We start from the raw sequence: 61,286 nt of genomic DNA on the forward strand, positions 1-61,286 counted from the left end.
AACCAAATAATTTTTTTTTTGCTTTCGCACCGGTTTCCGACCCATCAATGGTGGGCGACTAATTCGGCTTATGCGCATTGGCCAAGCGTTGTCCCCCCTGGGAATCGAACCTGGTATTCCCCAGATACGTCCTTGGAAGGAGCTCCTTGCCACTGTGGCCCAAGCAACTTGGTTTAAATTTTAATTTTTGGTCAACATATAACCTTCTTTATTTAAAAAAGAAAATGCAGATGTCTAAGGGCAAAGATACTAGATCACTATGATACACTCCACGACAATCGTGTTCAAGACTGTAAGAGTCAAACCAATCAATGACAGACGTAGTTCAAAGATGTAACTAAAGCTAATTAAATTGATTTTTAATGCATATGTGTGAGTTCAAACCTATCCAATCCTGACATACATGTAGGGGTGTTTCAAAATCGAACCAATTCTATAAAAAAACCGCAAACTGAACCAATCCAAACCAAAACCGCATTTAGTTCGGATGTATTCAGATTGTTTTCGTACTCAACCGCATGGTTCTATACGGTTTGCGACTTTTATTATATCAATCAAACCAAATCAAACCAAACCGCAACATAAGAAAAATACTAATTAAACATATGTTGTCTACACCAATATTCATAGAAACTATGCATTATTTCATGTATTCCTTTTATATATTTGGAAAACGTTCATGAAAAACCTAATTTACTTTCCACACCGGGCAAAGAAAAAAGCAACAAAAGATGCATTCATTCAAAACTAACAAGCAATTGAAAGAAGTCCTCTTCTCATGAAGAAGTAATTAGAAATTGGAGAACAATGATGGCTCCTCTACCAATCTTGTCTCATCTTGCGGAGGTGTTTTCAGAGACACTAGCTCAAACTTTCTTCTTTGTTTTGCGGAATTTATTGGTAATGGAGATGCGTACTATGCTGAGTTACCAGGTGCCATGAGAGCAATAGAAATAGCAAAACAACATAACTGGAACAATCTTTGGCTGGAATGTGACTCGGCTCTTGTCATTCAAGCTATCAGGAATAAACATCTTATTCCTTGGAAAGTCAGAAACAGATGGGAGTATTGCATGAACATTACGGCCTCCATGAATTTTATGGCCACACATGTGTTCCGTGAGGGAAATGTTTGTGCGGATATTTTAGCTAGCTTTAGTTCAACCATAAACCATCTCATGGTCTGGTTACATGCTCCAGATTGTATTAAGACTCCTCTTGCTAGAAACAAGCTAGGAATGAGTGAATACAGATTTCTTTACTTTTAGGGAGGTTTTGGGTTTATTGTCCCCCTCCTTTCTTGTAGCTCTTTCATCTTTTTATTAATATATTTTGGTACGCTAGCACTTTGCTAGTTACTGTTTTGGTTAAAAAAAAAAAATTACATGCACGTGAACAAAAAGAATTAATTCACATTAACAAAAAAAAAAAAATGAGCTTATGAGAAGTTGTACCAGTACAGCCATATCAATTACAAAGGCGATGAAGAGTTTGTTTCTTATCAATATACTTCCATATACTAGTGATGGTATAATTGTGTCCGAATTAATCAAGGAGATCACAGTTGTTGCAAAATATAAAATAAGGTTTATGAACGACCAATCTGAGATTTCCCGAGTGAACTAACCATAAAGTCATGAAGCCAACGTATGAAATACTCATGTAGGGAGGAGCTTAAAAATCCTTATGTTTCTTTCCATATGGTCTCATACAATTATACTATCAATCCATTTGTCTGGTAACTCATCATCTGATAAACATACTAAATTCGAAGATGCAGCTAGATGCGACAAGTTAGCCACTACGTTATTGCTATTGGGCTCAAATCTGGATACGTTATTGGGAGGCACATCCGACAAATGTGAAATAACATTCCTAAACCAGTGACAGGTAAGTTAGGAGTGGGGGAACTGCTTGCACTGTCAGGCCGACGTCCCAAATGTGAATCAGACCGATAGTTTGGCAGTCTTTGCCAGTGTGAGACAAGAGCATATGTGGGAGAAGTTGATCGAAGGTTACTAGGTGCTGTCTGACTTGGATATTGAGGGTGAAAAGGATAGTGAGCGTATTGAAGAACAAAGATGTGGTGTTGGGACACTTCACTCAACACCTTGAATATCTTGAAGGTAATGCTACCGCTAATAGTAATAAAAATGGCACCAATAATACTGATTTGAATGATGATGATATAGAGATTAAACAAGGAAATTGCACTCAGTGGATACTGCAGACCGAAATTCAGAGGTTAAAAGAAATAGACAAATCAAATTAATGAATGGATGCAACACATGAATGAATACATAAATAGATTGAAGAATTATGATACCTGTCGTCATGACATCTACGTTTGAATTTGAAAGAGCAGCTAGATCGATTCTTTGGAAACGAAAGCATAAGGACTAAAGAGCACTGACCGGAGCTTGAAGTTAGAATTTTATTTCTCTATCGTATTTTTGTTTTGGTTGTTTCCTAAAAAAAAAAAAAACAATTACCCTCTTTTGCTTTGAGATCGATCAGTTCTACTAAGGTATTTTGTTTGTTGCATACTCCATGTTATGTCTAGGAAATTTTTTGGTTGTGCACCCACATAATTGTTATCCAAGTGCCTACTCTCAAATATGGGCGAATTATTCCAAACCTTAGCATCCGATGTGAGATGATCGGTCTCACTTCTAGTGGAGAAGCAATCAAGGAGAAATGCCTTATCAAGGAAGTTTTCATTTAGTTCATGAAAGTGTTGTAGGAAAACATCATGGAGTTAGTATAAATTCAAGGAGATGTAGACTGGAACAGTGGAGCAATTATCAAGATCCTTGCAACAAATCTTGGAAAACTTGCAAGACAAATAGGTAACTTGGCTAGAGGTGGAATTTTAGGTAATATACTTGATCACCCCAACAATTAGAGCTTTAATACTATTGAGTTGAGAACTAGAACAGTCTCTACACCATTGAGTTCTAAGAGCACAAAGATGAAGGTGTCTGAAGTAGTCGAGATAGAAGTAGTTGAGGAAGAAGTTGAAAAAGAGTGTGAATTTGAAGAAAAAAAAAGAGGAGAAACAATATGGGAACGTATCGATAAAGACTTCATTTTTAGGAAAACCAAACATCAATTTCTACAAGATAGTGATAACCCTCCTTATTTACCTTTGATAATGATTAAGGGAGAAAAAATGAGAATAGAGTAGAGAGTGTCAATGGAGGAGAAAAGAATGAGAAATTAATAGATGAGGGATCTATAATGAGAAAAATCAAAAGGTCAAATTGTCAATAAAGGAGGATGAAACTGTGATGCTCGTGGAAATTTGATGTTCTATTCTACTCAAGAAGCTGCCATAAAAGAGGAAAGATCTTGGACACACAAACAAAGACGAAGAAGTTGAAAAGGAAAACAAAGTTGAGGAAGAAAAAAAATGAATTTCCAAAGAAAGTAAAGAAGAAGACTACTATGGGTTTCAAAAAACTCTATGATAAGTTTCTTATCAACATCTCTTTGGTTGAAGCTCTTCAAAAGTATTAATTGAGAAAATTAATAGATTAAACAGAGAATAGGATTTCAAAATTGATTAACCATATATAGAAGTTCATTCAAAAGAACGAATCGGTTTTTTTAAATCAGTTATTGTCATATCAAGACTGCTTTTAAAGATAATCAATTATGCTTTAGTCTACTCGAAAAACTTTGCTAAGAACTTTCTGAAAAATAGGCGGCGTAGATTTAAACAAAGCATTTGCAATTGTGAACTTCTTTAGCTTTAACAAGTGCATGATCTTTTCAAAATTTTCAATTCACAAATACTGCAAATTACCAAATCATGCTATGATTTTCTACTTTGAATATTATTTTGCTATTTATTTTTTCTGTGTTTAAGTAAACATAGGCTCTAATGGTGTGCTTTTTGAACCTGTGTTTTTTAAATACATTTTCAAATATGTGTATTGCTTCTTCTCTTTGTATTTGGAATACTTTCAAATGCGATGTGTTAGATTAATTTGCTATGATGATAGTATTTCTTTTCCTTTTAATATATTTTTCGATCCAAGATGACTCATTGTAGCCGAGCAATCGATCCAAACTGTGGATGCAACGTAGACGAGGAACATGAGAATGAAAAATAAGAGTATCATCCAAAATAAACTAAGTAGAAATGAATGAATTAGATTCAACAACCACATTCCTACAGCCTTCACAACAAAGCCATCTCAAGACCTTTCTAAATTGCAATGAGTTCTGCAAACTCATTGAAGGCTTAGGCAGTGCCACAAGAACTATTGCAAACCCAACAATACATTGACCTGCATGATTATGTAACAAACCACCAAAACAACACTCTCTTTGTTATACCCAGAGAACAACCATTTTCACGACATTGACCGAACTAAACGGGGAAATAATAATTGAATTTTTGGAGTTGACGATCCGTCAGTTATGCCATCTTTTTGCCGTTAAACACCTCTAGATTTCTAGAAATCTAAAGATCCCCGCAAAAATGGAGTCAAAAGTACACGTTAAATAAACTTTTATTCAATCAGAAGGATCAAATAAATGAAAATGCATGCATATCTAGAAGAAGCTTTAGCTTACTCCAACCAATTATTCAAGGACCTACGGACAAATTTTTTTTTTTTTTTTGAACAAGACATAAGAACAAATGATCCATTTCTTTAAGTGAATTAATTTAGAAGCAGCAACCATCATTCTAGATATTATTCTTTAAGATTAACAATGCTTTTTTCTCTTTTGATTTTTGAATAATCAACAGTATACAAGTACTACTACATGTTGATGCTAAAGTTTATCAACAAAAAGACAGTTTGGCCGAGTGGTCTAAGGCGCCAGATTTAGGCTCTGGTCCGAAAGGGCGTGGGTTCAAATCCCACAGCTGTCAATTTTACTATTTTTCTTTTTCTTTAATTTTTCATTTCGGGCCGGGTCAGACGATTACTCTCAAAGTTGAGAGTAGCGACACCATCGACAATGTCAAAGCCAAAATTCAAGACAAGGAAGGTCCAAATTCTCTTAATTCAATTTATTCATCAAATCATTAATAATCATCAATTTCTGACCCAGGTATCCCACCGGATCAGCGGCGTTTGATTTTTGCTGGAAAACAGCTTGAAGATGGAAGAAGAACCCTATCTGATTACAACATTCAAAAGGGTATAATATTGGCAAACAGAGACAATTTAAAAACAAAAGTAGCGTTTTGATATAATTTTTTTGAAAAATAAGAGATTATTTTAATTGGTGTGCAGAATATAATTCATGAAGAATATTTTTGAATTCCTTGTTAGAACGAACAAGGTAGTGTAGCAGTAATTGAATATTGTTTGAAAACAATCAAATTTACTTATGATAATCTATTAAACAATTCGAACTCATTTTTAGTTGATTGAAAAATCAATCCAAAAACATGAAATGTTTATGATTCCCTTTTCATCTCTTTAGGATGGGATAATTTAGTGCTTTGACAAGAAAGTTATGTATACTACTAAGAATGTATACCATAATAGAGATCAATGACGCGTTAAAGGTGATTTGAATAAACATTTTATTTGGCATCTTGGGATATATTGTTTACCAAGTAGATCAAAGCTACACAGGAAGCAAGTCGACTGTCCATATGATTGTGTGGTTTGTCAATCCCACACAGAATCGAATTAGCATTTAATTTTGGTATTGCTGTGAGTGAGGAATGTTCGGGAAATCTCATCTTTGGCCTATTTGAGAGAATAGTATGCATAACACAGGTTGTGATTACTATTTTATGCAGATTTGGCAGTGTTGACACAAATCAGTTGATAAATTTTTGCTATGGTTTCTCGGAGCATCTGGATGGAACGAAATGTGCACTAATAGGACAGCAAGGTCGAGTTTGATCAAGTAATGCAGTGCGCCAGCGCTGTGTTTCACTGTTTCTTATTGTCACAACTATGTGATATAATTCCTGCATTTACTGGAATGGCACATGCTGCTAGTTTTCATAATCATAAAACACACACGTTTCACAACTATGTGCTTATTAGAAAGCCAACAACAAACAATATTGTGAACAAATATAACTTAGAAAAGGTTGACCAATCCAATGTTTGGTATGCTTGATGTGGAATACTTCTAGCCTTTCTTCACGCGTCTACTCTTGTTGCCCACTCGGACATTGAAACCAATCGTTGCTTCAGCAGAAATGCAATGACAGTGTCTTGTTGTTAAGAAAAGAAAATGACCAAAACAAGATCCATGAATCATTTCTTTCGACGATACATAGCAGTTGTAAAAACAGAGAACAAAACAAAACATGGCTTCGCCCGGGTTCGAACCGGAGACCTTCAGTGTGTTAGACTGACGTGATAACCAACTACACCACGAAACCATCTTGCTGCAGTTATTCATAAAACATTACATGTAACACACTTGCATAAAACAACAAGCTTGTTAATTTCTTTTTTGTTATATATGTATGTCTTTGTGTACATGAGTATAAATGTCAAGAAAATTACTCCTGCAGAAATGCAGTTGAGACAAGAGACGGAACAACGATATCATTGTGATGAGTCACGTACTCTAGATCTCGGGCCTCGTGATTACTCATCATTTATCCATAAAGGATCTCATGGTATTGGTACCCTGCATTTTCAAGGTTAATTATAAACAAAAGTGGTTGTTCCTAAAAGATCCTCTAGGGCTTCAAGCTTCTTATTCAACCTCCAAGATTTCAACCTCCAACTTAATGAATTCTAAGGGAAAATCAGTTATAGCTGTGAACATTAAAACACGTCAAAATCAATTTTGCACCTGTTGAATCAATTTTGCCTCATCTAATAGTGAAATCAAACATACATGTAGTATTTAGAGTTCATTAAAAAAAATCATTCACTGTTCGTTGTTATTGTCACAACTATCTGATATAATTCCTGTCTTTGCTGGAAGGAATGGCACATGCGGCTAGTTTTCATAATCATAAAACACACTATTCAATCGAATGGCATGGCAGAAGATACATCATCAGTTGTAATAAACTCATAACCAAATACAGAAAGATTAGAGAAAATGTTGATCATTAGAAAGCCGGCAATAAACAATACTTTGCATTTGATTAGAAAGCCAACATTTGGCATTTGGTCATTAAAAAAATTGTAGCTTTGTCACTGATGAATCACTTCCATATACAAAGGTAATGGAATAATTGTGTCGAATTAATCAAGGAAATCACAATTGTTGCAAAATATAAAATATGGCTAATGAGCGACCAATCTCAGATATCCCGAGTGATCTGTCATGAAGTCAATCATTTCCATTAATGTAAGAAATACTTATGTAGAGAGTGATGTTATTGCTGCAGGTCTCATACAATTATACTATCAATCCATTTTTCTGTAACTCATCATCAGATAAACATACTAAATTCGGAGATGCATCTAGATGCGATAACTTAGCCACTACGTTACTGCTATTGGTCCGAAATCTGGATAACTTATTGGGAGACACATCGGACAAATGTGAAATAACATTCAGTCATGTTAAAGTAGATTGAATGCAAACATTTAGGAGTGGCTGAACTGCCTGCACTGTCAGTCCGGCGTCCCAATTGTGAAACAGATATTGAGCGTCTAGAAGAACATAGATATGGTGTTGGGGCACGTAACTCAACACCTCGAATATCTTGATGGTAATGCTACCTCTGATAGTAATAAAAATGGCAGCTTCAAGGATGATGATATAGGGGTTAATCAAGGAATTAAACTCGGTGGAGACTGCAGACCGAAATTTAGCACAGGTTAAGAGTAATAGACAAATCAAATTAAATGAATAGATGGAACACAAGAATGAATAGAGAAATCGATTGAAGAATTATCATGAGACAAAAGATGCTTTTTTTACTCATATCTTTGTTTTATTTGTTTTGTTTATATTCTAAAACTTTAAGAATATTTGTTCTATTTTATTTTTAGGTAAATATTTGGAAGAAAAATAATTATCAATAAGGTTTGTTTTTATTTTATTTTGAAATATTAAAAAACTTCAAAAAGATTCCCTTAAAAAAAAATAAAAAAAGAAGAGTAAATTACACTCCCTCCCGTCAAATATACTTGAATTACATTCCCTCCCCTCATGTTAAAATATACACTCCCCTCCCTTGAAAAGTAAAATTGATACTCCCCTCCCTTATGAGATGCTTAAATTTCAACCTCATCCCTTAATAATTAAATATACACTACACTTTAATATATTTTAACAAAAATAAATATCTTTATAATATATATTAATTTTGAATCACGATTTAAAAAACATAAATTCATTTTTTTATAATTTAAATGTCAATTATAAGCAAACTTAAATATTTTTTTATTAATTTTATAATTTGGAGTATAAAATTCACATGGATTACTTAATTGACTTCACTAATTTTTCGCATATTTTAATTTTATTTTGGGTTGTTTCATATTTTATAATAGGGTTTACACTACATGTTAATGAAATTATTAATAAAAAATAGCGAAAAATATGTATTCAAATTTTGATTATATTAAAATGAACATGTAATACTATTTTTCTTTGAATTGTGTTAGATTATTATTTTTTCTAGATTTTTGTTATATTTTAGTTAGTTTTCATGATAAGTTGCAAATCAATATCTCTTTGGCTGAAGCTCTTCAAAAGTATTAATTGAGAACATTAATTAATTAAGCATATATTGAAGTTCTTTCAAAATGACGAATCATGTTTTCAAACTGGTTATTGTTATACCAAGATTACTGCTTTAGAAGATAATCAATTATGCTCTAAATGTTGAGCTGTGATCGTTTGCAAACAGTCTCTGCCACCACTGTGATCTGTTTTGAATATGGCTCTAAATGTCTCAGCGTTTTATCATGAGATAATGAATTAACCTGAAGCTATATCCAATGATGAAAATTTTGAGATTTTCACGGAACATGAATCAAATAAGTGATCTTTCATTTCTTACATCGAGAAAATATCATTATGAGTTCCCAAAACAACATTCTTGCAATATCCTTGAGAACTACATTATGCTACTCAAAGAAACAACTAAGTTAATATTTCTAATTAGTTCAACAAATTGATATTTTGGACTTCCAAATAGATTTTGATTTTTCAAGAGCATGTGTATGTTCATGACAATAACAGTCAAACTCATGGCTAACTTTCATTTTGATGCTCTAAAATGTGCTAATTGTTTGCAACTTCATTGTCATGATGATCATTATTATTAGGCTTAAATGATCCATTGGTTCCTTAACTAATTTCCATTTTTCATTTTAGTCCCATAAGTAGTAAAACGTACCTTTTGGTCCCTTAATTTTCTCTCCGTTTGCCAAAAAAATCCCATCCGTCAAAAAAATTGCTCTCCCGTTAGTTTGAGCCACGTGTCGCATCGTAAGTGGGTAGTATAAAAAAAGGGACAAAAAAAAATTCATTCCCTTTCTCCAGAATTAGGGTTCCTCTCTTGCTCCTCCTCTTCTTCCCTTAGATTATGGACATTATCCTTATTGCAAATGAGGTGGATGCCGAAGCGCGAAAGTTCAATATGGAATTGCTTCTCTTTAAGTAGATTTTGAGAAGGCTTATGACTGTGTTGATATGTATTATCTAGAAGTTGTGGTAAATATGAATTTTTCAATGTATGGAGTATGGTAGAAATGAATTTTCATGTGTTATGGAGAGAACAGGCTATAGAGTGTGTATCAACGACAACGACTTAAGTGCTTCAGCTGGTTTGTTTTCTAGGTACAAAGTGGAAAAGTAGCACAGATGATGTGATTTTGTTGGCCGATAAGAGTTGGGCTAATGTTAGAGCAATGAAATTATCATTATCCTTTTTGACGTGCTCGTATTCCCGCTACTACTAATAATAAGAGTAGTTATTATTTATAAATTACAATCTAATATAAAAAAAAGGCTTAATTGCACTTTTGACCCCTATCTTTTCAAAAGTTGCGATTTTGGCCCCCTAAATAATTAAAATACAAAACAGCCCCCTATGTATTAGATCTTTGGCAGTTTTGGCCCCCAATGCACTTTTGACTTAGTCTTCCCTGACGTGGCACTCATATCCCTTAAGTGAGGTGCCACGCGTCGACCATTGTGGGTGCCACGTTAACGTAGATTAAGTCAAAAGTGGCCTTGGGGGCCAAAAAACTGCCAAAGATCCAATACATAGGGGCCAAAAGTGCAATTAAGCCTATAAAAAAATACCATACAAATGATGCATTTTATTATTTATAAATTTACATAAAAAAGAAAAATATTTGTCATTGTAAAAAAAATGTCAATGATACATAAAAACCAAGGGACTCATTATCGCCGTCTTTATCATTATTTATAGGTTTAATTGCTCTTTTTGTTTTTTAAGTTTTTTTTAGTATCGTTTTGGTCCCATAAGTAAAAAGAAGACCGTTTACTTTATTTTCATCTCCGTGACATGTTTTGGTCCTTTCCGTTAAATTAAATAAAAAATGTTAAGTGTGGTACACATGTTTTTTTAACATTGGCTCTGGAAATTTTATTATCTTCTTCATCACCTTGATAAACATTCATCATCTTCATCAAATAAACCCAGAAAAATTATCATCTAACTGGTGACAACTTCAAAATCAAACCTAGTAAAATAAAAAAACCCAAGAAACCAATAATCCAATTTAAATATTCAATCCTTCAAAGTTTGTGAAAGAGGGGAGATAGAAATCTCACTCAAACCAAGAACTCTAACTCAAATCCCAAATCCTCTTCATCAAATGAATAAATCCTTCAATCTTTCCTCTTATGTGTTGAATCTCAAACTCAAAGCCTCCTTATTTGAATAATCCTTTGTTGAATCTCAACCTCAAATCTTCTCTTGTGTAGAACCTCAATCTCTTCTCTCAAAACTCAAATTGGTGAACGATTCATTATGTAGAACCTTACCCAAATATCGTCTTCATTCAATTCCTCATTATTATGCACAATCTTTCGAATTTTTTAAGGATGGGTTTTTCTAAGGCAGTTTTTTCTTTCTTTTATGTTTGATAATAGCTTGGATCAGAACTTGTATCAAAACTTAAGAGTAAGAGCGAAATGATACGGCTGCCATGGATCTTTTCAAATCATTTTCTACGGGACAAAGTAGATATAGATATGAAGGATATGAAAAAGGCTAATACGCATGTGAACTTTGAACGTTGAATTTGAAATTGGATTATTGGTTTTAGGGTTTTGAATTTGGGAAAAATTGAATATTGAGTTTAATCTAAATTTTTGGGTTTGTTGAGTTTTTTGTTTTATTTTTTTCTGGATTTGATGTTGAAGGTGATAAATGAAGATGATGAAGGTGAGTAGAGAAGAAAATGAATAAAGGAAGAAAGAAAATCAAGTGGTGACAGTGGTATGGAATTAGGGTTTAAGAAATTTGGGGGAAACTGAAATTGAAATTGGGGAAAAGGGTTAGGAATTTGGAGGGTTTGATTTTGAAATTAGGATTGACTTTAGGATGAATTTCAATTTCAAGGTTTGATTTTAGCTTTTCTGAGTTTAGCTGATGAATGTTATCATGTCACTATCATATCCTATCCTTATTCATTTTTTTATTCTATCACGTGTCTATCCTATCATTTGCGCCAAACGAACCCTAAATATAAATGTTTGTTTCTTTCAAATTATAACAAACCAAACAAGATAACAAAAAATATATAATCTAAATATTTTTTTTAACGATCCCAACAACAATTTTTATTAATATGCTCGTGTAGTTTGTAAAACTTTATAAAGGAAAGAGGTAAAAATCCGGACATATATATACTTTTATTTGTTACACTTTTATTTTTAATAATTAAATTTAATCTTATCTATTTTGATATGTGCTACATGTAATGAAAGGTGAGGGTAATTTTGGAAAGAAAAAAGTTCAACCCAACCAAACATGTTATTTTCTTTTCTTTATATACACACACAAGAATTTCTTGTATATATATCTTTTACCACCACAACGCTTCCCAAACCCTACTTTGCTACTTATCTCTCTCTCTCTCTCAACGATGAAAGACTCAAGGAAGATGGTTACGATCAGTGACTTACCTGATGAATTATTATGTCACATACTCTCTTTTCTTCCCACCAAAATCGCTTTCACTACCAGAGTTCTTTCGAAGCGGTGGACCCCACTTTTCCACTCACTCACCGTTCTTCGCTTCGACGATCAAACCGTGCATGACTATGTCGCCTTCAATTGTTTCTGTGATTTTATAGATACACTCATGCTCTCTCCTCGTCTGTCAAACAAATTCATCAAAATATTTAGCCTTAAGTGTAGTTTCTGTTCAGCGATTCTGATTGCCACATCTTCGATACATGGGTAGAAGCCGCCAAACGACGGTGTATCGAGGAATTTCATCTCTCCATGCATGGAAACATCTTGAATGACACAATTTTACATGTCAAACCCTAGTTATTCTAAAACTTGATATGTTACAACTCAATGCTGAAAATTTATTTGTTGATCTTCCGAAACTCAAAACCCTACATTTGAGTTTTGTTCGTTTTAAAAATCAGAATGTTCTCCAACAACTTCTTAATGCTTCTCCCAACCTAGAAGATTTGAGGACTTATGATATATTGCATATGGAACATTACGAAAACAGTGTATTAGAAAGGGTTAAATCCATGTCACTGGCTAGGTTCGTTAGAACTGAAATCGGTGCAATAGATGTTCCTTATAATGTAGTTAAGAATGTTGAGTTTCTATCCATATATGATGCAGAAAGGATTATTTTAAAAGCTTTCCGATGTTTCAAAACTTAATTCACATTAAACTACAGTTTTATTGGTTCTTTCCTGGCTGGGATGGCATAGTACAATTTCTCCAACATTGTCCCAAGCTTCAAATTCTTTATATTAATAAGGTTGTTGAGTAATATATTTGTTTAATCATTTGGTCTATTTTACATATATTTTGATAAATGTTTCTTTTCTTTTTGACAGAGGAGCTCCAGCTTATCCAAGGAATGGAAATACCCAAATTCGGTTCCTGAGTGTGTTTCGTTTCACCTCAGATCCTGTACAATTTAAACTTTGAAGGCTTCTCGAGGAATCTTAGATTTGCATCATATATTTTGCAGAATGCGAGGCTTTTACAAGATATGACAATCGACTTAACTACTAAGTCCTCAATAAACATGCTTTTGAAAAGGAGTCAAATTATAGAAGAATTATCCTCTTGTCCAAGGATTTCTCCAGCATGTAAACTTTCATTGAAGTAAAAGTAGTAACTAGTTGTTTTTGATTAGTTTCATTTCTTATGATATGCAACCATTTAGTTTGAACAACATTTAGTCTTCTAGTAAAATTAACAAGGATGATGGTCTTTAGTATTGATGTATTCTATTGTGGATCGATAACAATTCTGCTTGGATGTTTTTAATTTATTTTGCTCTAATTTTGCGACAGACGGCAGCTTGAAGTTTGAACTTTGAACTCTAATTTTGACGACTAATTCAATTTTTAACCACATCCCTATCTTCCTCTAATATATATATATAATATAATATTTTGACACATAATATAATAATAATATAATTTAATATAATGAGACTAAAGATGCTTTTTTTACTTATATCTTTGTTTTATTTGTTTTGTTTATATTCTAAAAGTTTTAAGAATATTTGTTCTATTTTATTTTTAGGTAAATATTTGGCAGAAAAATAATTATCAATAAGGTTTGTTTCAATTTATTTTGAAATATTCAAAAACATTTTGATGATATTTTAGTTAGTTTTCTTGATAGGTTGCAAATCAATATCTCTTTGGCTGAAGTTCTTCAGAATGAGAATCATGTTTCAAACTGGTTATTGTCATAGCAAGACTGCTTTTGAAGATAATCATTGAAAAGCATTCGTAAGAACTTTTTCAGAAATAGGTGTATTAGATTTAAACAAAGCATTTGCAATAGTGAACTTTTTCAGCTTTAACAAGCGCATGATCTTGACAAAATTTTCCATTCACAAATACTGCATTTTCTCCCTATCCCTGACTCACACTCACTTTCTATTTCTAGTACTTTTATGGAATGGATTTGTTTTCACAATAATTGCATTTACTTTCTGTACACTTTGTGTGTGTCCATCTTTCGACCTGTATGACCGGCGATAGACATTTACAGGAACTCCAAGCTGAGATGCAGAATATCAATGTTGCTCTCAAACTCTTTCTAGATGATAATGCAACACATGATTTGAAATTGATCACGAGTCCACTCTTGTTGCCCACTCTGACATTGAAACCAGTTGTTGCTTCAGTAAAAGTGTATAAATGTCAAGAAAATTACTCATTCAGAAGTGCAATTGAGACGAGAGAAGAAACGACGTTACCATTGTGATGAGACAAAAACTATATACTTTAGATCACGGGCTTCCTGATGACTCGAATTGAGTTGCAGCAGTTGACCGTCATTTATCCTTTAATGTCCTTAAAGGATCTCATTGTATTGGTACCCTGCATTTTAAAGGCCAAAAACAGAAGTGGACATTAAAATCCTCTAGGATAGCGGTAGGTCCAATAACTTACTACATCCAAGGATAACTTAGTGCTTCAATCTTCTTATTCAATCTTCATGTTCTTATAATAGGATCGCTTGATGACTTATAGGTCATGTGTTTCACTTTCAAGTTATATGACTTGTCAGTGGTAAAGGGGAGTCCGTTTTTAATATGTGTCAGATTGGTTGGGGGTGGATGGTGAGGCGTGGAGGTGGAGGTGGAGGCGGAGGTTGTATGCGTGGGAGGAGGAGATATTGGGGGAACTTATTTTACTGCTTCATAATGTGTCTTTACAGGTTGACAAGGATGACAGATGGCTATGGACATTGGAAACATCTCAAACTTTCTCTGTTTGTGGTGTTTATAAGTTCCTGACAGCTCAACCTCAAGTAGATTCTCTTGTGGATGTTGCATCTCTTGGCATAAGGATGTCCCCTTGAAGGTAGTGTTGTTTGCATGGCGGTTATTCCAGGATAGGCTGTCTACAAAGGATAATCTTCTCCGACGTGGTGTTATAAACAATGCCTCCACGGCGTGTATGTCTGGGCGTGGCTCAGATGAAACGTCTATCACTGCAACGCATCGCAAACCCTACTTTAGCACTTCTCTCTCTCTCTCTCAACGATGGAAAACTCAAAGAAGATGGATAGAATCAGTGACTTACCCGATGAATTATTATGTCACATACTCTCTTTCTTCCCATCAAAATCGCTTTCACTACCACCCTTCTTTCAAAACCCTACATTTGAGACTTGTTCGTTTTAAAAATCAGAAAGTTCTCCAACAACTTCTTAATGCTTCTCCTAACCTAGAAGATTTCAGGATTTATCATACTGTATATATCGAAAGTTACAAAAACAGTGTGTTAAAAGGGTTTAAATCCATGCAATAGATGTTCCTTGCAATGTTGATTTCCAAACCTAATTCACATTAAACTATGGTTTATAGCTGGGATAACATAATACAATTGCTCCAACATTGTCCCATGCTTCAAATTCTTTCATTAAAAAGGTTTGCTGAGTAATATATTTGTTTGCTTGTTCTGCTTTAAATATATTTTAATAAATGTTGCTTTTCATCCCTTTGACAGTGGAGGTACAGCTCATCCAAGGAATGGAAATGGCCAAATTCGGTTATTGAATGTGTTTCGTCTCACCTCAGATCATGTACAATTTTAAACTTTGAAGGATCGGCAAATGACCTTCAATTTGCAAAATATATATTGCAGAATGCGAGGCTTTTACAAGATATGACAATTGACATTGACGTTACTACTAGCTCCTAAAATGGAATGATTTTGGAAAGGAGTCAAATTATAGAAGAATTATCTTCTTGTCCAAGGATATCTCCTGCATGTAAACTTTAATTTAAGTAAAAGTAGTTACTAGAAGTTTCAATGTTTTTCATTAGTTTCTATTCTTATGATATGCAATCATTTAGTATTGATGTATTGTAGGATGGACTACCATTCTGGATCGATAACAATTCTGTTTGGATGCTTTAAATTTTATTTTGCTCTATTGCATTGAAAGTGAGAATTGTTCCAAGTAATTTTATTAGTTCATTACATAAGTGTAAGTTTACTCACAAGTAACCTTTCAGTGTTATTGTTTCTTCTCAAACCCTTAGGTTGTAAATTCTTCAAGTAGAAACCAATAAGCCGCAATTTAAAAACGTTGTTATTAATGGTATAGCACAATTGATAAATTTACAATTCTTTAAGTGGATCCTCTACCTTGACTTTGTTGATCCTCTCATTTCTTTGACCTTCATCTTTCTCTTTTAGTTGCATCTTGAAGAGTTACTCGGTGATATCTTTCTTCTTCTTGTGCTTCTCTTCATAAGCTTGCAAAGATCCTTGAAGTTTCTCTATTGTCATAGTCTCTAAATCTTTGGTTTCTTCAATTTTCTCAACAATATGCTCGAATTTGGGGTCTAATGATCGGAGTATCTTCTCCATAATTCTCACATCTTCTAACTTTTCACTGTTTCTTTTAATTGATTTGAGATAGAGATAACTCTAGAAAATAGACTCTGACTCTTTCATATGCAAGGATTCAAACTCGCCTCTTAAATTTGGAGACGTACCTTCTTTACCTTGTCTTCTCCTTGGCAAGAGGTTTTAAGCTTCTCCCATGCCTCCTTAGCGGATGTTGCATTTGAAATTTTCTCGAACTCATCTTCATCCAATGCTTGGTAGATGAGGAAGAGAGCCTTTTGTCTCTCTTTCTTGAATCCTTCAAAGTGTCTCTTTGTGCTTTAGTTAAGGAATCCTCATCTTGTGATTCCTTATAGCCTTTTCAACAACCTCCCAAACATCATGTGCTCCAAGAAGAGCCATCATTTTGATGAAGCAATTATCATAGGTACTCCCTTTGAGAAGTGGAACTTGGAAGGATGCCGCTCCATTGACCGCCATAACTATGGAATAATTTATTCTCAGAACCTAAGCTCTGATACCACTTTGTTGGAAAAGGAGAAGATTATATTGAGAACTTTGTGAGGAATTAGGATGAGAGAATATTTGAGAGAATAACAATTTCTATTTCTTGAGAGATACTTTGATTCTTGTTTGCTTGCTTGATTTACAAATGACACGCTCTCCCCGTTTATAGGCTCCAAGGGAGATTTCTAGACACATCATTGTATAACTTTATACACACTTCAAGATAGTGTTCTACACACTTCTCTCAACTACATACATGAGAGTTCTACACACTTTTTTCAATGATATTTCTACCAACCTAGTTCTATATGGCTCTAGAACTTTCTATGGCCTAACACTTGGTTAGTCCAATGACCAAATCAAGTTTATTATCCAAAGCCCAAACACCACGTTTGGCGAAGTTACTTGCGACACATCCCTTCCCCACAAGGGGTGCACGGAGCGAAAGAGACTGGTTCAAACGAACCACAACATCTCTCTACACGTTCCCGCAATAAACTCTCTGGCGGTTACACTTCTCACGATTTTATAACTGCTAGAGCCAGGTGTGCCATTACAACAGCTCTACAGCCGTCCACCTCTATAAATAGGGCACTCAAAGCAGTCCCCAAGGTAGAATCTATCTCTTCCTCTAAACCCTCACTCTCTCTGATCTCTACTTACTTGAACGTCGGAGTGCCTGCAGATACACACCCCCCATCCGCTCCAAGTAGCATTTTGGCGCATTTCACCACCCCTCAAACCACCGCATTCAAAGCACCGGCAGTCACCTTCTCATCAGGTATGATCATATTCTAAAAGTTTTAGAAAAATTTCTTCTATTTTAATTTAGGTAAAATATTTGGAAAAAATAATTATCAATAAGGTTTATTTTTACTGTGTTTTGTCAACAAATATTCCAAAACTTCACAAAGATTCCCTTAAAAAAAGAACTTCAAAATCATTTTTGTGGTATTTTAATTTTGATTTACTCAATGACCTCTTGTATTTAAAGGCCGGTTCAGTATCAAAACGGTAAAAAACGGTAACGTCCGCTATCATTAACTTTTGTCGCGGCCTTTTTCTCGTAACAGACCGTTTTTTAAAACTTTGTTACCTTTTCTAACTTCGTCCCTAACATAGCTCAAATACTACATGGTCTAGAACAGAAAAATATGTTATATATAAAGCACAAGAAAAACCGAAATGTAACATATTTAAGAACATTAAGCACCAAAAAAAGATACTTTATTTTTCTCCTCTTGGACTAAAACTAGACATTTGCATACGTTGGAGAATTAAAACATAATGAACTCACTCATATGAACAACAATCCCATCTTCAATGTATTGAAGAATCTCACAAGGAGTTCCAATCATTAAGCCAATTCAAGAATTTAACACTTCTTCAATTCTGCAATGAAGTTGATCGTATTACCTAACAAAATATTTTGAGTCTGACAAGTGCCACAAAAATTCATACAGCTGTGTATAAATTATTTCTAACGACAACTACTCTATCACTTTTTTTGGTGTAATAATTAAACTCATAACCAAATACAGAAAGAATAGAGAAAATGATGATTATTAGAGAGCCAGCAAGACATAATATGGAAGCCACAAAATTGGAAGCTAATGCACTTTGGTTGAATTCCCAATCTAAATTAGATGCAATAATATGTCTAAACAAAGTAAAGGATTATCCATAAACAATGAAGTTAATAACTGATCAATCTAACAGAACAGCTCACAAGTCAAATTCCTAACAGAAATGTGAAAAAAATCCTGATGAATCTAAGATAAGGCTCCATAAACAATGAAAGTTAATAATAACTGATCCAAAAGTAAAATAAGATCATTTCATTCATATATTTTTGTTGAAATTTGGGGCCTAACTCATCCTTACAAAACCAGCTTGTAAAGTGAGGATTGCCTCCTCTTTATAAACTCTTCTCAAGAGTCTTGTCTATCCGATGTGGGACTTGGGTTTTCCCAATTCGCGGAGAAACCTTGCGAAGGACTTCCATGCCTCAGACACTTTATCTTCAGTTCTTCAGGAGACTCAATCAGATGGATAACCTCTAACTGGTCCAATTCCAACAACATTCCTGTCACCTTGGCTGTCTGATTGTTTGGTGTAAGACGACCCACAAGAGGATATAAATTTTCACCCAACATCTGTTCAACCAACAAATCAAAGAAAGTATATTTACCGTACCATGATATTGGCAACAATAAATTATAGTAATCAACACAATATTGCAAATCTTAAAGAAAATTCAAAGATGTACATATAACTAGTAAACTTTTACATACCGTGTTGATTTTCCCGAGTAGCAGACGCCAAAGATGGATTTATCGTTTGACCTTCAGAAACGGCAGATGGATCCACACCATTCGACCATTACACATAAACCCTTGGTCGGTGTTGCGAGGTAGCATCTAGATTGAAAATGAAATTTTTCCAAATGTGAGGAATCAATTACTAGAAATTTATTTACAAAACAATGAAGCGCACACTTCAAGAATAAATACTGGTTTGCTGGACTTGTTGGAAGTTCCAACTGGACGCATACCCATCCCGTGTCCAGGATGACCTTGCCTCTGAAGTTGGTATGGCAGGATGTAATTTGGAGCAACTGCAGATCGCATACCTGGTATCAATTGTTGCTGGTATCCGTATCAAGTTGGTATGGGAGGATGTATTAGTTAGCATATTCATTAATTAATTGATTTAGAAAATAAGTGTATTAGGAAGCTTCCATCTGTGAGTGTATCAAAAAGTTTTTTTTCCAATTAACATTTATGTGAAGGTCAACTCAACATGCAGCAAATAAAACAAAATAATACAGGAAAATAATACTTTGTCAAAGTCAAGTCAAGTCAAATTGCGTCACAATTAAAAAATAAATAAATAAAATAAAACGCTGCTATTCGATTCAGCAAATAGTCATATAAAATCCTTGTATCACACAACCTTATTCACTCCAAAGAAAACCAGTTCTTCCTTACAGTGTTGAAAGAAAACCAGAAAACCAATCCTTACAGTGTGAAAGAAACCAGAAAACCAGTTCTTCCTTACTGTAAGTTTTTTTCTTCTCACTCTCTTTCTTTATTGTTTTTTTTTTTTTAATTTTATTCACAATAAAAATGTTCTCTACTGTTACATTGTTCAGTGTTGAAGCAATGGCAGCAATAGTTTCATCACCAAAGATCGTGTTCCAGCAGCTTGACCAGTGCTGGAAGATTTGAGAATTCTTCTTTGTACGTCGGTGATCTTCAAGGAACGTAAATGATGCGCAGCTGTATGATCTGTTCAGCCAGATTGCCCCTGTGATTCTGTTAGGGTTTGCAGAGATCAGATGACCAGTCATCTCTTGATATGGCTATGTTAACTACTCCAACGCTCGTGATGGTTTGTATTTCGAGTTTCATTCTTTTATTATGTGTTTTTTTGAATTCAATCTTTGGATCTTTGGATTATAATTTTTTTTTTTTTTGAGGAGGATCATAATTCTTGTTGGTGGAATGCATTGATTGTTTGAATACCTTATTGAATTTATTTTGTTTGGAGAGAAAAGATAAGGTTAGGTTTTTCAAAACTTATTGCAAATCTTAATTAAATTTGATGACTATATATGATTACTAATGTACATTATTTTTTCTGAAGTAGTAAAAGCCTAGTATTTATAATCAGTTTTTAAAGTTTGGTTGTGTCTGAGATTCTTTCATATTTGTCATTTAAATCGTGGTAGAAATTCTTTGTTTGTGTTGAAAGTGTTGTCAAGTAATACGTCTGCAATTGCGTTAATGAAGTGATTGTGGAAATATCATAACCTTGGCATCGTGACTACTAAAGTTGTTAAGATTTTCCCAACTTGTTGCAATTCTTAATTGATTTTATGACTCTAATTACAAAGGAGTAAAGTAAATCCTTTTTCTGAGTAAAACCCAGTAATTAAATTATGTTTTTATTCATGGTAATCGGGATTCTTCAATCCCTATTTTAAATGTTATTAATCATTGGAGCCGTGTTACTAACATGCAAACATTAAAAATCTTAGTCACAATTTCTGATGTGGCTATCTTTGAAACCATGTTCAACTCATTCATGATTTAATCATTGTTGCGATCCTTGGTAAGGTAGAAAGTTGTTGTCAAAAACGACTAATGCGGCTGCAATGTTGGCAATAGTCTATGCATCAATGGTAGTCAGTTCTGCAATAGTAATGTGACTGTGGAAATATCATAAACCTTGGCAACATGACTACCAATGACGCGTAGGCTGTGTTTAGAGTATTATTTTATATTTGGTTACTGATTGGTTGAGTTGGGAAGTATATCATTCATATTCACAAATTATAATTAAAGCCCTACAATTCGACCATCCCTAATTAAGGCAAACCAAATTGCAGCCAGCCTGTAATCTGTCAACAGTTGTAACAGCTTAATTAAGTTGGGTTGAGGTGTGGGTTTAGGCTCATATTGTCTATTGAACTGATAAGCTGATTTTGTGATGATGAGTTACGTTCGAAATTGAAGTGCATATTATATGACAATGAATTATTAATAAAGAAAATGTGTTCAATTTATAAAAACATTGTTTTATCTATATTTGTTCTTTAACTTCAAAAATTTGTACTGCAGCTGCTAATGCGATGAAGAGTTTGAACTATGTTCTCTGAACGGAAAGCCCATTCGTATTATGTTTCTCATCGAGACCCTCTCATTCGTAAAACTGGATTTGCAAATCTGTTCATTAAGAATCTAGAAACATCAATAGATAACAAGGCATTGCATGAAACTTTTCTGTTTTTGGAAATGTGCTTTCTTGTAAGGTTGCTATGGATAGCAATGGTCATTCTAAGGGACATGGTTTTGTTCAATTTGACAATGATCAGTCTGCAAAAAATGCTATTGAAAAGTTGGATGGCATGCTGATGAATGATAAGAAAGTTTATGTAGGGTATTTGTTCGGCGTCAAGAAAGGTCATCACCTAAGTTCACTAATGTGTATGTGAAAAACCTTTCTGAATCATACACTGATGAGGACCTTAAGCAGCTTTTCAACCTTTTGGTGTAATAACAAGTGTTGATATGAAACATGAAAATGGTAACTCTAAAGTTTTGGTTTGTGAATTTCCAAAGCTCAGATTCAGCAGCTACTGCTGTTGAGAAGTTGAATGGGAGCACAACGAATGATGGGAAGGTTTTATTTGTCGGGAGGGCTCAGAAAAATCGGAAAGGGAGGCAGAGTTGAAAGCTTTCTTTGAGCAAGAAAAGCTAAAAAGATATGAGAAATTCAAGGTGCTAATTTATACTGAAAAACATTGATAAGAGTCTTAATGAAGAAAACTGAAGGAGCTGTTTTCTGAGTTTGGAACAATAACATCTTGCAAGGTATATACTTCCATGTTTGTGTAACATGCATTTGTGTCATTACTCACTTCATAATTATTTGAATATCTGAAAGTATAACTGCATTTAATATGTTTCTTCAGGTAATGTCTGATGCTCGTGGACGCAGCAAGGGCGTCGGTTTTGTTGCTTTTACACACCTGAGGAAGCGAGCAAAGCTGTATGTCGTTTGTTATTTGTTAAAAAAGATTTTGCACAGCCTTTTTTATGAGATGCTTGATTTGTATTATGTTTTTTTTAGATCAATGAAATGAATGGGAAGATGATTGGACAGAAGCCAGTATATGTTTCTGTGGCCCAACGCAAAGAAGAAAGGAAAGCTCAATTGCAGGTAAAACTTGTCTTTATCTTGTAAATATATTATTTAAATTGACCTCGTAATTAAATATGGATATAATCAATTACAATTTTGATTTGTATACAACATAAATTTTTCTTTGTAGTTTTTATTTGTAGCATTGATTTAGTAATAAGTTATCAATTTCCTATTTTTGTTCATATGATGGTCTTTCAGAAACATGCTTACTTTCATTTTTTTGGTTTTCGATCTTTAACAAATTTAGTCTTTCTTACATTGTATTTTGTACAAATTCAACAGTTAGATCACAAGCTTGTGTAATTGCAGGCACATTTTCTGCAATTCAAGTATCGGGTGGAAATGCTGGATACCATTCAAGTGTACAAAGACTTGCTCCGCAACAATTTTATTATGAGCAAGGTACATTTGTCTCATGGCGCCTCAGCCAAACGATACAGTTTCCAGCCACAGTTCATGTCAGTGTGGGAACTGGCTTTGTTACTCCAAATTACTTGCTGCCATACCACCTTCAGAGGCAGGGACATCCGGGAATACGATGGGTGGGCGTCCAGCTGGTAACTTCCAGCAAGTCCGACAGAAGAAAAACCAAGTATTTATTCCGTAAATCTAAGTTTTTTTTTTGTAATAATATTACTAAATAACTCGTAACCCCAACATTTAAAACAAATTTAATTTTTGAATCTAGATGCTACCTCGTAACCCCAATCAAGGCTTAAATACAATGATCAAAATGGCGTGGGTATGTCTTTAGATCCCGGAAGTCAATGATGGATCCATCTGCGAGTGCTGCAACCTCCACTGGCAATCACCATCACGGTCCATTGTCTAACAACTCGCTTGCTTCAGCTTTGGCTTCTGCTTCTCAAGAAAATCAACATCGGGTATGTAAAAATTTGCTAGCTATATGTTAACCTTTGATTTTCTGTGTCAATATATTATAATGTATTGTTGGTTAAACAGATGCTGGAAGAACATTTACATCCTCTGGTGGGTCGTCTTGCACCAACCATTCAGACTGCAAAGGTGACAAGAATGTTGCTGGAAATGGACCAGTCAGAGGTCATTCATCTGATCGAGTCACCTGAGGAGCTGAAGATGAAGGTTGCTGAGGCTATGCGATTCCTTCGTGATGCTTCACAAGGTCCTGCAGTTGGTGATAATGCTCATAATCACTTAGTGAATGAAATAATCTTAGATGTTGTTTTGGATACTTGTCAGGATTTTCCCCCTTTTCTATTAGGATTTTTGTATTAAGGATTTCATGTGTTACATTAATGATTAGTTGGGAATCCCTTTCCCTTGTTTGGAATTAATTTTTCTTCCTGCAGGTGAATCTAATTTAGATTGAGGAATTCAATCCAAGTGGATTAGTTTCCAAATCTGTGGTGAAAGAAAATTCGCCCAAATGTATATCATATAGTTGTGAAAACAGCATATGCCTAAAGTTTTGTCAAGTATACGATCCAATATTCAATTATCTGTCGCTACATCATTTTTTCTACGAGTTTCAAACATAGTATGTTTGATTCCATTTTTGGATGAGGCAAAACTTGCAGCAGTGGCAGCAAGCAAATCCGCAACACGCGGAGTAGCCTTCCTTCGTTAAACGGCTATAAAATGAGTTCAAGTTGTTTGAATATGGTTACGGAACCATAACAATAAATCAGTCCTTTGCATAATTGATATCATTCAGATTTAAATCTGATTATTTTGAATCAATCAATTACTGCTATACTACTTTGTTGGTTCTAACAAGTAATTAGCAATTTCCAAGAATTATACTATGCATATTAAACCAATAAGCTAGAAATCAAAGCATAGTACATAATACTCTCTCTATCTCATTATAAGTGTCTTGTTTGAGTTGTATCTGGTTCTTAAGAAATCAATTAGTTTTGTTGATTTAATGTTGCAATGAATTTCATTTTAATGATTTCAATGCAAAATATAATTAATGTTTCAATTGCATTCTAAAGTGACATTTAATTTTAAACAAGAAAATATTACAGATAAGACACTTATAATGAGATAGAGAGAGTATTCTCGAGTTGAAGTTCTCTGAATTTCTTTGTAGCAGCTGTGCTGAAACACTAGATCTTAAAAATGTTATTCTATCGAAAAAATTATACCCAAGTAAAAACATGTAACGGCGCAAAAGTTAAAATACCAAAATGGACCAAATTTTAGTTATGGACCAAAGTGATACCAACAAATTAGGTAAGGGACTAAAATAGCAATTAAGCCTAAAAAGAAAAGGAAGGAGAAAATTTGTACACAAGATTTACGCGATTCGATAAATGTTACTGTCCCAAATTCTTAATAGAGAGTAACTTCACGATCGATCAAAATATTGAAATATATTATATTAAAGAACTCATTGATTCTTGTCCCTTTCATACTCAATGGTATGGGAATCAATCTCCTTGTTGAAAATATCCTTCAATATTAGCATCATGATGATTTGGAAGTGATTCATCAGTTATTTGATGGATAAGAATGTATGTAATAATGTTACTCATGCAAGAATAGTTTGAATACAAATTTAGCTTGAATACGAGTATAATACCATATCCAAACCCTACAATTGGAAATTCATTTAAATGAGAGCAGAAGAAACATGCGTGGAGTTGTTAGATTATTTGTACACTTATACAGAATCAAACACTTTTATGTAATACCTGATTTTATAAAAGTCACATAAAATCAGGGTGAATATCATCTTCTACTCTTTGCTCGCCAGTTATGGCCTCTAAGATGTCATTGCTGTTCCATGAACCTGAAGTGTCTTGAAGTTGAAGCCTCTCTTATTGTATCCATGTTCTAAGTTGTCCTCAGCTAAGTAATCATTCCATTTGGAGGTTGAAGTGTTGATTGCTTGTTTGCATTTCTGAGTCCTCTGATTAGCTGATGTAACTATACTATTTCTCTGTGAATTGCTTTCAGTCAATACTGTGATTCTTCTCTGATCTTTTACTGGCTCTCCTGCATCTGTGTGAATCAAGATACTGTCAATTCCAATCAACCCATATATAAAGTAAGGTCTTGTCTTTTAGTATACTTTCTTCTCTTACATATATCACAAAGATGTATGTATTTTTTTAAAGAAAAGAATTTGGAAGAAAATTTATATTTTCTGCATTGTGAAACGACCTAGAGATCTATCTGACCCACTCATCCCTCTACACAAATGCCAAGGGTTTATGTTTCAGATGTGGTGGTACGTATCACCCCACTTTACACATGTCCAGAACACTTTTGCGTGTGCTGATTTTGGGTGAAGGAGAGTCGGTGAACGAAGACGGTGAGATTGTGGCTATGGAGATGGAAAAGGAACAATTACAATTGATGAAAAGATGAATAACTAACTGTAAGAAAATAACAAGACTGTTAACAACCTAACAGTCTCCAAAAGCACTAGGCTCCCACAATTCATGTAATGTGAATTGTTCTGCTAACAGAAAACTCAGCTGAGAGACTCTCTCTCCACTACCCCTTATATAATGCTAGTTCCATGCATCATTCCCTCCACGTCATTACCCTTCATGCCTTTCTTATGTTTTCTCTCATAAACTCTCCATACTTTGGGCTTTTGACCAAAGTCAAGGCCCAATTGCTCATCAGCATTTCTATCACCCACTCACCCCTCTACACTAACACTGTGTTGCCTTAAGAAAATCACTGGAGCACCAAACTTCGTTCCATTTGGTTTCCCTACCGTTCAGTCAAAAGATCATTTGTATGTGTGGTTTTTCAGTTCCAAATAATAGCTTAATAATATTAAACTCTGATATCATTAAAAGCATGTGGTTATTTGACCTTTTTTTCCCTTGAAGCTCAAGTATATCAAATTGCATAGATAATTATCAAGGCAACGAGTTTAGTTCATTTGACTTCTGTTTTCTATTCTTAGCATCGTCGAAAGAAATTAATGATTGGAGTTAAATGTATTTCAAAACAAATTGAATGTACTTAGCAAGGTGGACAAGTATAAAGCAGGGCTAGGCTTTCCAGCATGTGGTGGATTACAATGAAATATTTACCCCTGTAGCAATACTGTGAGGATGATTACAGCTCTAAATGCACATAAAAAAATGAAAGCTATACCAGCAAGATGACAATTCTACCTTTTTTCTTGGTAAACTCAGTGAAAATGTATATATGTTGGACAACCAAAGGTGTGTCTGAAGCATAGTAGTTAATAGCGGATAGCGGAGCGTAGCGGCCGACCCCAAAATGCTGTAGCAGGATAGCGCATAGCGCTATGACGGCTATTTCATAAAAACAAAAACAACAAAAATAAGGAAACAGAGAGAGCAGAATAGAGTTTTATATGAACAAAACAGAGGATTGTTTGTACAAACTACAAACAGAAACAGAGAGAGCATAATGGAGTTTGGAAGATCCGGATCCTCTCCAGTTTACTACCTCCTGCCATCTCTCCTGGCTGTTTTCCATCGTCCGATCAATCCAATGGTTAAAAAGAGAAAAATAAACAATCTAGAAACAGAATTAATTATCAAGCACAGACCTCTTCTTCTTTCTACAAGCACGTGCATCGGCGATGAGTTAGACTTCGAATGAGCATTGAGCACAACGTTTTCACGACGGCGGGTTGGCGCACAACGGAGAAATAGATTATGCATCAAAAATATCTGGGTTGTGAAAATGGAGAGCAGTTCAATAACAAAACAAAAACCGCAACTGAATCTTTGAGATGACCGATAATTTTGCAATTTACTATTCAATTCACTCTCAACTGCTCTCTCTTTGTTCACTCTTTCTGACTTCAATAACAGTGGCATCTTCTTCTTCCTTTTTCCCTCTATTCAATTCAATTAATAATTTCTCAATATTTCTACCATTTTAGGTTTTTTTATTTAATTTTGAATTTGTTCAGAATCAAATGAATAAACTGTGTGTGGTTATAAAGGGATTTTAAAGATGAAGAAAGAAACATGATTGATGGGAAGTTCGGGAAAACGGAGAGGGAAGTGTAAAGAAGAAATAGAAATGAAGTTTGTTCTCTCTCTTTAAAACTGTTCTTTTATATTTTATTTTTTTATTTATTTACTTTATTTGTCAGCCATTGGATCAGCGGCAGGATGATGGCAGAACAAATATGCTGCAGGAGATGATCCTATTCCGAGTTTGGAATCAATAATAACAAAGAAAACTAGAACAAAAAAGTAACAGGACAATAGAGTTTTGAGATTGTTAAACAAAAAAATAACAGGATAACAGAGCAAACACGACAAAGTAGAGGAAGATTTACAGCAGAGGTGAAGAAGTTTTCCAGAACAGCAGAAAAGCAGAGGAAGATTTACAGAAATACCCTTGTTTTTTTTAAACCAAGGACAATTTTGTATTTTCTCTTAAAATGAAATAGCGGTTCTAAACCGCAAAACTGCTACGAAGGGTTGCGCCGCTATAGCTCCACCATCTCACACCGCAACACTATGGCTTGTTGCGTAGCGCTCCGGCACCGCACCGCACCGCATGGCCGCTATAGCGGCGGTATTGACTACTATGATCTGAAGTACCTGTCAGTACCTAGTATAAACTTATTTTTCGTCATCAGTTTAAAGGAAGGAATGTGAGGATAAGATATGTTATGGTAAGTTAGTTGGGTTAAGATTTTTCTATTTTAAATAAGATCCTAGATCACAGCTTTATGTTTTCCTTATTTAATCATCTTGAAGCCTCAATTATGCTATCAATAAAGTAAGGTTTTCACTCATTAAGTTAACAATACTGCACTTATATATATAGCATAAAGTTCTCTGTATCACTGTGAAGCCAGGTTCCTTTGGTATGAATATTGACAAAGTTAAAATTAAAGAAGACTGATTGTCATGTAGACTAATTTATTGTTTTTATCATTAGATTATTTGTTATCATAAAACAAATGTGAGAATGTAGATAAAAATACATTTGTAAATGATATCAAAACAATGTTGTCAGTCACAGATCGCAGGAAATAGTGGTTTGCTGAAATTCCGCCACACTACAATGATATAGAGCCTCTATAGCTGCTATTTGACAACACTTTGTACTAAATAGCTATCACAAAACAATAGCGGTTTGTTTAAATTTTGCTATTATTTACCGCCTCTATTTGACAACACTGTGTCAAACAAAGTAATTTGGAAAGATCAAATTCCAAGTAGTCTTGAAGGAAGTTCAAATATAGGTAGGAACTTAGTTTGTAAAGATCACAAAATATGTGGAACACAATGGTTGTTCAGAGGCATATCTGTTTAAATCTCTGTTTGTTGAAAGTTACCTTTTACTTTTAAGCTTTGGGGGCATATCTACTTATCTCGGTATTGCTTGGGAATTGAGACAGTGTTTTCAATTGTGTATCGGAAAAATAGTGGTTTATTCAAATTCAGCAATACTATAGTGCTTCTACAAGTATATGACCCAATTTGTGCCATTTGTTTGCTCTACCATTCAGTCAAAAGTTTGCAGCATCTATGGTTTCTCAGCGGCAAATAATAACCTAAGTGCCTAACTCTAATATCATCAAAAGCATATAGTTATTTGGCTTCTGTTTTTCACTGAAGCTCAAGTAGATCAAATTGCATAACAAACTAACAAATGCAATGATTTTACTTTCATTTTGTCTCTCTCATTAACTAACTACAATTGGTAAAATCTGTTGTTTTCTATTCTTAGCATCATCAAAACTAATAGAAAAATTTGAATTACTGATTACCGCTGACATAAGAAATAAGGAATATACACCTTCAGAGTTTTGGAACAGTGGGCTTTTAAAACGCCTGCCACATCTTGGAGTTGAATTATCCACCGATTTGCGCTTCTTGAGCATGCCATTGGGCAACTCAGTCACGACCAATGGCTCAAAGTCATCTTCTGTTCAATTCAATCGATCCAAAATGTATCAAAACCAGCACTACTTATCAAAACAAAAGCAACCTAAAGCTGTGAAAATGAACTATTTGCCATATCCTACATTATTAGTGTTACCTTTTCATACAGTATTATAGTTACCCTAAACTGATAAACTAAAGTCTATGACCATTCTATATCATCTTCTGTCGGCTCAATCCATGACTAAATCATACACTTCATGTTCAGGACAATCATTTGTTGCAGTCAAGAATAACACAATCACTCACTTCATAAATCAAAACAGTGTGAAATCAGTGATCACTTTCAACATCAGCTAATCAAATCCCAAACACTTTAAACAACTTTGATTATTATTAATGTGTTGAGCATAGTAACGGATTGCTATATACTCCTGTAGTTCTATGTATATTGCATAATTGATCCTAAAATTAAACCATCATGCTCAACTCAACTCACATGACATGATAACCAATATCCAAATCCAATCAATCTACAATTGTCAAAACAATAAACTACGTGATCATGTTATAACTAATTCATGTGTGTATATCTATGTTGCACCGACACTACAAATCGAAGGTGTATCTGACACGTGCCAGTCTAATATTGACACAACAGTTCTGCACACAGTTATATTCAATCACTTCAATTTTCACAAATTAGTACCGATGTCTACATGTGAATGTTTGTGTCGTGTGAGGTGCCTGCTATGTAGCACCAAAATTACAAATTTAAGCCATGTTTGGTGTCTGACTCTGACACATGTTAGTGTCCAATAACAACACATTGTTATACTCAAGCACTTCAATTTTCACAAATTATTATGATGTCTAGATGTGAGTGTTATTGTCATGTCAGGTATGAATCGCTTACAATTACACGGACGCCAGACATGACACTACGCTGACCCATGGACACTGATAATTGTCTGAAAAATAAAATTATTGAATGCAATCACATGAGTCATGTCTGTGTCAACAACACGCGTTGGTGTTACGTAGTCAGGTGTATGTATGTGTCAATGCTTCGCATGTGTACACGGGCACCGAACACGACAATGACACGTCGACACTGATAATTATTTGAAAAATAAATAATTGAATGTAATCATATGTGTTAGTGTTGTGCCATGCCAGTGTCGGACACGCCTTCAATCAGAAATGTGGGTGTGTATGTATATGTGTCAATCCTTCACAGAAGCATACTTCAAGTTTTACTTCAATTTAATTATTATCAAACACTAAAATTCTATAACAATTAATTATATAATTGAAATTAAAAAAGTAAAAAGTAAATAACCATGTTGTTGTTGTTCGTCTCTCTCAGTAGCACGATGATCGTCATTATCGAGATACACACTCCAATCAGTAGTACAGTTCTTCTTATTGTTGAAATCAGCTGGAAATTCATATTCTCCGCGAACATGTTCCTCTGGTGTAGGATTTAGGGTTCCGGCGAGGAGCCACTGCTGTTGATCATCTTCTTCAATGGACTTTCTGGACATATTGACGGATTGAACGAAAGAGCGAATGTCCTTAGCTTTGTAACCTTGAGCGAAGATTTTGCGAACAGATTGTTTTGATTGCACACAACGCAGTTCCATTTGTTGCTGCTTTTCTTCTTTTGCTTTACCTGAATTTAATGAATTAGGGATTGGAAGAGAGGGAGAGAGAGAGAGAGAGAGAGAGAGAGAGAGAGAGAGAGAGAGAGACCTGCATGGTGGAGCAATTGAAGCATTGAAGAGCGATAAACAGTGTTGAAGACGCCATTGTTGTGTGAGAATTGAAATTTTGGGGGAGAAATAGGTTTCTATGTTTGGCGCTTAACTTTTCAAATATGGAGGTGAGAGAGGGAATTGAATTTCGCATTAGTAAATAGTCAATTTTCCTCTGAAATTGTAAGTTTCATCAATTTCCCCCCTGAAATTAACAAAACTTCAATTACCCCTGAAATTTCACAACGTTAGTCAATTTACCCCTCCGTCAATTTTTCTGTTAGTGAACATGACGTTTTACAAATACCCCCTGAAGTTTTGCATTTATGTGCAAATGCTCCCAAACTTAAAATTTATATTATTTTTTCTTAAAACAAACAATTAATAGTTAAATATTAAAACTAACTATTAATTTGAATTTGGAAAAATACATGCATATATACATCAAAATAGGCTCAAAATGGGAAAAATATGTATTTTAAATGAAATAAGGGATGATGTGATTAATAGGGTGAGTTTAATTGTTTGACAAATGAAGGAATAAGTTAAAAACAAGAGTGAAGGAAAATATAAATAAATTGATATAATTTAAATCAAAATATAATGTCTAAGAAAACATTATGTCATTTAATACATTTTATTTGATTATATATGTTTTTTCAACTCCAATAATAGTAGCTTATATTAATATTAATTATTGTTTTAAAAAAAAAATATAAAAATGGCATTACATAAGTAACTATATCAAATTTTAAAAAAATTTACAAAAAGATACTTGAAATTAGTAATATTGTTAAAAATAAAAAAAAAAAATATACTAATCGAAAATGTGGGGGGGAGATTAAAAAAAAAAGAAAACAAATTTAAAACTAAACGATTAATTTTTTTTTTTTTTTTTTTTTTTTTTTTTTTTTTTTTTTTTTTTTTTTAAATTTAAATATTAAAAAAAAAAAAAAAAAAAAAAAAAAAAAAAAACTAATAAATCATGAACGAAACTGAATCAAACGTAATTAATTTAGTTCACTTTCAGTATTGTTAGTAATAATTTGATTTTTTTTTTAAGTTCAGTTCTTTTCAACAGTTCAGTCTGATTTATAATTTTTTTTTCCACCATAGTTATTGATATAACAATGAAGGACTCAAATTAGTAAAACTTCCTTTACTTTGTACGGTCATGAAGTGTGTTATGTAGTTATTGATGATATTCTTTCATTCTGCACTTTGTTCACTTTAGATTAGATGACTCAAATCACTAAAACTTACATGGCCTAAGATTAAGATGGTAGAGTTACTGTATTAAAAATATATATATAATATATATATATATATATATATTATATATTATCAAGTAGCATAGTATTTAAAATTCACCTTTAAAATTATTAATAGATGTTTGAAATTCAAACTTCAGTTCATGCATGTATTATGTAATGTTCCTATTAAATTTAACTTTATTTTAAAAAAAAATACATTGAAAAGACTTGCTATTTCTATCATACAATGATGGTCTATTTTATCATTTCATACGTATTAAAAAAACAAAAATTTATAAACAAATAAAAGTGGAACAATATTATTTAGGAGAAAAACTTATTTTTATATTGTTAAAAAAGTTAAGAATCATACGAAAAGCATAAGGAATTGTACAATTTTCTTCTATTATTTATATTATTTACTCTTGTGTCTCACTTTTACTACTACACATATTAAAATATATTTGAATTGTTTGTAAAAAATATATATTTGAATTATAAGAGATGTATAAGATATTAATTAAATAATATAATCGGAGAAAAACAATTAATAATTTTGTACCGTATACAAACATTTAGTTTATGTTTACTTTCTGAAATCATTTTATAATTTATATAATTTTACCTAATCAAAATAAGGTAAAAGATTTTTGAATGGAGAATGGTTTGTATTCTTTTTTAAAACAATGAGAGTATTAAAAGAGTTGTTTTTATAATGAGGGGTTGTTGTACCGAGTTCTAAAAGCTCGATACGGTGAGGTGGGGGGCGGTTGAAGGAGGGGGCAGCCATTGTTCTTCTTGCTGGTGGTCGTTGAGTAGGATCTGTGAGGGGGTGTGTGAGGCTGTTGGGAGGTGGTTTGATGATAACATCTGTCGGTTAGTCGGTGATGGAAGGAATATTTTATTTTGGCATGACAATTGGGTAGGAGAAATTCCGTTGAGTCTTAAATTTTCCTGATTTTTTTATTTGGCTGTGAATAAGGAGTGTTTGGTGGAGGAGTTGTCGAAGTTAGGATGGGCGGATGGAGGAAGGGGTGGGTGTTGCGTCCCCGATTGTTAGCATGGGAGGAGGAGAGTGTGAGGGAGTGTTCTGTGTTACTTCATAACGTTGTTTTGCAGGAAAAGTTCATGATACTTGGAGGTGGTTGTTAGATCCTATTCATGGATAGGACTCTTGTTGACAACGTCTGACATAAGTATATTCCTTCAAAGGTGTCTCTGTTTGTGTGGTGCCTCCTTCGAAACAGACATCCTACTAAAGACAATTTGGTGTGGCGGCATGTCCTTCAGCCTAATTATACGGCGTGTGTGTCAGGGTGCGGGGACTCGGAAACGCCAACACATTTGTTTTTAGGATGCGACATATTCGGTTCTCTTTGGTCTCATGTGTGACACTGATTGGGTATTTCTTCGGTTTTATCAGGTGACATTCGACATCATTTCCTTCAGTTTACTAATATGGCGGGTTTGCCTAGATTCACTCATTCCTTCCTGAGAATAATTTGGTTTGCTTCTGTTTGAGTACTTTGGAAGGAAAGGGATAATCATGTCTTCCAAAATACGGCTTCTAATTCTTCTATTCTAGTTGAAAAAGTTAAACTAAACTCATTCTTGCGGCTGAAATTAAAACATGTGACTTTTAGCTATAGTTATCATGAACGGTGGAAACATTCTCTCCTTTGTATGAGTGTCCACGTGTAATTTTTTTTTGCCTGTTTTGTTAGTGCTTTCATATTTCTGGCACTATGATTTTGTAAATATTCTTGGTTGGTTTATCTTTTGCACGACTTGTGCAAGCCTGCAGGATGAATCAATTTTATTTATAATATATCTCATTTGTTAAAAAACAAAGAATTGTTTTTATTATTACTTGAAATACATCATTCAAAGCTACCATTTTATATCTCTCAATACAATGATTCATTGTTTAAAGTCTGATATCTAATTTTATTTAGGGAAAAGTCTCATATATTCGTATTAACAAATAAAAACGAATACATATTTAAAATAAAAAAGTTTCGTCTAATTTTGGAGAAAAAAAATTGACAAAAAGGGGAGTGCAGAGTGAAGATGTAGAGTGTAAGCAACATTTCTTAGAAAGTGTAATTCCATGGAAATGGTTCATTTTGTCCAACCAAACAAACCCAACAGAATCAAACTAAAAAAAAAAGACATAAACATTTTTTTTGACGAAAAAAAAAACACAAAACCTTGGCAGCAGCTCCGAAACCTCAACCTCTGTTCCCTCTTTCCTCAAAACCAAAAATCACAAAGAGAAGCCATGAAAAGAAGAATCACAAAGCTTCTAAGCCTCTCATTTTCATCTCTACAATCTCAAATTCAAAATCATCACCAACCACTCTCAAAATCACTACCACCAACTTCTTCTTTCTCAACATTTTCCAACTCTGAAAGAGATTCACTCATTCTCCAACAGTTCAAACAAAGAAAACTCAAAGGGTCATCAAATTCAGTTTTAAATTCAAGTTTTGATGATACTAATGATGAGAAAATGATTCAAAATGGTTTGAAAAATGGTACTATGGTGGTTGGTGGCTTTAAGGAGTTGGGTATGAGTGATGAGCTGATTGAGGTTATGGAAGAGATTGGAGAGTTTGTGCCAAGTGAGATACAGTGTGTTGTTATTCCAACTATTTTGGATGGGAAGAGTTTGTTGTTGAGTTCACCTTCTCAGCATGATAGGACTTTGGCTTACTTGTTGCTCTTATTCAGGTTCATGAAATTCTCTTTTCTTACATAAGGTTTTGAGCCTTTTCAATTTTTAAGGTTTTTTATTTAGTGAATGTTTGATTCTGATGTGAAAAAATTGGTTTTGAATGAACTGGTTTTAGTTAAAAGTGAGTTGAATGTATAGCAGTGTATGTTTGGTTCTGCGGTTACAACAATTGATTTTAAATGCATTGATGTTGTGAAATTGATTTTATCCAAACATAATGTTTGTTGTGAAATAAATAATTGACTGTAATTAAAACCAATACTAGATTATGTTTGGGTAAAAAACTGCATACAATAAACCAAAATGGTGGGACCCTTTCTCAGACTCTGTGTATGCGGGAGCTGTAGTTCACTAGACTACCCCTTTTAAGTTGAACAGTGTTAAGTATGAAACTTAACACTGTTTTAAGTTAGAATTGATTCTAATGCAAAATCAAATCTAATAGTCATAGCCCGAACCTGTCAAACTTAACTATAAGTCTCTAGATTCAATTTTGTCTCCTCCAAAAGTGGAACTCCTTGTGAGATTGGCGTTGATTATAAAGTGCTAATAAGGAGATAGAAGACTTGTTTGATGAATATTTGTGATAGAGGCAAGATACAATGCTAGCTAGGGACAACTGTGTTTTGTCATTTTAAAAATTTCTTAAAATGCTGAATATGTTTCGAAAGGTTGTAAAAGAGAATAGCGAAGGAAATATTGAATTTATATTGTATCATGTTTTTTAGTTGAAGTGAAAATGAAACCAGAAAACATGGAAAACAGATCCTAAATTAAGGTTTTTGCCAATGTTTTAAATAATGGTCCGTGACCACGATTTGGACTGTGACATAGAGGTGTTTGATATGTCCAAAACAGCAGCCACATTTGACCGTGGTTCTCCGAAATATTAAGCATCACGACACCATCACAACTGTTATCACAACCACTATCTTGGTTTACATTTTGAAAAAAAAATGGTTTTGATTTCATTTATTTCAGGTTGATGTTAAGGTAAACTGTTCTATATTGGTTCCTCATTATTGTCTTGCACTGTAAAATCACACAGAAGATTTCTCAGTATCATATTCCAAATTCATTATGCCAACTTGTTTCATCCTTTTGAAACACTGTCCATTATTTATGATAGTTAATCCTATTGTTTTGTTCCTTCTACTTTCATTATTTCCTTGTCTAAAGATGCTGCGACGAGATAGAGAGTTGCTTGGTTCGAATTCAAAGTATCCTCGAGCCGTTGTTCTTTGTGCTTCAGAGGAGAAAGTTGAACAGGTCACTCTATCCCAACTACATACTATCATGATCTTGTCTGATTAGTTCTATAGAGTATGCATCTTCAATTCTTGATTTGGTTTTGATTTTTACAACTTGTTTTGCATTGCAGTGTTTTAATGCTGCAAGATATATCATCCATAATGCAGAAGTGAAGTCCGCAAAGAATCGTGCTTCATCAGATACCGAAAAATCAAATTCCTCAATTGGCTTGATGATTGGAACTCCTTATGAGATCCTTCAATACATTGAAGAGGGGACTATTGTTCCTGCTGAATTAAAATACTTGGTCAGTGTCACTTATTTATGAATACGTTAATATATTTTTTATCTTCCAATTTATGCTAATATCCTGTTTTAGTCTCTATAGGAAAAAGTATCTTCATTTCAGTCTCTATGGAATTAATTTATCTACACTGTCAGTGTATGGTAATATGAGGTTGTTGCGTTGGATGTGTGGTAAGACTAGATAGGAATTTGAAATGACCATATTAGAGAGAGTTGAGGTAGCACCTATCGTAGAAAAGATGGTGGAAAACAAACTTAGGTGGTTTGGACATGTAGAGAGAAGACCTATAGACTTTGTAGTAAGGAGAATAGATCAGATGGAGGATAGTCAGATCACTAGAGAGTAGAGACAAAGGAGGACCTAATAAAACTGTCACAGAAACTCTTAAGAAAGATTTAGAGATTAATAAGTTAGATCCAAATATGGTTTATGATATAACATTAGGGCGTAATTTGATCCATGTTTAGTAGGAAAATTATCAAGGTCTTATATTTAGAGATGAATGTTGAATTTTTTTAACTTTAGGGACCAAAGCTGAACATTAATATATGTGAACAGACTAAAAACATAAATAGCCCTAGTAAACTATGTAAAGACTTTCAGGTTATCAGTTCTTGGGAGCTCCAAACATTAATTAAATTTGTGTTTTTCATTTTCCTTAAGTAGGTATTGGACGAAGCAGATTCCATGCTTGGTAGCAGCAACATTGGTCCTGAAATTAATAAAATTATCAGACCATTACAACATAATGAATCAAAATCCAGTGTCAAAAGATTGCAAACGATCATGGCAATTTCAACTATAGCTGAGGTATGATTAGTAGATGAACACGTTGTTTTAGTATTTCAACTATTGCATGCTTAGGCTTCCATCATACTGGTGTGCTTATGAATTGATCCTTTCCGTATGGCAGGTTTTGGGTGAAGATTCGCCGATTGTGAAATGACTTGAGCGTGATCATGCCGGAAATATTTCTGCATTGTCTGTGGAAATGGAAGAAACAGAAGTTTTTCATTTGACAGAGTCTCTGGATGCTCTTAAGAAAAATTGGAAGAAGCCATGAATTCCCTTTAGAAATAACACTAACATTTCGGTGTACAATTTCTCTAGGTTTGTGTAATATTTTACTGTAAATTACGAGTAATATAATTATATTTTCGTACCGAATCATAGAAATGGCATCGAGGAGGTGTTACAGTTATATTAAAATGCACATCCAACAAAAACATCATAATCAGTGTAGCTTTAAATTCTTGATTGAACATAGACATACTATTTACATTTTTAAAATATCTAAGGTAACTTTAAAGAAAGTCGCCGAGTGAACAAGGGATATCAAAATTTGCAAAGAATTAGTTAAACATTGACATATTGCATAATCTTGTATCATTACAGTAATGAGCAGATTCTTATAAACTAAACTGTTCAGTCTTTTCGGTATGAATAGGAAATTCTAAGAAAGTTAAGCAACAAACTTCTCTGATTTATGAAATGAATTAAGTGATTTAGTCTGGCTGAAGCAACTAATTGTCCACAACATATAGTGTTTGACATAGTCATGGTTAAAAACATACATATTAATCCTTCTGCTTCATAAAATACGGCTATATACGTTGCAGTAGTCACATTTTTATTGTCATGATATGAATTTTACATGAAAGCATAACTTTATTTATAATACAGATGGTTATAAGACATCCATATTTCTAACTATGATCCAATATTTCTAGCTATGAAGGTCTTGGGTCTCACCAACTCTTTGAGTCTATGCTCCCAACAATTTTTTTTGGGATGAAAAATAGATTGGTAAGAACACTAGAGCAAATTTAAGAGATAGTTGAAAACATTTTTAATTATGGCAAAGGGATGAACCACGACGAGGTTGTGAAAATGATATCTCTTGGACACAAACAATCAATCTGATTACGACGATCAGATAGAGTTTCTTGGTTCAAATTCAAACCTCCCGAGTTGTTGTGGTCTGTGTGCAATCGAGAGCACAAACAACAACAACTCTGGCAATTTGTATTTGAACCAAGCAACATTATCCTCGTCATCGTAATCAGATTGTTTGTGCCAAGAGATATCATTTTCACAACATCTTCGTGGTTCATCCCTTTGCCATGATTAAATAGAAAAAATGAATGAACTTTGATTATATGGCCAAATAATCATATTAATCCGTTGAAAATAACAGCCAATAAGATCTAAATGTTCTTAAAAGAAAATATTCATATTATAAATTGGTTTATATGATTGTATACCTAATCTACCAACCTAGAGATATGGCCTAATAAATTTAAAAATGTTAAGGAAAGTTATATAGGCATTCAAGCTATGCCTCCCTTGTCCTCGTGATTTTAGCTTAATTGACATGAACAATACATAATATATTCAAAATTCGGGATTTTCAAACCCCGGTCACCACCCAAAAAGCTATGCCTACCTTTAAAATTCAAATTTCATGGATTAAAAATTGTAAATCCCTATAAAGTTATACAATCATCCCATCCATTAACGGCATGAAAAATTCGCATAAAACCATTACTAACTTATTCTTTAATTTTTATATCTCAAACATCAAACGACAAAGAACAATAAAACTATATGAGTTAAGCTTCAACGTTTTTCTAGTGATAACTGTATTGTTTTTAAATGCAACAATTACTTGAGTCCACTCCATTCATATGCCGGTTACCCAACCGACACATAAATGGTGGAGCCCAAGTAATAGCAGCCTTTAAAAATAACACAATACCGACCGACATGGAAACATTGAAGCTTAATTTTTCTACAGTTTTATTGTTCATGTCGTTTGATGTTTGAGATATAAAAGCTGAAGAAAAAAATGTTTAGTGTTTCTTAAAGTCTCAAATAGTTGTGTATATACAAGAAGAACTTGTGTTAATCTTATACTCCCTCCATCCCAAATTGTACGATGTTTTGGCCATTTCATACGTATTAAGAAATGTAATTAATATTGTGTGGGGAAGAGAAATTATGAGTTGTTTTACAAAATTATCCTTAATAAATGGTATGGAAAAGATAAATGAAATAATTGAAAGAAGAAGAAGTAATTAATAGTTAAGGATATAATAGGAAAAGTAACATTAATATTTCATTGGTATTGTAAAACGACTTATAATTTAAGACATATTTTTTTTCCAAAGCGACATATAATTTGGGATGGGGAGTATATGCAGTCCATTGGTAACTTGCTGGAACGTGCAAAAACTAATTCCTAGTAATTAGGATTGATCAACGGATAATCCCTAGTTATTAGGATTGACCAATTATATGTATTGCGTTTAATTAGTCATGAAAAAGCACGTGAAGGTAGCTAGCTATATGATTTAGTCAAAAGAGCCGATTAATATAATAAATAAATAAACTAATAACTAACTTTAAAATAAATTTCAAGATTAAAAATACAACAATTTACCAGAATATATTTTAAAGTTTTTGGTGTTGCTAAGAATGGTGAAACATCGATGCATAAACATTTGTCAAAAAAAAAAAAATCAATGCATAAATATTAATGTCTTTTGGACAATGAACTAGCATATAAAACAAATGAAATTTGAGCCATTAGATATGACGTGATTAACCTCATTTTGTTTGCGAGTAAATAACTTCATCACGTCCCCGTGAGTATAGCTCAGTTGGCAGGGACAATGCATTGTTATATGTAGGGGTCGGAGTTCGAATCCCGAACACCCACTTATTCACCTTATAAGGTGAATTCTAACCACCAGATTACCTAACAAAAAAAAAAACTTCATCACTCACATTGATATATATTGGACAAAAATTCACGTCCTTGATATATAATATCAAACAAACAAACTCATAAACTAACAAAATAATTCATCATGATGTTCAAACTTCCGTGAGAGCCTACATCGGTTTAGATTATCACATTAGACTGAAAGAAATTACACAAGTGAGATTCACTTCACATCTTCTTTCAAAGTCTTAAGGCATTATGTACATGAGTAATCTCTTTTATATGTTGCTCACATCTACTCTTGCTTACAATATGGAATTTAAACTCAAACTTTACACATTAACATCCCTCCATTATGTGTCAAAATCTTCATGTCCGTGATCCACCACCAAGAAGCACTCCCGCTCCCCCTGCAATATTGAAACGGGATGTGATACCATTGGAATTTCTGAAGGAGCATACACCAGTGTAGATAGACAATTTGGAGAAAGAGCAACCATGCAAGTGAGAATGATACCACCACATCTTCATCCAAAAATTTAAGGCTTACATATAATATTTTTGTTAACTAACACTTGATACATCACAATATTCTCTCTCAAATATGACGAAATTTTAGTCTGTGCTTGACACGGGTGTCCATACTAATATAATAAATAAATAAACTAATAACTAACTTTAAAATAAATTTCAAGATTTAAAATACAACAATTTACCAGAATATATTTTAAAGTTCTTGGTGTTCATAGTGACCGAACAAGCGCTTGGTCGTCGCCTTGTCAATCAAAAGAGGGGTGCCCACCGCACTTGCAATCTCACGAAGCGTACGCTCCATTCAATACTCCTGAGGCAATTCAAGTAATCGGATCCACACTTGTGCATGTGTGTTTCGCTGAGTATGCATGTTGAAGTCCTTTGACCACTCAAATAGTCTAAGAACACCCGGCCTCAAGTTCATCGTTCCCGCAGTCCAAACAGTGTGCATATCTGTTTCATTGCAAAAGAAAAATTCATAGAATCCCCTTCCGAGAGCATGCTCCATGCCCCTCCTGTTCTGTAGTTTTGTTTCAATTTCCCTTGTAGTATACGGTTTGTCTCCCTTTGTTTCAATATCATATGATTGTTTAAAACACAACAATGGTGGCATGGATTGACTATGTAAGGAAAAGCACAACAATGGAAAAGTCCCAAACTAAATATGGGATACACACCAGATCAATAATTGTTTTTCAAATGGGGGCCTAATTTAGTAATGGGACTAACCTAAATTGAATACGGTCCATTCAATTTTTTAACGGATTAAACATTTCATGTTTGTTCTTCCATGGGGACCTAGTTAGTAATGAGATTAACCTAAAAAGGAAATGTTTATTCCGACGTAGGGAGCATTCTGATAGCTTGAAGTTGATAAACCCCCTTCAGGTACTCGGTCATCACGATGAGACGTCCGTCCTTCAAGGGAACAAAATTCAACGGACGGAACTCTTTAGAAATCCACACAAAAAGAGTCAATTGTCAAATCAGCCCCTCAATTTGGTAGGAGCATTAATCGATGTTGAATTCGATACAACTCTTACTAAGGTACCTTGTCATCCAAGGCCGGACCTTTGGGGTGTGCAAGGAGTTCAATAGAACTGGCCTTGCCAAGGTATGGACCTCAAAAAGAAAATTTAGGGCTATTAGAATTGTGTCCTCTTGCTTTTGATGTTAAGTTTTTTTTGGGAGGGTGGTTTGAGGTTCATCATGTATACGGTAGTGATTTTCACATTTGGGTGTACCGCATATATACGACACCTTGTATTTATCTTTTAAAAAATTTAAATAGAACATTGTTCTTTTAATAAAAATACATTTTTATTTTATTATGGGCCTCTATTCACTTGCAGAGCCGAGCCTCTGGATTTGAAAGAACGGCCCTGCTGCCATCATGAGCCACAACATTCGCTTGTCTCCTAGAGAAGTCAACCCTGGAGTTTTTTTTTCTTCTTTAAAACAAAAATTGATTGTTTTCATACACAATTTGTTTATTTGTTACATGAAAATTTAAACTTCCATAAAACAAAATTGGATTCCTTATAATAGTGGTTCTAAGATAATATCTGTTGAAGATTTGAGATACTACAAATTGACAATTGTTTGTTACGAGAGAAGTAAAAAAAAAAAAAAAAAGAGAAAAATTAGATACAATTCTTAAAGTGCTTTTCGTACGATTCTTAACTTAAAATACATATTTTTTGGATATAACAAAACTTTGAGAAAATTATGAATTTGAGGAAATCATCGTGAATTTAGTTAAGAAACCATACGAAAAGCACCTAAGGAATTGTGCTTAAGTTTTCTCAAAAAATAAAAACCTTTTACAATTATTTTTTTTAAGTCAAAAAAGCCCTTGACAATTGCTTAATTTGTTATGGGAAAAGACGGATATTTTCCTAAGTAATGCTTCTGTTGATCTAAAATAAATCCTATCAATACAAATCTAAAAATAATCCAACTGAAAACAGAATTAGCCTAGAAACGCGAAGACGCAATTAAGCTTTCTATAAATAGATATAACCTTCCAACCCAAATATTCATAAGAATTTAACCCTAATATTCCCATTCTCCATCATCATTCTACTCTACTATGGCTTCTTCCAAAACCGCTGTGTTGATGCTTTTGGTTGCACTGTTTCTGAGTTCCGCTGTTGCTCGATCACCACCATCATCACCCAAGTCTTCTCCGTTTCCATCACCAGTGGCGTCTCCTCCGGTACCTCTGAATAGTGCTCCCTCTCCTTCACCGTCTGCTTCCTCTGGTTCTCCTGCTGCAGCTCCTGTTGTCGCTCCATCATGGATCTCTACCCCACCATCTCAAGGACCATCGCCTACTATTTCTCCTTCTGCTGCTGCTCCTGATGTGACTCCATCATCGATCTCTACTCCTCCGTCTCAAGCACCCTCGCCTGCGATTTCCCCATCAGCTAACTCAACAGCATCTGCTCCCGTACCTGTGAAGAGCAGTCCTTCTATTTCACCGTCTGCCATCAACTCTCCATCATCTCCTCCTCAAGCTTCCCCCGCAGCCACTCCGGCCATCACTCCATCATCGATCTCTACCCCTCCTTCTAAAGCACCATCAACGTCCACGAACGACGCCGCTTTGAACAGATTTACCCTTGCCGGATCTGCTGCTGTCGTGGTTTTTGCTGCTGCTTTGATGATGTAGAGAGTTAGGCTTAGTTTTTTTTTTGTATAGACGCTGAGTTTTGTTTTTAATCAAGAAATTTACATATTCCTGACTCTTGTTATTTTGTTTTTTATTACGAATTTACATGAATCTATTTCTGTTATTTGCTTGCAATTATTTTTTATACTAATATTTACGTAGTCGATTATTGTTTTGAACTCTACAACAAAACAAATTTATTGAAGAAGAAAAAAATTAACTCCATCAATGTTTTTTCGATTATGATGGACAAATGAGAGTAATTGAATGGAAACCATAATCAAAAACCGAAGAAATTTAGTAATTGAATGTTTTTTCCACCAATGTTTATTTGTTTGGTGTATACTATTTCTACAGTCCTTTTTTCTTTGGTGCTAGATCAAACATGCTGTTTAAAAAAGGCTCAAAATATCCTGCTTATTTGGTTTTTCTTTGTGAGGAAATTTAGTATTTTTGCATTTAGGGTTTCTTTAAACCATTGCCACGAAATTGAAAAGAGTTCATTTGATTTGTTAAGGATTAGAAGATCTATGTTATGGTTTGGTTTTGTTACTATAGTGAATAATTTTAAATGTATTCTTCACTACTTTATGTATTTGTAATTTCTAATAGTAGTAGGATACAAGTACAGTGATTATGGTATGTTGTACATTTGAAAGACTGAGAATGTGTAACGATTGCATACTTCATGGATATAGATGCTGAGTTAAATGAAGAGAAACTATAATTGCATACTTAATGGGTATAGATGCGGAGTTGATGGTATCTGCATAAAGAGTATCCTTGTGCGCTCTTTAAGGATTATAAAACAAGAACTTATTTTATAAAATAAATCAAATGAATGGATGAACTTTTGTTGTTAAATATTCGGTAATTATAATATTTTTAACAAAATTCCTTTTTTTTTTTTTGAAATTGTATCCATGTATATTTGTTTATATCCACGAATACCTCAAAATTATCCACTTAACAGAGTTTGTTGTGGAATGAAAAGGCACGTCTATCATATTTATCCAATAGAAGAGACGGGGATTTCAAACTATTTGTGTCCATGAATATTAACTTACGTCCTTGTTTTCAAACGATTGTCGAAAAAATTTAGACCATGTTTCAAGACTTTATGCCAGCGATGAATAACGATGTGGTTCAAGACCAATTATAAATAAAAATAATGTCAAGTGGGAACCAAATATCATTTACCACCTATGAATTATGATAGTGTTAACTTACTGCATATGAATGATATAGCCAAATATTTTAGTAGTAGGCGTTGAGGTAAAACACATTGCAGCCAACCAAATAGACCACAATATCAATTAAGTGGTATAACAATGATTTTGGTATTGAATAATTTAGAGATGATTTTTAGAAATTCTATAAAAAAGTTAGAATTTATTTTGCGTTTGTTTACAAATATAAAAATCATTTTTAAAAAAAAATATTTTGTATGTTTCGATAAAACTGTATAAAAGAATTTTTTTTTTATACAAATCAGTTCAATCTTAACAACTTCTAATTGCTAACTAAAAAAATATTTTCCTATAAGTTACACTTAACAGCTTCTCATTCGAAGTTCCTTAAAAAAAAAGCTTCCCATTTGAATTTGTTTTTAGATTTTTTTAAACTTTTGATTTTTTTTTAAAAAAACTTCTACCAAACGGATCCAATAGACTTATAAGTGATTATTATTATTTTTTTAAAACTGATTTTTTACTTAAAAAATGTTTAACAAATGAGCTCTTAAACTGGCGATTAATAAGATTGGCTATATTATTAGTGTTATTGAACAATATAAGAATTTATATGATATTTGTTATATTTTTAGTAAAAGATAAACATAGTTTGTTACAATTTGAATTAGACTCATATATAAAAATTGATTTTAAATATGTTAAATTGTTGGTTTTACTGATAAGATAAGAATTTATATAATATTTAAAAAAAAAACAGAATTTATATTATATTTATTATAATGTTAAATAACATTGTTTTTTATGATTTGAAAGCAAACCATATATGTACACCATTTTGAACTAGATTTTTTTCTTCTATTTTTACCCTTTAAATTATTTTATCATTTTTATAATATTATTTAAGAGGTGTAAACAAATATTCTTCTAGTGATTTTCACATTTAGGTGTACCGCATATATACGACACCTTGTATTTATCTTTTAAAAATCTTAAATAGAACATTGTTCTTTTAATAAAAACACATTTTTATTTTATTACGGGCCTCTATTCACTTGCAGAGCCGAGCCTCTGGATTTGAAAAAACGGCTTTGCTTTCATCATGAGCCACAACATTCGCTTGTCTCCTAGAGAAGTCAACCCTGGAGTTTTTTTTTCTTCTTTAAAACAAAAATTGATTGTTTTCATACACAATTTGTTTATTTGTTACATGAAAATTTTAACTTCCATAAAACTAAATTGAATTCCTTATAATAGTGGTTCTATGATAAGATTTGTTGAAGATTTGAAATACTATAAATTGACATTTGTTTGTTACGGGAGAAATAAAAAAAAAAAAACCTTTTACAATTATTTTTTTTAAGTCAAAAAAGCCCTTGACAATTGCTTGATTTGTTATGGGAAAAGCCGGATATTTTCCTAAGTAATGCTTCTGTTGATCTAAAATAAATCCTATCAAAACAAATCTAGAAATAATCCAACTGTAAACAGAATTAGCCTAGAAACGCGAAGACGCAATTAAGCTTCTATAAATAGATAACCTTCCAACCCTAAAAATTTGTTAATAACAATATCAGTGCTTCAAAACTTTATATAGTTAACCCTAATATTCCCATTCTCCATCATAATTCTACTCTACTATGGCTTCTTCCAAAACTGCTGTGTTGATGCTTTTGGTTGCACTGTTGCTGAGTTCCGCCGTTGCTAGATCATCCCCCAACTCTTCTCCGTTTCCATCACCTGCTATTTCTCCCTCCGCTAACTCCCCTGTGAATAGTGCTCACTCACCTTCACCGACTGCTTCATCTGGTTCTCCCGCTGCCCCTCCTGCTGTTACTCCATCGTCGATCTCTACCCCTCCTTCAAAAGCACAATCGCCTGCTATTTCTCCCTCCACTGACTCACCAGTGGCGTCTCCTCCGGTACCTGTGAATAGTGCTCCCTCTTCTTCACCGACTGCTTCATCTGGTTCTCCCGCTGCTGCTCCTGCTTTTGCTCCATCATCGATCCCTACTCCTCAATCTCAAGCACCATCGCCTGCGATTTCTCCCTCAGCTAACTCATCAACATCTGCTCCCGTACCTGTGAAGAGCAGTCCTTCTACTTCACCGTCTGCCATCAACTCTCAGTCATCTCCTCCTCAAGCTTCCCCCGCAGCCACTCTTGCCATCACTCCATCATTGATCTCTACCCCTCCTTCAAAAGCACCATCAACGTCCATGAACGACGCCGCTTTGAACAGATTTACCATTGCCGGATCTGCTGCTGTCGTGGTTTTCACTGCTGCTTTGATGATGTAGAGAGTTAGGTTGAGTTATTTTTAGCGATTAGTTTTTATTTTGTTTTTGACTTATTTTGTGTTTAATCACGAATATACATTTTCCAGACTCTTGTTATTATGTTTTTTTTTTTTTTTATCTGGAATTCACATGATTCTGCCATTTGCTTGCAATTATTTTTTATACTATTATTTGCTATTATTGTTTTGATTGTACATGATATGAAAAATATTTTTAGTTTTGTTTGGTAATTTCTTTCATCAGGGCTAGTACGCTCTCCCTCACAGATCCTTAGTCTTTTTTATGAAAATTAATTATTATAATTGTTTAAGCATGGTTTATACCTAAATTCTATTCCAAATAGTTATATGTTTGTACCTAATTTCTATTCCAAACAGTGAAAGTGCTAAACAGAAACACAATACTTTGATTTTAAACAGAAACACAATACTTTGATTTTAAACAGAAACACACATAATTATAAAAACATAAACTGCTCATAATTATAATAGTTTGACTGAGGGATGAGAAAATGAGGTAATTTTGGAATTTAAGATGCATCTTTTTTTATTTTTTCAGGCAGAGTTTAAGATGCATCTGTATATTACATTATCACTTAGTGTGTGTTTGGATACACGTTTGCCAATCCATTACCGTGTCCCAATGCACGGTTGCCGTGAAAATTCTGAAGCTTGTATATCAAGATTCTGCGTTGTCGTGGTTTTCAACGCGATTTTGTCCAAATCCGACGCCATTCCAAACACAAGTTTACTGAAAGTATATCACATTATCTCTTCCTTCAGATGCATTAGAGGCTTTCAATGTTAAAGGAGTTATGCCACAACAAAACATCCCTTCACAATCAGGGGTGATAATAAAATCCGCATCCATGGATACTTTAGTGAATATTTATGGATAAAATAATCAGATATTTCAACTATCCGTTATTTAATAAATATAGATGCAGAGTTGATAGTATGTGCATCCTCACATATCCATACTCGCTATTGAACTAAATAAATTAAATATATATTATTACTACTCTTTCAATTTAAGTACAAAAAAAAAAATATAATACTATACAAAATTATTACACGCCGATTCAATTATCCTCTAAAACAAACCAATAATGTTACACTATAACCAAGGAACTTTATTTTTGTTAAATATGATTAACTTTTCTTTTATTTTTAGAAATGTTTATTTTTTAGAAATGAAATGAAATGTTTTTTTTTCGAAAAATAAAAATGAATGTGATTAACTTTTATTGTTAAATATTCAGTAATTATATTTTTCTTTTTTAAAATTGTATCCATGGATATTTTTAGAGATTTTATAAAAATCAAAATCTATTTTGCGTTTGTTTACCAAAATAAAAATCACTCTTTTTTAATATGTTTAAATACAACTATATAAAAGGAATTTTTCGATACAAAATCAGTTCAATCTTAACAACTTCTAATTGCTAACTAAAAAAAATATTTTCTCATAACCTACACTTAACAACCTCTCATTCAAAGTTGTTTTTAGATTTTTTTTTTAATTCTGATTTTTTTTTTAGGGAAACTTTTAATTTTTTTTTTTTTTTAATTTATAAAAAACTGATCTGTGTGAGAATAGATGAGCGGCAATGGTGGTCAAATTTGCTCTGGCGAGGTAATGGCGGTTTCAGATGAAGTGGTGATGATGTCTACACGATGGAACGAAAGATGCATGCAGACTCGTTAACACTACAACGCTCAAGTCGGTAATAACAATCACTTCTTTTACAATTTTGGTGGGTTAGTTTATCTTATTAAAAAAAAAAAAATCACTTCAGTAAAAAAAAAAAAACTTAATTTCTGTGGATACAACTATAAAAATAGATTTTTTTTGTTACAAAATTACCTTCATATTTGGATACTTATTTTCTCCCCCTCTCGAAACATCTATTTTTTGAAAAACTGTTTTTAATATCTTCTTATTTGAAGGTTTGTTAGGTACCGTTTGCCCCGACTTTTTTTTCAGTTTTTCTACATTTTTAAGGAGAAGGTAGGCCAAACACAATATCAACAAAGTACCTTCGAAAAAAAGTACTTTTTTTAGAATGCATAAAATTGATCACTTATATATTTTTATGTTTTTAAAGGAATTTTATTATCTTTTTAGGCCAAATACTTATCTACTTTTTTTAGAATGCATAAAATTGAGGTATCTATTTTTTAAGAAATTTTATTATCTTTTTATCACTTATAAATTTAATTTTAATATCGTTTAATTATGACAACCTCACAAATATTTTTATTCATGTTGTCATTGAATGACACCAAATATTTTTATTCCCTTTCTACAACCTCACAAATATACACACACACATTAGCGTTTAGAGTAATATTTTATGTATGTATGTCTGTTTTTTTGTTACGCTAATGCGTATAATTTTTTCAGTGTTGCGCAATCCGTACAATTATTATTTTTATAAAATTTTGATTTTAATTAAAAGTACTAGTATAGATGCCTAAAAAAATTAATATATTTTACACATTTGTATTGTAACAAATTATGCATATCTTTTTCTTATGAAAAAAAACTAAACATATCTTTTTCAATGACACCAACAATGTAACAAATATAATATCATATAATATAAATTCTTATCTTTTTAAATGACACCAAAAATATGATATTCTTATAACAAATTTTTTTAGTATAATTGGAAAAGAAAAAATAAATTATTTTCTAGCTTAACTCAGTTGATATAGACAATGTATAAATTATGCAAGGTCGCGCGTTCGAACCACGAACATCACCAAAAAAATATAATAAATTCAAAGTTTTGTACAATATTTTTGCCAAACAACTTTTAACTTAAAAATAACTTTAGAATTAAAAAAAAATAAAGAAACCAAACAGCTTTAACTTTTTCCTTAAAGAACTTTATTTTAAAGTAGTTTTTAGACTGAAAAAAAGTCTGGCCAAACGGTACCTTAATATATTTTTCTGTAGATCTTTGTTCTTTTCAAAACAAAAAAAACTATAACAAATAGAAACAATGCTCTTTAAAATATACTCCCCCCATTCCTTTTTAAGTGTCTTTTTAGGGTGAATTTTCGTTTCTATTTAACTGTCTTTTTGGTATTTTAAGAGTACGATTTGTTAATTATACCCGCTTTGTCAATTACTTTTATCTTTTTCAATAAAACTAATTAATGTTATCTATTTGAAAAATTAAAGTTTGTTTTTACAAACAATGGTTTCATGAAGACTTAAAATTCTATAAATATGATGAGTAGCAATTGTTTAAAATTTCAAGTGCAGAGTAAAAGAACAAATTTGAGAGAAGAAAAATAAAAAACTCCATGAATTCAAAAGGAAGAAAATTGACAATTGTTTATTATGAAAAGAGAGCGCGCAAAAAATTGGAATTTTGTTGGAGAAAAAGTTAATAACTGACAATTTTTTGTGACGAGAAAAATATAAAATAATAAATTTATTGGAAAGATAAAGTGTGTTCAGAAAAATAGGAATTTGTTGGTGGATTAAAATGAGCATGATAGGAAAAATACTTTTAGTTTTGTTTGGTAATTTCTTTGATCAGAGCTAGTACACTCTTCTTCACATATCCTTAGGTACTGTTTGGTCCGACTTTTTTCCAGCTTCTCTACGTTTTTAAGGAGAAGTTAGGCCAAACACAATATCAAAAAAGTACCTTCGAAAAAAAGTATTTTTTTTAGAATGCATAAAATTGAATGGAATGAGCTTTAACCAAAAGTTGTTGAATGCTACTTCAAAAAACTACTTTTCTGTAATTTATTTCACAAACACTTCTCTTCAACTCACACATGCAACCTTATCTTTTATTTTTTAATATTATATTTCAATTTATTTTTTTCTTCCATTTATTTTTTTCTTTGAACCGGTCCATATAATTTTTTTTTAAAGGAGAATCAATTTAATTTTATTATCTATTTTAGAAGGAATTTTATTATGTTTTTATCACTTATATATTTAATTTTAATATTGTTTAATTATCACAATCTCACAGATATTTTTATTTATGCAGTCATTGAATGACACCAAATATTTTTATTCTCTTTCTTCAACCTCACAAATATACACACGCAATAGCGTTTAGAGTAATATTTTATGTCTGTATGTCTATTTTTTTGTTGCGGCAATGCGTATAATTTTTCAGTGTTGCGTAATGCGTATAATTATTATTTTTATAAAATTTTGATTTTAATTAAAAGTACTTGTATAGACGCCTAAAAAAAATTATACTTAATTATATATTTTACACATTTATATTGTAACAAACTATGCATATCTTTTTCTTATTAAAAAAACTAAACATAACTTTTTTAATGACACCAACAATGTAACAAATATAATATCATATAATATAAATTCTTATCTTTTTAAATGACACCAAAAATATGATATTCTTATAACAAAATTTATTATACAATAGAACTGGAAAAGAAAAAACAAACTATTCTTTGGCTTAGCTCAGTTGATATAGACAATGTTTAAATATATGCAAGGTCGCGGGTTCGAACACCATACACCACAAAAAAAAAAAAAATTAAAATTTTGTACAATATTTTGCCAAATAACTTTAGAACTAAAAAAAGTAAAGAAATCAAACAACTTTAACTTTTTCCTTAAAGAGCTTTATTTTAACTTTGTTTTAAAATAGCTTTTAGACCGAAAAAAGCCTAGCCAAACGGTACCTTAGCCTTTTTTATGAAAATTAATTATTGTAATTGATTGAGCATGGTTTATACTAATTGCTATTCCCAATAGTTTTGGTTGTGTGGAGAATGTCGACGACCGCTAGCCTTAGTGAAAGTGCAAAACATAAACAAAATCGTTTGATTCTAAAGAGAAACACACACATAATAAAAACATAACTGCCCATAATTGCTATCATAAGCAGTCTATCACAATCCATTGTTTTGTTTATTATTATAATTGTGCTTCTTTGGTTTCTTTGTGATGAAATTTAGTATTTTTGCATTTTTTGGTTTCTCTAAACCATTGCCGCGAAATTGAAAAGAGTTCAGTTGATTTGTTTAGAATTAGACGATCTGTGTTATAGTTTGGTTTTGTTACTACATAAGATGAATGATTTTAAATGTATTCTTCACTATTATATGTATTTGTGATTTCTAGTTAGTGTAATTTCAGTAGTAGTAGGATACAGGTATAGTGATTATGAGTAACAATATCTGCAAGTCCTTGCTTTTGCCCCTAATCAGAATTTTAAATGAAGAGAAACTATAATTGCATACTCAAACTCCGTTAATAATCGATAATAGTTTGACTAAGGAATGAGAAAATGAGGTAATTTTGGAGTTTAAGATGCATCTTTTTTTAGTTTTTGAGGTAGAGTTTAAGATGCATCTGTATATCACATTATCATTTACTGTGTGTTTGGATACACGTTTGCCAATCCAATTCCGTGTCCCAATGCACGTTTGCCGTGAAAATTCTGAAGCTAGTATATCAAGCTTCTGCGTTGTCATGGTTTTCAACACGATTTTGTCCAAATTCGACGCCATTCCAAACATAAGTTTACTGAAAGTATATCACATTATCTCTACCTTCATATGCATTGGAGACTTTCAATCTTACAGGAGTTATGCCACAACAAAACATCCCTTCGCAAGCAGGGGTGTAATAAAATCTGCATATGTGGATACTTTAATGAATATTGATGGATAAAATAATCGGATATTTCAACTATCCGTTATTTAATGGATATAGATCCATACCCGTTATTGAACTAAATAAATTAGATATATAATCTTACCACTCTTTCAATTTATATAATTTTTTATATAATTTGAATAACGAAAAATAAAACGGATACAAAATTCTTTTACTAACCAAGTGATTATTGATTTTCCTCAATTTTTAAAACACGGGTACAAGACGGGTAACGGGGATATATGTACTCATTCCGAACCCACACACAAACTCGTCATGAATTTAGAAATTACATTATTACACATTGATATTTGCCATGTTATAAAACCTGTCATTGTTATTTAAAGTAGCAACCAAATCATTCGGTCAAAGAAATATTAAAGAGAGCATATTAATGAATAATGCATTATAACATTGCCCTCAAGGATGGAAAAAAACTTGATTTTTTTATTAAAAAAAAATGATTCCGTATTGCGATACCCACACCCGTCGGAGACGAGGATGAAATTCAATTTCTCACCGTAGTTAACCCTAATATTATTTGTTACATGAAAATTTAAACTTCCCTAAAACTAAATTTGATTTCCTATAATAGTGGTTCTATGATAAGATTAGTTGAAGATTTGAAATACTATAAATTGGCAATTGTTTGTTACAGGAGAGTAAAAAAAAAACCCTTGACAATTATTATTTTTTAAAGTCAAAAAAACCTTTGACAATTGTTTAATTTGTTACGGGAGAAGCAGGATATTTTCCTAAATAATGTGCTACTTTTGATCTAAAATAAATCTAAAAATAACAATAAATCTACCAACCAAAATAAATATAAATACAATAATAATATGAAAAAGATCACCAATTGAAAACAGAATTAGACTATTAATCTTCTATAAATAGATAAGCTTCCAACCCTCATATTTTCTTAATAACAATATCACTGCTACAAAACTTTATATAGTTAACCCTAATATTCCCATTCTCCTTCATCCTTCTACTCTACTATGGCTTCTTCTCATCACACCACTGTGTTGATGCTTTTGGTTGCACTGTTTCTGAGTTCCGCCGTTGCTAGATCACCACCATCATCACCCAAGTCTTCTCCGTTTCCATCACCTGCTATTTCTCCCTCCGCTGACTCACCAGTGGCGTCTCCTCCGGTAGCTGTGAATAGTGCTCCCTCTTCTTTAGCGACTGCTTCATCTGGTTCTCCCGCTGCTGCTCCTGCTGTCTCTCCATCGTCGATCTCTACTCCTCCATCTCAAGTACCATCGCCTACGATTTCTTCTCCTCCTGCTGCTTCTCCTGCTGTCGCTCCATCGTCGATCTCTACCCCTCCATCTCAAGCACCATCGCCTACGATTTCTCCTCTTGCTGCCGCTCCTGCTGTGACTCCATCGTCGATATCTACTCCTCCATCTCAAGCACCATCGCCTGCGATTTCTCCCTCCGCTAACTCAACGGTGGCATCTGCTCCCGTACCTGTGAAGAGCAGTCCTTCTCCTTCACCGTCTGCCATCAACTCTCCACCATCTCCTCAAGCTTCCCCCGCAGCCACTCCTGCTATTACTCCATCGGCGATCTCTACCCCACCATCTAAAGCACCATCAACGTCCACAAACGCTGCCACCACTTTGAACAGATTTACAGTTGCCGGATCTGCTGCTGTCGTGGTTTTCACTGCTGCTTTGATGATGTAGAGAGTTACGCTGAGTTTATTTTTGGGTTGATGCTGAGTTTTTCTTTTTGACTTATTTTGTTTTTTAATCACGAGTTTACATAATCCTGACTCTTGTTATTATGTTTTTTTTATCTGGAATTTACATGAATATATTTCTGCTATTTGCTTGCAATTATTTGCTTTGTCGATTGTTGTTTTGAATTGTACATCATGATATCCCTTCAAAAAACAAAATAACAAAAAAGAACTTCATCAATGTTTATTGGATTATGTATTATTTTTTGGTTTTGTTTGGTAATCTCTTCCATCAGAGATGGTACACTCTTCCTCACAACAAAACCTTAGTGAAAGTGCAAAGAAGATGTGGTAACAACAAAACCTTAGTGAAAGTGTAAAACAGATGTGGTAACAACAAAACCTTATTCAGACAATCTGATAGAAACTGGTACACGTAACCAAAGAAAAGAGAAATAATGCAACAATCCTTTGATTCTAAACAGAAACACAATCCTTAAAAAATAATAAAAACATAACTGCCCGTAATCGCTATCATATGCAGTCTAACACAATCCTTTGTTTTGTAATAGATTTTCTTATAATGAACTTATTATCTCTAAACCATTGCCACGAAATTGAGAAGATTTCATTTGATTTGTTTAGGATTGGACGATCTATGTTATTGTTTGGTTTTGTTACTATAATCAATGATTTTAAATGTATTCTTCACTACTATGAGATCGTATATCATCTCTCAAAAAAAAAAAAAAAAGGATAAGTATATCATACTAAGAAAAATATTTTCTCATAAGCTACATTTAAGAACCTCCCATTCGAAGTTGTTTTTAGATTTTTTTTAGGGAAACTTTTGATTTTTTTTTTAATTTTTTTTTATAACAAACTGATCTGTCTGGTGAGAATAGATGAGCGGCAACGGTGGTCAAAATTGCTCTGGCGAGGTAATGGTGGTTTATGATGCAGTGGTGATGATGTCTGCACAGTGGAACGAAAGGGGCATGCAGGCACGTTAACACTCCCCCTCTCGAAACATCTACTTTTTAAGAAACTACTTATAATATCTTCTTTTTAAGAAACTATTTATATCTTCTTTTTAAGAATATAAATAAAAAAATCATTTTTTTATAAGAAATGGGATTTTCGGTATAGGAATAAACAAACCATGGATAAATCTAAGCGACTCTTTCTTAAATCTAAGCAATCTTTTCGTAGGAGTTTGTCCCCGATCCAATCGGGGGATCGAATTGATTATAAAAACATGAGTTTACTTTATCAAGTTATTAGTCACCAAGGAAAAATATTATCTAGACGCGTGAATAGATCAACCTTAAAACAACAACGATTAATTACGATTGCTATAAAACAAGCTCGTATTTTATCTTTGTTACCTTTTGTTAGTTTTAATTCGTTACCGTTACCTTTTGTTAATAATGGAAAAAAAAAATATGAAAAAAAAATGAAAAAAGCGAGTCGATCGGTAGAACTCCTACTACTGTTCTAAAAAAATTAAATAAATAATTACTCTTCAAGTAAATTTCATTTTGAATCGAAACTCAAATTCAATGCGGATTTATATATATTTTTTTTTCGGCGAAAAATACGACAATCCTATTGAGGATGTTGCGTTGTAAGAAAAAAGATAATAGGTGAAGAAGAATAATTTTCTTGAGCGGGGTTGTTTATTTATTTTGATAACTTTATCATATGAATTCTATTTTATCATACAAATCTCTTTTATTCTACCACCTTCCCGGAGTTGAGTCTCCGTGGAATTTTTATTATTTTATGATCTCCTTAGCAATCATAAAAAGACAATTCCCTTTTAATATAGCAATTTGTGCAGCTATTTTACGATTAAGAAGCAATTGACTCTTGTACAGATTGTCTCAATAATATAGTTTTTAGGCCAACGATGAATAATGATATAGTTCAAGACCAATCATTAAAAAAAAAAATCAATGTCAAGTGGGAAACAAATATCATTTACCCCTATATGCATTATGATAGTGTTTCTTACTGCATTTGAATGGTATAGCCATTAACTCAAATATCTTAGTAGTCAGTATTGAGGTAAAACACATTCCAGCCAACCAAATAGACCACAATATCAATTAAGGCCCCGTTTGGATAAACAGCTTATATAGATGTTTATGGCATTATGGCTTATAACATTAGAGCTTACTTCATAAGCTCTTATACTTGATAAGCTATTTATGTTTGGATATGTACACTAAAAAGTACTTACATAAATTGAAGTGTTTGGATCTGACATTACATAAGCAATTATCGAAATTTTAAATATTTTTAATTTAACAAAAAAATCAAAGAATCGAAACACAAAAATGAAAGATAATAGTGTACAGTTTGTTACCAAAAAAAGACAAGTTAAGTTTGTTTTATTTATTTAGTTTCATTTTGTTACGTAACAAAAAAATAATAAATTTTTTTCTTCAAAAAAAAAAAAAAATCTTAGTTCTGTGTGTTATTTTGGTAAGATAAGTATATAACAATTTTGTTACTCATGCACCGTCAAAGATAACTAACATTATAATTAAAATATATGTTTGTTTCTGAAAACAAAAAAAAAAAAATTAAAATATATGTTTTGAAAAAGTTGATCCAGAGAGAATCGAAGGAGGTTACATAAATTCATAAGCTCCTTGTTAAGCCAGAGGGTAAGCTGAAAATTTAGGATTATTAAAATATGGCATAAGCAGCTTATGAAACTATGATAAGCTATTTTTATTTATTTACCCAAACACCTTTAAAAAGGCTTATGGGAGTAGATAAGCCCATATAAACTCAACTTAAGCCAATTCAAACGGGGCCTAAGTGGTATAGGGTTCGTATGTTACAAATTAAACTAACAATGATTTTGACATTGAATAAAATTATAATCTATTTTGCGTTAGTTGACCAAAATAAAAATCACTATTCTTTAAAATATAATTTAGTATATTTGATTACAAACTCAGTTCAATCTTAACAATTTCTAATTGCTAACTAAATTGTTTTTTCTCACAAGCTACACTTAACAACTTCTTATTCAAAGTTGTTTTTAGGATTTTTAAATTCTGTTTTATTTTTTTTTAAGAATTTTTTTTTATAACGGATACAATACTCTTTTAAATGATAATTAATATTTTTTTAAAAAGGTGGTTTTTTACTTAAAAAAACTGTAACAAATGGACTCCTCTTCCGACGATTATTATATTGTTGGTATTATTGAAAAATATAAGAATTTATATTATATTTGTTATATCTATTCACTAATTATGAAGCTTACTCTTGGATTTCCTATCCTTCTCTCCAGGAAACCCTTCCTCTGCCTTCTCTCTAGAAAACAACAGACTCAATTACCACCTAATTTGGCCACCACCCACATTTGTCACCATGTAGCACTCTCTCGTGGCGGTGTGATGAGCGGCGTTTTGACCTCCGCGCCACCAAACTTCCATTTCCACCGTTTTGCTGACGGTTGTTTTGGTTTGTTCGAAGTCCTCTAGACCGGTGCCTTTTGTAACAGCTCATTTTTCACTAGAATTATTTTATTTATTTATTTATTATATGTATTTATGTGTGTTTATATGTGCTTAAAAAAATTATTTCTTGTGGCGATACACAAACTCGTCAGAGACGAAGATGAGATTCAATTTCTCATCATCGTTAGATATGTGTAGGGTAACTTGTAAGTATCTGGGAGTCGTGGGATAGAGACGACAAAAAATAAAACTCGTCTCCACCAATCCCATTGTCCTAATTTTATTACTCATAACTTACTCCTTTTCAATAAAATTAAAAATAGTTTTTTTCTTTGAAACAAAGTTTGATTGTTTTTTTTTATCCTTCCAAAAAAAAAAAGTTTGATGTTTTTTTACACAAATTTTTTTATTTGTTACATGAAAATTTAAATTTCCATAAAACTAAATTGGTTTCCAAATAATAGCGGTTAGATGATAAGATCAATTGAAGAACCGAAATACTATAAATTGGCAATTGTTTATTATGGGAGAGGGATATTTTCCTAAGTAAAGCTTCTATCTAGTATTAATCTTAAAATAAATCCTCTCAAAACAAATCTTAAAATAAGCTTCTATAAATAATAACCTTCCAACCCTACTATTTTCATTCTTCACAACACAATAATATCAGTGCTTCAAAACTTTATATAGTTAACCCTAATATTCCCATTCTCCATCATCATTCTACTCTACTATGACTTCTTCCAAAACCGCTGTGTTGATGCTTTTGGTTGCACTGTTGCTCAGTTCCGCCATTGCTAGATCATCCCCCAACTCTTCTCCGTTTCCATCACCTGCTATTTCTCCCTCAGCTGACTCACCAGTGGCCTCTCCTTCACCATCTGGTTCTCCCACTGCCTCTCCTGTTGTCGCTACATCATCGATCTCTACCCCTCCATCGCCTACTATTTCTCCCCCTGCTGCTGCTCCTGCTGTGACTCCATCATCGATCTCTACTCCTCCATCTCAAGGACCATCGCCTGCGATTTCTCCCTCCGCCTAGCTCAACGGCATCTTCATCTGCTCCCGTACCTGTGAAGAGCAGTCCTTCTCCTTCACCGTCTGCCATCAACTCTCCACCATCTCCTCAAGCTTCACCTGCAGCCACTCCTGCTATTACTCCATCGTCGATCTCTATCCCTCCATCTAAAGCACCATCAACGTCCACAAACGCCGCCGCCGCTTTGAACAGATTTACAGTTGCCGGATCTACTGCTGTCGTGGTTTTCGTTGCTGCTTTGATGATGTAGAGAGTTAGGCGTAGTTTTTTTTTTTGTATAGACGCTGAGTTTTGTTTTTATTCAAGAAATTTACTTATTCCTGACTCTTGTTATTTTATTTTTTATCACGAATTTACATGAATCTATTTCTGCTATTTGCTTGCAATTATTTTTTATACTAATATTTACGTAGTCGATTATTGTTTTGAACTCTACAACAAAACAAATTTATTGAAGAAAAAAAAGTAACTCCATCGATGTTTTTTCGATTATGATGGACAAATGAGAGTAATTGAATGGAAATCATAATCAAAAACCGAATAAACACATGGAAAATTATTTTTAGTTTTGTTTGGTGTATACTATTTCTATAGTCCTTTTTTATTTGGTGCTAGATCAAACATGCTGTTTAAAAAAGGCTCATAATATCCTGCTTATTTGGTTTTTCTTTGTGAGGAAATTTAGTATTTTTGCATTTAGGGTTTCTCTAAACGATGTGGTTCAAGACCAATTATAAAAAAAATCAATGTCAAGTGGGAGCCAAATATCATTTACCCCTATGCATTATGATAGTGTTAACTTACTGCATATGAATGATATAGCCAAATATTTTAGTAGTCGGCATTGAGGTAAAACACATTGCAGCCAACCAAATAGACCACAATATCAATTAAGTGGTATAACAATGATTTTGGTATTGAATAATTTAAAGATGATTTTTAGAGATTCTATAAAAAGGTTAGAATCTATTTTGCGTTTGTTTACCAATATAAAAATCATTTTTTAAAAAAAAAATTATTTAGTAAGTTTCGATAAAACTATATAAAAGAGATTTTTTTTTTTTATATATAAATCAGTTCAATCTTAACAACTTCTAATTGCTAACTAAAAAAATATTATCTTATAAGTTACACTTAACAGCTTCTCATTCGAAATTCCTTAAAAAAAAAAACTTCTCATTTGAATTTGTTTTTAGATTTTTTTAAACTTTTGATTTTTTTTTTAAACAATTCTAACAAATGGATCCAATACTCTTATAAGTGATTATTATTATTTTTTTAAAACTGATTTTTTACTTAAAAAACGGTAACAAATGGGCTCTTAAACTGGCGATTAATAAATATAAGAATTTATATTATATATATTTGTTATATTTTTAGTAAAAGATAAACATAGTTTGTTACAATTTGAATTAGACACATATATAAATTTGCATTTAAATATGTTATATTGTTGGTGTTACTGAAAGATAAGAATTTATATAATATTTAAAAAAAAAACAGAATTTATATTATATTTTTTATAATGTTGGTGTAAAAAATAACATAGTTTTTTACGATTTGAAAGCCACAAACATATATGTATAACACTGTATAAGAGGTGTACACCATTTTGAACTAGATTATTTTCTTCTAGTTTTATCCTTTAAATTATTTTATCATTTCATAATATTAATTAAATAATCAATTTTTTTTATAAGGCCAAGAGAAAGGTTGGGCATCCGAGAGAGTCTGAAGCATCTCAAATAGGGTGGGACGCTTCAAACACCCCCATCCTCCACCGCCTTTCAAATACGTAAAATTTTATTAAAAAAAGGGAAAAAAGTTTACAATGAGGGAGACTAAGCCAATACCCTCTAAAGAAAATTAAATATTTACAGAAAACTAGAAACATAAATAGCTAAGGAAATGTGTCGTTCAAAAAAATTTAAATAGAACATTGTTCTTTTAATAAAAATACATTTTTATTTTATTACGGGCCTCTATTCACTTGCAGAGCCGAGCCTCAGAATTTAAAAGAACGGCCCTGCTGTCATCATGAGCATGAGCCACCGCATTCGCTTGTCTCCTAGATAACTCAACCTTGGAGTTTTTTTTCTTCTTTAAAACAAAAATTTATTGTTTTCATACACAATTTATTTATTTGTTACATG

At 32.9% G+C, this 61,286-nt stretch overlaps 8 protein-coding genes and 2 non-coding genes across 10 annotated transcripts; 8 read left to right on the forward strand and 2 right to left on the reverse strand.

The window, feature by feature from the left end:
• Positions 1-4,808: 4,808 nt before the first annotated feature.
• TRNAL-UAG (transfer RNA leucine (anticodon UAG)) lies at positions 4,809-4,888 on the forward strand. The gene has a single exon. It is a non-coding gene; the product is annotated as a tRNA-Leu (tRNA).
• A 1,408-nt stretch (positions 4,889-6,296) lies between these two features.
• TRNAV-AAC (transfer RNA valine (anticodon AAC)) lies at positions 6,297-6,370 on the reverse strand. Its single transcript has one exon. It is a non-coding gene; the product is annotated as a tRNA-Val (tRNA).
• Positions 6,371-19,298: 12,928 nt separating this feature from the next.
• Positions 19,299-23,940, forward strand: LOC25496270 (polyadenylate-binding protein 2). The gene is given in 22 exon segments (XM_039826942.1): positions 19,299-19,370; positions 19,508-19,639; positions 20,149-20,227; positions 20,230-20,283; positions 20,286-20,328; positions 20,330-20,364; positions 21,597-21,627; positions 21,629-21,756; positions 21,759-21,914; positions 21,917-22,018; positions 22,021-22,072; positions 22,074-22,180; positions 22,183-22,349; positions 22,451-22,499; positions 22,502-22,527; positions 22,609-22,698; positions 22,882-22,906; positions 22,993-23,214; positions 23,217-23,275; positions 23,372-23,401; positions 23,403-23,567; positions 23,647-23,940. Coding segments are annotated over 22 exon segments (2,118 nt in total).
• A 1,495-nt stretch (positions 23,941-25,435) lies between these two features.
• Positions 25,436-31,344, reverse strand: LOC120575994 (uncharacterized). The gene is made up of 4 exons (XM_039826943.1): positions 31,275-31,344; positions 30,862-31,194; positions 29,434-29,562; positions 25,436-25,674 (listed from the first exon to the last, which is right to left on the reverse strand). Exons 1-4 carry the CDS (start codon positions 31,297-31,299, stop codon positions 25,436-25,438), a joined length of 726 nt encoding a protein of 241 aa, XP_039682877.1. The 5' UTR covers positions 31,300-31,344.
• A 3,466-nt stretch (positions 31,345-34,810) lies between these two features.
• On the forward strand, positions 34,811-35,290 carry LOC120575995 (DEAD-box ATP-dependent RNA helicase 39). The gene has a single exon (XM_039826944.1). The coding sequence runs from the start codon at positions 34,811-34,813 to the stop codon at positions 35,288-35,290; it is 480 nt and encodes a 159-aa protein (XP_039682878.1).
• Positions 35,291-35,636: 346 nt separating this feature from the next.
• On the forward strand, positions 35,637-37,991 carry LOC120580842 (DEAD-box ATP-dependent RNA helicase 39). The gene is made up of 4 exons (XM_039834998.1): positions 35,637-36,535; positions 36,648-36,824; positions 37,491-37,634; positions 37,738-37,991. The coding sequence occupies exons 1-4, from the start codon at positions 36,347-36,349 to the stop codon at positions 37,768-37,770; spliced, it is 543 nt and encodes a 180-aa protein (XP_039690932.1). The 5' UTR covers positions 35,637-36,346; the 3' UTR covers positions 37,771-37,991.
• A 5,186-nt stretch (positions 37,992-43,177) lies between these two features.
• LOC120580882 (classical arabinogalactan protein 1-like) lies at positions 43,178-43,759 on the forward strand. Its single transcript, XM_039835090.1, has 2 exons — positions 43,178-43,316; positions 43,488-43,759. Exons 1-2 carry the CDS (start codon positions 43,178-43,180, stop codon positions 43,757-43,759), a joined length of 411 nt encoding a protein of 136 aa, XP_039691024.1.
• A 2,830-nt stretch (positions 43,760-46,589) lies between these two features.
• LOC120575996 (mucin-1-like) lies at positions 46,590-47,362 on the forward strand. Its single transcript, XM_039826945.1, has one exon. The coding sequence runs from the start codon at positions 46,590-46,592 to the stop codon at positions 47,247-47,249; it is 660 nt and encodes a 219-aa protein (XP_039682879.1). The 3' UTR covers positions 47,250-47,362.
• A 6,558-nt stretch (positions 47,363-53,920) lies between these two features.
• Positions 53,921-54,616, forward strand: LOC120575997 (arabinogalactan protein 1-like). The gene has a single exon (XM_039826946.1). It carries the CDS (start codon positions 53,921-53,923, stop codon positions 54,614-54,616), a length of 696 nt encoding a protein of 231 aa, XP_039682880.1.
• A 4,211-nt stretch (positions 54,617-58,827) lies between these two features.
• LOC120575998 (proline-rich receptor-like protein kinase PERK8) lies at positions 58,828-59,383 on the forward strand. The gene is made up of 2 exons (XM_039826947.1): positions 58,828-59,067; positions 59,174-59,383. Exons 1-2 carry the CDS (start codon positions 58,828-58,830, stop codon positions 59,381-59,383), a joined length of 450 nt encoding a protein of 149 aa, XP_039682881.1.
• The last annotated feature ends 1,903 nt before the right edge of the window (positions 59,384-61,286 follow it).

The sequence above is a fragment of the Medicago truncatula genome, chromosome 6 (genome assembly GCF_003473485.1).
Source record: "Medicago truncatula cultivar Jemalong A17 chromosome 6, MtrunA17r5.0-ANR, whole genome shotgun sequence".
Lineage (NCBI taxonomy): Eukaryota > Viridiplantae > Streptophyta > Magnoliopsida > Fabales > Fabaceae > Medicago > Medicago truncatula.

Excerpts from the sequence above, each read along its gene's own strand:
- LOC120575994 (XM_039826943.1), bottom strand. The coding sequence starts at position 31,299 with ATGCTTCAATTGCTCCACCATGCAG. Across the intron at positions 31,195-31,274 it reads TCAATTGCTCCACCATGCAG|GTAAAGCAAAAGAAGAAAAG; the intron begins GTCTCTCTCTCT and ends CATTAAATTCAG. Across the intron at positions 29,563-30,861 it reads AGACGAACAACAACAACATG|AAGATGACTTTGAGCCATTG; the intron begins GTTATTTACTTT and ends TGAATTGAACAG.
- LOC120575995 (XM_039826944.1), top strand. The coding sequence starts at position 34,811 with ATGAAAAGAAGAATCACAAAGCTTCTAAGCCTCTCATTTTCATCTCTA.
- LOC120580842 (XM_039834998.1), top strand. The coding sequence starts at position 36,347 with ATGCCAACTTGTTTCATCCTTTTGAAACACTGTCCATTATTTATGATA. Across the intron at positions 36,825-37,490 it reads CTGCTGAATTAAAATACTTG|GTATTGGACGAAGCAGATTC; the intron begins GTCAGTGTCACT and ends TTCCTTAAGTAG. Across the intron at positions 37,635-37,737 it reads CAATTTCAACTATAGCTGAG|GTTTTGGGTGAAGATTCGCC; the intron begins GTATGATTAGTA and ends TCCGTATGGCAG.
- LOC120580882 (XM_039835090.1), top strand. The coding sequence starts at position 43,178 with ATGGCTTCTTCCAAAACCGCTGTGTTGATGCTTTTGGTTGCACTGTTT. Across the intron at positions 43,317-43,487 it reads TCCTCCGGTACCTCTGAATA|CACCCTCGCCTGCGATTTCC; the intron begins GTGCTCCCTCTC and ends CTCCGTCTCAAG.
- LOC120575996 (XM_039826945.1), top strand. The coding sequence starts at position 46,590 with ATGGCTTCTTCCAAAACTGCTGTGTTGATGCTTTTGGTTGCACTGTTG.
- LOC120575997 (XM_039826946.1), top strand. The coding sequence starts at position 53,921 with ATGGCTTCTTCTCATCACACCACTGTGTTGATGCTTTTGGTTGCACTG.
- LOC120575998 (XM_039826947.1), top strand. The coding sequence starts at position 58,828 with ATGACTTCTTCCAAAACCGCTGTGTTGATGCTTTTGGTTGCACTGTTG. Across the intron at positions 59,068-59,173 it reads CCCCTGCTGCTGCTCCTGCT|AGCAGTCCTTCTCCTTCACC; the intron begins GTGACTCCATCA and ends GTACCTGTGAAG.